The 72,089-nt window shown below is 44.7% G+C and overlaps 1 pseudogene across 3 annotated transcripts; it reads left to right on the top strand.

The window, feature by feature from the left end:
* Window positions 1-52,435: 52,435 nt before the first annotated feature.
* LOC144755515 (histone-lysine N-methyltransferase SMYD3 pseudogene) lies at window positions 52,436-71,463 on the top strand (annotated as a pseudogene). 3 transcript variants are annotated; one of them, XR_013594919.1, is made up of 2 exons: window positions 52,436-52,456; window positions 69,150-71,463. The product of XR_013594919.1 is annotated as a histone-lysine N-methyltransferase SMYD3 pseudogene, transcript variant X1 (transcript). The 3 variants fall into 3 exon arrangements; XR_013594920.1 differs by lacking the exon at window positions 52,436-52,456 and adding an exon at window positions 52,946-53,150; XR_013594921.1 differs by lacking the exon at window positions 52,436-52,456 and adding an exon at window positions 52,957-53,229.
* The last annotated feature ends 626 nt before the right edge of the window (window positions 71,464-72,089 follow it).

Below are 72,089 nucleotides of genomic sequence, written 5' to 3'. Positions count from 1 at the left end.
GCGTATAGGAGATATGCACGCGTGGACAGGAGATGTGCCCTCTGTACGCATGCACATCTCCTGTCCCCGTCGGCTGGCGTTACACAGCGCGCGCCGATGCTCTTTCACTTTCCCTCCCCCCGCACTGCTACACTTTCACCATCTTGTTTTAATAGATTCTGCTGCTGTCAAAGCGCTCTGCTGAGGCTTTGACAAGCCTTTCAAACTGTAAGTATCAGCGGACAAAGTGTTTGTTTCTCAAACTTGGAGAGGTTTATTTTTGTTCAACTTGGTGTGGCAGCTCCATTCTAGCTGTCATAAAATCTCTTTTACCCCTTGGAAAGCCTCTCCTTACATTAGGTATGCTGCTCTGATGTGGTTGTGTTTCCAGAGCCCCAAAGACATTTATTTGGAAGCCTTCGTTTTTAAGGTATTCCAGCCAGTGGGTGCAATTTTGTAAGCGACATTGACATCACTTGAGGTGAGATTAATTTCAGAATTCAGCTACTGATTACTGCCGGCAGCAAAGGGTAATCACTCGGAATTTAATCCCAGACCCTGATCCTGAATTTTAAATTACAGACTTGCGCCGCGCCAGCCCAGTGCTATGTGGAAAACCTGCAGAACCTGTAAGCATATAGTGGCAAACTGATCATATGTTACAAATGCATCATTAACCGCAAATAGGCATATTATATGGGATATTTAAGCACTGATTAATACCCTATACAGGGCCTTATTTAAATGGGCCGGGTTCTGCCAGTGCTCAGCAACGGCTGTTCTGAAAAGCAGGTGCTGATACAGGTCTCTATTGGGCTCTCCAATTTTGCCCTCACGGTTTGCGTGAAAAACAAGCATTTGCAATGCAATAAAAAGGTTTTGCATTTGCGAGAATTTGAACTATTGGCATTGTAAACGACAGTGCTTTTTATTCATGTTTTGAAAACCGGCAAGCGGTGCCTAAACACACACTTTGTACTTATAATCATTGCTTACGAGAAGTAGGGCTGGCTGTAAAAGAGGTGCAGTTACTGCCAGCCTTGCTTCTCATAAGCAACAACTATAGTTACTTGCTGTGTCCATTTTTACATATCTTCCATTTATCAGCATTCCCAAAGTTATCACCAGAGTCAACCAAAGTAGAAGAAAAAATACACCCAACAGAATCCAAAGTTCAATCCATGGTGAAACCAGATAAATCTTTTCCAGGTGACGAAAAAGGTCTGTTGCTTGTTCTTTGAAAGTTCTTTTAGCTAGCATTGTTTCAGGTTCACTGGGATCCTCAGAAAACGTATCAAAGTTAATGAAATAGCCAGAGGCAGTTCTGTCAATTGTTGGGATTGCATCAGGATTCGTTGAAATCGCTGGAACCACAGGATCACTTGTTACATTTGTATAGTCAGTTGCTATTTAATTTTAGACAGGTGTTAATTGACGAACTGTTATTTGGGTTTCAAGAGGTACACGTTCCATAGCTTTGTTGCTTAGTCCTTTATTTCGTACCGCAGATTCTTCAAAGGTGATGAGTCTCTAAGTTTGAACCTCTTGGATAGTAGCCAGAGTAAACGCTCTGCTACATCAGCGGAGTCCACTGGGCCTTCTGCTTATGATCGGCCACATGATGTGGCTTGACCAGGTCGATTGACACAAACCTGTTCTCCTTTTTAGCAGCAAGGGGCGGCAGTAAAACTGTTCTTGATCCGTGGATTGCTAGGACAGGTACTGGTTGTCTGTAAGAAGGCCCAAATTCCTTCTTGTCCGCGATCTTTTCTCTGACCTGATCACCAAGCTTTGGGATCCAGACAGGCCTTGCTGGGACGGTCGGTTTCTCTTCAGTGGTGGTTGGCTTCAGGAACACGTTACTTTGTTTCGTTCTTATTTCATTTAAGTCCTGTAAAACAGCCAAACGGTCTTTGATATCAAAGGGTTCTTGGTCTACCACTGAAGTCTGACAATCGAGGTCCGCTACTAACATTCTGGTCCCAAAAAGGACTTCATATGGAGTGATACCCCCTAGAGAACTTCTTGGCAGATTGCTAAAACTACGTTGGACACTTATTAGATGTTTGACCCACCCGTCACCCGAACCTAATACCCTAGCTGTTATAGATTGCTTTATGTCCCGGTTTTTTCTCTCCACAACTGAATTTTCCTCAGGATAGAATGACTACAGCACTAATTTTGGAAATACAGGGGACCCCTACCAATAGTGCGTTCACTACGCGAAGGGTATAGTAATCCTTTGAAAAAGAGAGAAACTGTAGCAAACAATTTATATCTCATACGCCATTTCCTATAGGGTGGACTTCTGTATCAATACAGTGCACATAACAACATGAAAAAACAAACAATATCTAGCTAAATTTTATAAAAATATATTCTGTTTATTTATATTTTCTTATTTTATCTTCATTCAATTATACTTAATTTCAAAAATTCATATCATTTCAAGTGAATCAGGTCAGCAATAATTATAGAAAAAACATACAAAAGAAAACATAAATCAACACCAAATGACTAGTTGGTTAAGGGACTATTGAAGTTGGCAATGCGGTGGGTTGGAACACTATGCGCGTTTCGGCCACTGCCTTCATCAGGAGACCGTCATTTGCAACAGAACAATAAGGACAACATTTATATGCTTTAAGGGGAAGATTTATATTCCGGTACAGGGTGGATTTAATCGTGACAAGTGTAAGGTTGGTATGCACCTGCATATACCGTCACAAACGCTTTATTTATATTTATATATGATGAATAATCATTCTTGATGGTTTCATACATATTGTTCAGTTATTGCCCCAACTCTGTGTGGGCTTTTAATGGTCAAAGGATAGGACTTTCTCCTTGTGTATAATGGACTGACTCCAATAAGTGTCACTATAGTGTGTTACGGCATACTGCGTAATATCAATGCACCGGCTATAACGTGTTGGAGCGCGGCGTCTGGACTGCTACGTCGCCAGTCAATTTTTAGATTAATAGGGATGGTTTCCTGCAATGACATCCAGATAATCCTTGTCATTGTTTCCTTGACCCTCTGATACTTTCTGTGATATAAACATTTGAGTGGAAAGCCTTTTGGTAATGTTTTACCACTGTCTTTGTTTGTGGCACTGACAGCTAGCATTATTTCGCCGTCTATTTTAATTTTTGTACGAGTGATTGCAGCTACGGAAGCCATTTGCACAGCTGCCTTCGCGGCTTCATCATCCAATGAATTCCCTTCAACGTGAACACCATCATGTTGATGACTCAGCGTATGTATAACGTGAGTGTTTTGTAGTTCTTGCTGTAACTGAACTACTTGTTCCCAAAGCAATTTATGCTTGATTGTGCCACCTTTTGCATCTTTGTAACCGTTTTCAATCCAGTTCTGCAAGTATTCATTGTAAGATTGAACACAATATTACGAATCACACACTATGAGTGTGGGGAATTCGCAGTCCGTGTTCTCAAGCACCATCTTAAATACTTGTAGTTCAGCTCGCTGAGCTGTACAATCTCCTAGAGATTTAGTTTTAGTGACCATTGGTCGGAATTTGCCATCGCGCCAACGACTTTTAACGATAGCGCATGCAGCACTATATGCTTGTTTGCCCCCCGTAGCGGGCTTTGCTGATCCGTCAGAATAAATTATACATTCATACTGTTCCAGAGGCAGAATTTCAGTAGGCTGAGGACATTCTTGTTCGTATTGCAGAAATTCTTGTGTTTTCAAATAAGGATCAAAAACATAGCAGCAAGAGAATTAACCCATTGTATCCATCTTGGATGTAAAGCTTTAGCATTTGGAATGCCCGCTTTTGTCACTGCTTCTAAGGCCGGTACAGGTGTAACGACCATAATGCGCTTACCCTGTGCGAGGGCTCTCTCTTTTTGCTACTGCAGTTTAAACCGCTGTCAGAATTTTTTCTGTAGAAGTGAATTTCATTTCAGCTTGTGTATACAAATGTGATTTGTAAGCGATTGGTATTTTTTCACCTTTGTTAAAAGTTAAGTATGTGCATCCGCATTTTTCTGGAATGATCCGGATCACTAAGTTGCGTACGTTTACGCATGTTTGCAAATGTTTTGTCGCTAACATGTCTGTTTGCAATGAACACAAAATTTCAGTGTGTTTTTGTGTCCAATTATTTGTTTTAAAATCAGGTTTGATTAATTTGTAGAGAGGTGTAACCCCTTCTGCATAATTTAGAATGTAGGTTCTTCTAAAGTTTAGGAAACCTAGAATCGACTGTAAGTTTTTCAGCGTTTTTGGAGGTTGGAGCAGCGCACACATTTCTAGAAAGTTTGCTGCCAGGCTTTTGCCTTCACTTGATAATTCATATCCTAGAAAAAGGATGTTGAGATGGGCAATTCTCAATTTTTTAAAACTGAATTTGTACCCTTCAGAGGTGAAGCCCAGTATAATGGTGTTCACCCTGTTCAAGTGCCTGTCCAATTCATCGTCTGTTAGATAGATGCTATCGACATATGGCAATGCTTCATCATCATAAGTTTGTAGTAACTCTGTTACCCTCGCCGAGAATAACCCAGGACTATTCTTGAATCCCTGAGGGAGACGACAGAAGTGACTGTGTGTCCCCATGATTGAGAAAGCGGTCAAATTCCTACTTTCTGGTGCAATGTTTTGACAGAAGAAACCGTTAGAAATATCTAAAGTGGTTTTATATTTTTTACGCGCAACATTATTTATTAATGCTGCACTGTGTGCATTTTGTACTGCAAAAGTGCAACAAGAGTTTATATATCTGTAATCCAAAACTAGACAATATGTATTGTCTGGTTTGGAGACAGGAAACAAAGGATTGTTCATTGACGAGGTGCATGTTTCAATCACCCCTTGGTATTCAAGTTGATCTAAGATCTCCCTGACCTCTTTTTTAGCTTCTTGCTTAACTGGATACTGCAGTTGTGCTGTTGGTTGATTTTTTAACTAGATTTTATGGTGAGGAGAATTCTCATCCCATTCTGCATGATTTTTGTATAATGCAGGAGCTTGGGCAACTGCCCATTTCCTGCCATAAGTATATTTTACATGAATTGGAATGTGGTTGGAGAAGGCTGGCATAATGATGTCTTTACCATGTGGGCACTCCCTGACAAATTCTGGTGGCCAGTCTTGTTCAGCAAGAAGAATATCATAGTCCTGGGAGAGTCGCTCCCAAAAGAGTGCTCTCACTTTTCTTGGTATGTCTCCCTCCATCCGGAGTGTTACTTCATATAACTTACGTGGAGAACTAACTCTGGTATTTGCAGTTTCAACTTGAATGTACTCATTCAAGTCCACTGTCTCCAGATGATCCTTCAAGTTCTTGCGAGCTATGGTGACTTCTGCTGCGCTGTCCAACATTGCCTGAGCCCATTCCCTGTTCTTGAGTTATGTCCTCAAGATCCTCTGCATGTCTGATTTTTAGACCTGCTACCTTCTTTTTGGTGAATTGACGTTTCTTGTTTTTCTGAACGTGCTGTTTGTCTTTGGACTTCACGTGTTCTAACTTGTTTTCTGACCGTCCTCTTCTTTCGGATTTCTGTGACGAAGTCTGAAAGGTACGAGAGGAACGTGTATCAGCATCTTGATATCTATCAAGTTTTCTCAAATTAGACCTATTCCTGAGGTTATACCTCCTTTCAGAGGGCTCCTTTTGAGGAGACCTAACCCAGGAATGAGAACGCTTCTCTTTAGAAGTTTGTTTAGTGTTTTCCCACTTCTTTTTTAGAAGGAGTAGGAGTGTTTTTAGTAAAGACCTTTTCAGGACTTTCAGACAGTTGTGGTTTCCCTGGTTTTCCACCTAAACTGTCTCTGCCTAATTCTTCATAGGATTTTTCAATTCTTCTGGCTAGTTCTTGAGGTTGCTGAGTTACATCGAATTCCCTTAATTTCTGGCGGATTGCCACGGATGCTGCTTCACCTTTTATATTAGCTAATATTATCGTTGAGACCTGTTTGAAATCACTCAGCAATTTCATACCTAGATTTAAAGCAGGCTCTGCCCCGTATTCATTTTGAATCTGTTTCAGGGCGGTATTACCGCCATCGACGGAACACTATGTGTTTTAGTGTAGATTGCAGCAAAGACTGTACCCCAAGTTTTGCAGTCTTCCAGATGTGATGCGATCCCCATTGGTAAACAGATTGTTAAAATTTGGAGTTTTTCATGAGGGGTAGCATTAGTAAATACTGCTTCGCTCTGAGTAATTTTTTGAGCTATCCAGAATGGAATTTGTTCCCATTTTGCGGGTAATTTACCAACGACTGAATGTAAAGTCTGAGGTGTAATTGTATTTGTGTTCCTCTAGTAAGGGGGAAGTTGTGGAATCGTTATTTCAGGCTGGACTGTAAGAGTCCGCATGACATATTGAACCAATTGTCTATAGATTTTAATTAGCTCTGAGTTGAGCTCGTAGTTCCACAAGTATCATTTCATTAATATCAGGATGTGGTGTATGTTGCTCGAGCCTGGTAATGTGATTTATATGTTTTAGGGCGCCGTTAAACCAGCTCTTGGCATGTTAGTGGAATTTCAATATCTTCTAAAGGAATCTATTCCGTTGGTGGTTCATCTTCTTTGTAGAAGTGAAAGACTAGGGAAGATTATCCATGAATAGAATACCTCTGTCTGGTGATATTCATGTGCCACCTATCACAAAAACTACCCTATCACCTCTTGCTGATAGGCCATTTTTTATAAGTTTTATAGTGATTGCTTTCCTTAAATTTGGAGGAATGATTATAGCATCCTCATCGGATTCTTGGAAACCTGTATAGTCTAAAGCTTGTACGGCGTCATCGCCTGTAGCTCCACCGGCCTTGGTGTTGTTGCCGTTATTCAACATTGTTTAATGAAAGTTGCAGAGCAAGTTTCAAGGAAACAAAGATAAGGTGCACAATATTTTGGAACACTGTATCCTTCAACGTTGAACAAACCAAAAAGCTAATACATAGGATTTTTCGTCCTACTCAGCTATGGCGGATATTATCCCTTTACCCACTCCAGACGTCTATTGGAGTATTACGGAAAAAAGGGGTCGCTGAGAAAAGCACGACTGAGTTACTTTAGTACCTAGCGTTAAATTAGTGCCTTACCAAACGTTGGGCGCCATGTAGTGTACTTCCTATATTCGCAATAGGCTCTGCGCATTGGAATAATATATCCTATAGAGATGACGTAGGACTTAGGTCAGTAGGTCTCTATCGAATATACTAAACTTAATTGTGAGTGCCAGCTAGCTCAGAGGTAGAAACTTTCTCAAATACATAAGAAGGGATTAGTTTCTGACAACCGCATAAACATGACAACTTTGTCTCCTTAGGACTGGAATAACTATCTTCAGAGTTGTGGAAACAATAGATAAGTATTTCACTCAGTCAATCGTGCATGCTTCGTTTCTACAGAGGGTGCACAGAAATAGAGAGACGGGCGTTTCAATAAAAAAGGGTTTATTGAACAGTCTTCTTTCTCATGCAAGAGAAGTGAAATGCTACAATAATTAGGCAGAATGTAAAGTATAATGCGTACAGCATAAAAGGTAATATGAAATAATAATGTAAGAGCATTGTATGGTTTCTAAGCCAAGTCCAGTACGAGGGAAGAAGTAAGTATGGTCTTTTAGCATAGGTTTAGTTTTGTCAAGAATTTGGGGAAGGTTTCTCTAGGATCTAATTAGCTCCCTACCTTTAGAATGAAGGAGTCTGGTATCTCTGCATCGGACTCGATTTCCCAACACCCTGCTAGGGGAGTCAGAAACACTGGAGCTGGAATCTCGGCAGAGGAGGGCAACTTCCTGATCAGTGCGTCAGCTGGAGAGTCGGCTTCCTTCGGCACTTGCTGAAGTGAGCTGCGTCGGGCAAGTAGGTTGTAAAACTGCATCGAACCACACCGTGCTTTGCCATAGCAAGTGAAGGTATAATTATACCTTGAAGGTGTTTAGGAATGCCAGAATTGACGTAAAGTCGGGCATATGAACGTCGTGAATGAACCCCTAAGGAATAGATGTTCATTGTAAAGTAACTGAGTTCTTGGAGAAATCAATATTCAAGTAAACGGAAGTCCCTAACGGCTTTAAGCTGGTTTTCTAAGAAATCGTTGTGACGTAGATGAACGGATGCAAGTATTTGGGCAGCACGGGCCATGCCTAAATAAGGGCTTGATTTCTATGCCTATATAAGGGCAACGTGAATTGTAGCTATATAAGGGCATGAATCGGGAAAATTCATTCGGAATCTAAAACACCATACAACACACCCCTACCTGCTGGAAAAATGCCATGGCCCATCTGTGCAATAAATATTGCCTGAAGTGCTTAGAGTGCACTTTGGCTGTGGCCTTACCCTGGGCGGAGTTCGCGGAGTTCCAAGTGCAAAAAAAAACTCTGCTGTGCTCCGCAAGTGCCGGAGTGTGTTGAATAAATGCAGTTCGCGGTGATTGTCAGTGCCAGATGCTTGTCCGCACTATGCAATCATCGTAAACGGCACCATGCACAGCGCAAGTGGGCGCTGGCTTCCCTTTCTGCCGCTCAAGTCGATTTTTACTCGAGAGGCAGCTTTCTCAACGCGAGCGGACAGTTTCTCAATGCGAGCGGTCGCGAGCATACACAACCACTCTCGTTGAGAAATCTGACCCCTCGCGTTGAGAAAGCTCACCGGGAAGTTGATTTTCTGCACTCACCAACTTGATGCTGACAATTGCGAATGAGGAAAAATCTCGTGGGAGGTGGATTTTCCTTGCTTGCACTCGCCAACTTGACGGAGCGGAGTTCACTGTCCAGGGTTATGACCCATGGCTATTTCTGCATTAAACTCTCTCTTCCAGTGCCCCTCAGTCATGCATTGAAAGGCATTTATTAAAAGTGATAGTTTTTTAAAATCAACTGAAACATTCGTGTCCCCCTACTCAAAGCTTTTAGTGTCCTACTTGTGGCTTAGATTCTTAGTACACATGAAGTACCATTATAGTATACTAAATCGAACTGTTTTTGTACACTGCACATCTTGAACACATGTGTTGGAAGGTGCCCTCTTCTGTGATGATAAATAAAGGAGGCTCAGGGAAATAAAGATTTGGCTAGGATCACACAATTTGGTCAAGCATGGAAGCCAAGATTGATCCCAGGTTTTCTAGTTTCACATTGTGCAATTAAGCCACTCAATGGGTATCTAATTCTCTTGTTTTGCATTACAGATTAATGCTTTATCTTTCATACTTGGCACATGATGTTACAGCCTGGACAACAGGCAAAAGCCAAATGAAAGCTAGGCCTGTTATGGGATGCGAAGGTCCAAGAAGATGTTGAACTGAACCAGGAATCTGGCTCAAGCCTTCGAAGGCTTTCCACCTCTATCCAGCTTCACTATAAGGTGGCCCTGGGCCTTCAGAAGCAGGCCTCAATTGTCCTCAGACACCCCTCTGTCGCACTTGGGTGGATGCATCATGCATTTGTGGCTGCCTGTAATGGGTGCACTCCTTTGGATCACTTGTCATCACTGCTGGTTGGACTCAAGATTATTTGCCATGGCTAGCTGTATACCGTTCAGGCCTGTTGGATGTTTGTCTTTAAATCTGGGGGTTTATAGAGCTATACCATGACCTCCATTCTCAAGCATGTGGTGGATCCTAAGGTAGCCTGCTCAATCACTCACAACAATAAGTGTATTTCATTTGCATGTATTCCATCTCGTTCTCCCCTCCTTGCTATTTAATATCTACTTGCAACGACCTAATAAACCATAAGAGCTTCACTCTGATCACTCATGCACAATACTGAAACACTTCGCAAGCAGGCCACACTGCGCTGCACCACTCTTATAACTAGTCCTCAAACAGGATAATTTTGGAAACCATAGGCAGATAAAATGCAGCATATTGCATTGGGACAGGGAAAGACTCCAGACAAATGGATAATTTTTTTTTGTCAAATCTGTTTATTGCCATTTGTTTTTACAGACAACAAAAAAAGGAATATAAACAGTACAGTCATGAAAATCACAGTGCAGTGGACATTTTCTCATTGGCAGCGCAGTAAAGGGTTACATCAGGTATACTGCGACAAGCTTTGTGACAGGATTACCCACCTAACGCCGGCCAAACATGTGCTGCCAGGGCCATCGCCCCATGATAAGTCCATGGCTGTCTAAGCGCTAAGTCTCTGTGCCTCAGCATGAGTGAGGGTGGATCCTCCCAGCACCAGTTGTACACCCAAGATTGACTTTTATATATAACAGTTGCAACCAAACAGTAAACGAAAGTATGAAGAAACGATTGCAGCTATAGGAAGAAGGAGGAAAGCACACCAAAACCTGCAAGTCCCCCCCCTTTCCCAGGAGGCAACCCACCCTCCCTACACTCCCGCCCACCGGACACAATTACATTCTATTACACACCAAGAGCCCACACACCCCAACAATCGAGGCTGCCAGTCAAATGAGTAATCAATCTGGAGCTCATCCCGTGGCACACCCTAACTCTCCGGCAACATCACTCAATCTTCTGCATCTTGCGTACCTCCTGCTTCCCTGTTTCGCTGCAAGGCGCCGAGCATGCATTCCCACCGCCCCGCCATGGGTTCCCTCCGGAGTCCCACCGTTTCCTCCCTGCGTATGGCTGTCAACTCCGCCCGAGCCCTCGCCTGAAGGGAAGAGTTCCACGCCTGTGCACTTGGCAGGTCGCTCGCCTTCCATCGCCTCGTAAGGAGATGCGTGACCACCACCAGCCCCAGGTCCAAGAAGCGAGAGGATGCTCTATCTTTAGGTTGCCTCTTGAATTGGTGCAGAATGTACACCGACCACTCCAGGGGTATGACGCGACCCGTGCATCTACAGAGTGACTCGCCTATTGCGCCCCAGTAGGAGGTCAGTCTGGGACAGTTCCATAAGAGGTGGAGGAGCCCCGCATCTAGTTCCCCGCACCTAGGGCAGGACGCGTCCACTCGGTGGAAATACCTGTTTATGAGCGCAGGTGTGAGGTAGGCCCTGTGTATCACGTAAAGCTGTATTTGACGAAAGCGGAGATTTCTGGGGATGCGCATTGGATTCTTCAGTATTTTGCCCCAATCCTTGTCGGACAACTCCCTACCCATGTCCTGCTCCCATTTAGCCCTGAGGGAAGTTAGAATGATCCCGGTATGCGCCCTCAAGGACCCCGCAAACCAGCGCACCAAGTGCCTACCTCTCCCCATGACATGTAGGTACTGTATAGTTAAGTGCATCGCAGGCTCCACTGCCATGTCACCCCACTTGGCCATCATTTTGGCTACTAGGGTCCGGAGTAGCAGGAACCCCCCGGGGGGAAGCCCATCCTCCTCTACCAGTGTTTCGTATGGCACCAGCTCACCGTCACGGTATAGGTCTCCCAATGTCTCTATGTCTGCATCTTTCCAGTGGTCCAACATGGGCCGCGCGAAGACACCGACCCCCCCCCAGGAAAGCCTCCAACGGCACTGCAGGCGCTTATGTGAGGACCTTCCGGGTAATGTAAAGGGCTCTGCGAAAGCACTTGTAGGCCACTGCCAGCAGTAGCGGAACAGGTTTTGCAGGAGATTCGCTCTAGTGTGTACTGCGGCTCCGCCGTGGCGGTGTCTTTCCTGCCTCTGTCCGCCAACCAGCGGGCGACCCACTGGAGCTGCGCCGCCAGGTAGTAATGTTCAAAGCAAGGAGCAGCCAGCCCGCCACTATCAGTCGGCAGGAACAGTTTCGCGAGCGCCTGCCGGTGTCTGGACGTCCCCCATATGAAGTCCCGCAGTATCTTGTTGAGCGAGGAAAAGAAGGAGGGTGACACATAAAGGGGCAAGTTGACAAAGTAGCACAGGAGTCTAGGGAGCACAATCATTTTGGCCAGGGCCACCCTGCCCGTCGTGGTCAGCGGAAGAGTAGTCCAAAAATGTACCTGGGATCTCAGTGCTGCCACCGCCCTACGCAGGTTACCGTCAAACAGATCGGCCGCTTGTCGATAGACCTGCACCCCTAGGTACCGGAAGGTGTCAGCCTTCCATTGGACCCGCACGGCACCCAGGCAGTACTCCGGGTCTTCCGTCTCTGCTTTGAAGGCATATAGGCACAACTTGCCCGCGTTGACTTTGAGCCCTGAAAAAAAACGCGAACTGCTCCAGTACCTGGGCCAGCCTCTCCGGTATGTGCGCCACGTCCCTAATGAACACCAGCAAGTCATCTGCGTAGAGCGAGACCTGGTGCGTCGCGTCCCCTAGTGGAATCCCCACTCCCAGTGTCTGCCGCAGCATCGCCGCCAACGGCTCCACTGCCAGTGCAAACAGCAGCGGGGACAGGGGGCATCCCTGGCGAGTGCCCTGGCGAATCGCCACTGACTCCGAAATATATGGGCCCAGCCGCACCCGAACCTCAGGGTTCACGTAGAGGAGCCGTACCGCCTGCAAGAAGCCCTCGCCCAAATCATAGCGCGAGAGCACCGTGTTGAGGTATCCCCACTCCAGGCAGTCAAAGGCTTTCTCCAGGTCAATTAACAGACACCCCGCCCTGGGCCAGTCCTTGGTTGCCTCCTCTGCCATCCGAAAGAACCTCCTGAGGTTCAAGGATGTAGACTGTGCCGGCGAAACCCGTTCTGGTTAGGGTGCACTAGGTGCGGGACCACTGTCGCTAGCCGCTCCGCTAATATTTTCGCGAAGATTTTGTAGTCCGCGTTCAGCATGGCCAGCGGCCTGTACGAGCCTAGAGCGGCAGGGTCCCTGTCTGGCTTAGGAGACTAGAAACGCTTCCCGCATGGACGGGGGGAGCGAGCCTTCATCCATGGCCGTGTTAAACAGCTGGAGGAGGAGAGGCGCCAGGGTATCCCTATTCGCCTTATAGTATTCCGCCGGCAGGCCGTCAGGCCCGGGGTTTTGCCAGTCGCCATGCCCCCAATCGCGTCTCAAACCTCTTCCAGAGAGAGCGGGGCGTTGAGCTCGCCTCTGTGACTCTCCGTTGCTTCGGGCAAGGCGAGGTCTTCGAGGAACGCCTCCAGCGCGTGCCGGGAGCCTGTGCCTTGTGACTGATAGAGCTGCTTGTAGTGGTCAGTCAGGGCGCAATGAATTTCTCTCTGGGTATATACCATTACCCCATCCGTGTTGCGCAACGCGCCTATGGGGATGTGTCGCCCCTCACTTTGCACCAACCAGGCCAGCAACCGACCGGCTCTGTCCGCCTGAGCATGCGTTCTAGCCGTGTGCGCCGCATAATTATGGCAGCGCAGCTGTTCCAGGAGCAACGCATGTTGCATGCACAGTTCGCCAAGCATACCCGAGTGCTCGCCCGTCCCCTCACCCTCCCGCTCATAGCGGAGGAGCTCCAACTCTAGCTTCGCCAGGGAAAAGGACAATTTCCTCCGTATATTCCACGTGGCCCCCAGGCAGTGTCCGCGGATAGCCGCTTTGTGCACCTCCCACTCCACTAGCGCGCTGCTCACTGTCCCCTCATTTTCCTCTAAGTAGGCTAGGATGGCCGTGCCCAATGAGGATCTGAACTCGGCATCTTCAAGCGCAGCAGGTTGCAGCCGCCACGTGGGCACGGAGGGACAGTCTGCCTCCCAGCTGATCTTAAACCGGAGTGGGTTGTGATCGGAGTGTGTTCTCCCTAAGTATTCTGTCTCGGCAAGGAGCGGAAGCAAAGACTGGGCGCCAATTATTCTATCTAGTCGGACGTGAAGGTCGTGAACTGGGGAATAGAAGGAGTAAACTCTCTCTGTGGGGTGCTGTACTCACCAGAGGTCGCACCCCCCCAATGCGCAAGCCAGTCCCTGAACGCTTGTGCAGTGGACGCTACTGTAGTAGCTCGGAGGGGAGGGAAGGACCTATCCAGTTGTGCGTCCAGTATCATGTTGAAGTCCCCCCCAAGCAGCCAGGGGAGCCCAGTGTACGGGTGGAGAATATGATTCAGGCTCTTCAAGTAAGCAGGTAGCTCTGTGTTTGGGGCATAGAGGGAACCTAGTAGTATGTCTTGGCCGTTCAGGCACCCCCGCGCCAATGTGTACCTACCCGCAGAGTCCACCTGTGTATCTGTACAGGTGAAGGGAACGCCTGCCCGCACCCAGATCAGTGTGCCCCGCGCGTGTGCAGAGAAGGTGGTACCAATTATCTGTCCCCTCCAGCGCCTGCGCAATTTGTCTATCTCAGTCTGCATCATATGTGTCTCTTGGAGAAGCGCTATCCCCACCCCATGGCGCTGCAGGTAGGAAAATACAGAATATCGACGAGAGGGGGTGTGCATACCGCGGATGTTCCAGGACACTATGTTAGTGTGGGTCATGTGTCAGCTCTACGTGGACCTGCGCCGGAGCGGGGGGGGCATCTCGCAGGGGGCCTGGGTGCGCCAGCGGGGTAGGGAGATCAATGCGCTGCATTAAAAAACATATAAACGGTCACAAAGGATTCAACAAGAAGGGCGATCCCCCAACAGGGTTTACGTCCAAACAGTAACGAGATCCATCTCACCATAGTGAGCTTAACTCAGCGTGCTCGCTGGCTAGGTTCGTGTGCTGCCAACAATCGCGGTGTGCTGCGCCTCTAACCCCTGCCTCACAGAACCCCAGGAGGCGCCCCTAAGCACTTGATACCTATGCCCTCTCTGTAGTGCTGTGCGTCTTCCGCAGGGGCCCCCCCTACACGAGCAAGCCGTAAGCACTTATTGGTCGCAGCCAGGGGTTACACCCCCCCGCAGCCCAGCAGGCGACCACATGTATGTCACTACGCAGTAGGGAAGCCAAGCGCGTCACAACAGCATCCCCTCCACGCGCCTGGCAGCAACGGGAGAGGGGGAAGCATTGCAAACAGTAAACAAATTAACAGTAGGTCTCTGTCGTTTCGTTGACCCCAGAGCACATCACATGAGGAGGTCCGCCGTCTGCGGCGTCACCACTGGCAGCACCGTTGAGGGGGATGACGGGCCACCGCTGTCTTGTTCGCTCTGCGGTTGTGAGCTTCGTCTGCTCCCGCCGTGCATTGCTCCCATGCTCACAACCACTTCGAGGGCCTCCTGCCTTTCAATCTGCTTCTCCTCCAGGCTGGGAGCTATTGGACCCATACTCTGGCCCCGGCGGGCAACCCGCCTCCTGCGCCTCCTCGACTTCTGCACCTGCCATTCACCTTCCACCTCCGCAGACTCGGGCCGCATACCCTGCCATTGCCCAGTTTCCTCCAGCCAGTCCCACACATCAGATGGCGCATCGAAGAAGCGGGCCCCATTTTTGGTGATCACCCTGAGCCGGGAAGGGAACAGCAAGGAGTACTGCAGGCCCAGCTCCCGCAGTTGCTTCTTCACCGCCAGATAGGTGCTCCGTCTTCTCTGCACCGTCGCCGTGTAGTCCGGGAAGAACATCACTCGGCTATTTCCCACCTTTAGATTGTCCAGCTGCCTCGTTTCACGCAGCACCACATCCCGGTCACAATAGCTGAGTAATTTGAAAAGGAACGGGCGAGGTCTGGCCCCCGGTCGAGGTTTCTGCGCCGGCACCCTATGCACTCGTTCCACTGCAAAGTGCGGAGACAACAATTCCGAGGGCAGGAGATCTCTCAACCAGGATTCAGTGAAGCTCTCCGGGTCCTTCCCTTCCTCGCCTTCCGGGAGCCCGACCACGCGAACATTGTTGCGGCGGGAGCGGCCCTCCGCATCCTCCATGCGGTCTTCCAGCACGTGCACCCTGTCGAGGATGTCCTGGAGCGCCGAGGTGTGTTGTTGCATCACCGGGTGCATCTCTTGAAGCGACCGTCGCTGCTCCGTGACTGTGTCTGCCAATTTATGATGATCTGCACGTAGCAGGATGAAGTCGGATGTCACCTTGTCTATTCGGGTCTCAAGTGATGTCTTTGTCTGCTCCAGCGTAGTGCCAACGCGCTCCACCGCCACTAGTACTGAGTCCATCTTGGCTGCGAGGGCTGCCGCCGGGCCCAGGCCATCTCCCTGCGGGCCATGCGAAGGGCCCGATCCGTCTGCTACCTGCTGTTTCTGCAGACTTTTATCCCGGAGCCTGCCCATCGCAAGCTGCTGCGCAGATGGCATCTACTCTCGCTGTCCAGCTGTCCAATTTCCTATCCCGGCCCCCACCTAGGGCTCGGCTGGAAAGGCGTCTCCGTAGGCCAGTGCCAGTGGAGGCCGCTCGAAGAGGTTCCGAGCCTGACCAGGCATCCCCGCAAGTGAAACTCCAGCACCCAGAGGGTCGCACTCACCCCGCCAGCGCTTCAAGGTATGATCAGCCGGCGTCTCTCAGTCCGACGGGGCACACCCCCACGATCCCGCCAGGGCCTCACTCCAGTAGGTCCGCACACCTTAGGTCACTGCTGTATCCTCCCCTTTACTACCAGGAAGGCAGGGCTCAGCGACGCAGCGTCTAGGTCCAGTGGGACGCTCCCGTGTCCAAGTGCGCTGGACCCTCCCTGAGCACGCCACCCAGGGCGGGCCTGGGGCAGGCAACTAGAGATCAGCGCTAGGCGAGGCAACAACAGCGGCCCCAGAGGCGAGTTCGGTGCTGCCAACGAGGAGGGGGGTGAAGTGCAGCCACCCAGTCAATTCCAAACAGCGCCCAGCGCTATAAGCCGCACCAACCCCACAGTCCAGTCTGGGGGCAATCCCCCGCCAGGTGGGGGCAACTGTGCCTGGCTGTCCTCCGTCTCTGCCAGCCAACACCAGTCCCGCGCGTGCCCCAGCAGCGGCCCCCCCGCTCCTCGCAGCCCACTGCAATGGCGTACCTGTGTGGTCCCAGGTGGTTAGTAGTCAGATGCCTCCGCGCGCAGATGATGTCCACTGCAAAGCGTCAGCAATCCCAGTAGCTGAGGCTGCCTCCACGCAGCCAAGGCCAGTCAACTCCGTAGTCCGTGTCTCCCACTGGCACACAGCGCCCGGCTGGGCGACATCAGCTACCGCGGCGAAGGCTCCTACGCCCACAGCAAGATGGCGCCCAATGCCCGTCGCGCCCCACCACATGAGGACAGTCCGGTCCCCAACAGTCACGGCCAAAGGGCGATAGGCACAGCCTCACAGGGGGCCCCAACTCCATTCAAGTGGGCAGCAGTGACTGTCTAGTCGCGGTCCCTGCCAGCCAGCGACAGTCCTACGGGTGCCCTCAGCAGCGGCGCCACAGTCCACGGAGGCGGCGCACTGCCGCAGGCCCAGGCAGTCACTCCACAGAGGCCTCCTCGCACAGGTACGGGCAGTAGCAGAGTCCCCTTAATCCCAGCAACAGCCGAGGTCCCCGCCGTGCAGCCAGCATAGATATCGCACTTCGCAGTGTGTTATGGTGAGTTTTCTTGATATAAATAAGTCCAAAGAGAACAAGTAGGGATATGTGTCACACAGGGCCTTGGTCACCTATCAATCGCCCCTCGTGATCTCTGGCAGTGGTCCAGGCAAAGGAGATGTTTAAAATGGCTCCCACACCATCACTAATGCGGCGCCCTCGTCTCAAAATGGCGGCCCCCAAAGGCGCGAAACACAGTCAATCCAGAGCTTCTCAGGCCACAAATGTCTGTCCGCGGGCACCAGCCAATCCAGGGGACCACAGAGCTCAGGGTGAACACAGCTGCCCGCTGCCGGCCCCCCGCGTCCTCCTGCGGCCACGCCTCTCAGGATATGCCCGCTGAACCCACCGGTAAGCCCTACCCCACTTAACTGCTGTGTCCTGCGGGGGCTGCCCAGGCATCAGCAGAGGCCTGTCTCCTCACCTCCAGGCTGGGCTCAGCGCTGCTCCCCAGGGGCTGCTCTTCAGGGCAGGCGCACCGCTCCCGGCTCTCTGGTCTCGCCCAGCCGCCACCACCAAGCTCCGTTCCTCCAGGGGCGCCAAGAGCCGATGTGTTCAGCTACATCTATGCCCCGGGTCCCGCTCCCCACAGGCGTCAGTGTCTGCCAACCGCCACACCGAGGTTTCCAATGCGGGGGGGGCCGCAGGCAGGACACCGCAGGCCCAACTCCAGCCTCAGGACTCCGGGTGTTGTAAGGCCGCGATCTGCGCCGGCCGCCGCCTCCCCTGTGCGCCGCTCGCCCTGCAGCGTTTCCCGCCTGCAGCGAACAGCCCCCGCCGCTGCAAGCAGCCTCTCCGCCAGTCACCTCACCGGGCAGCGCCAATTCCGCCGCAGGTCCCGCAGTCCTCTGGGGGCCCAAGGCAGCACCCGACAGTCCGGTGCCTCTCTCTACCTCAGGAATGGCCGCCGGCAGCTGCACGGAACACTACGCCTCGAGCCCCCCCAACCGAACACCAGCCGGCTCAGCAAGCTCCAACTTCGGCCACACACCGGCACCTCACGTTTCGGGCTCTGGGGGCACCTCCTTAAGGACAAATGCAGGATAATTAGGGGTCCGTGAAGCGGAGCTCTACACCAGTGTGTCCGCCATGTTGGCCAGCTAGCCACGCCCCCCCAGACAAATGGATCATTTGATAGAAAACAAATCCACAGGAGATGGTATTGGACAAACATACCTCAGACAGTTTACGTCTCCATGAACCATACAGAGATGTACGCAGCTGAACAAGCCTACAGAATGCAAATGTGGAATGCCTTGGATTGAGGGACAGAATAGAAATGGGTCCCATATAACACATATTCACTTCATTGCCTATACAGCACTGCACCCTCATTTGGCCATTCATAATTGAAGATTATTATTTTAAATGCAATATGCGACTCATGGCAGGTTTGCATAAAAGAGCAGGGTCTGTTCTGTATATGCAGATTATTTCATGATACCAAAGCTATTCATGGCTGCAATTGTATTCTGCTTATTGAGGAATTTTCTAGTTTCCTTCATGGACAGATCCGTCATTCAGAGAGCTTCTTTAGAATCCATCCGCAATCCCTTGTGTTAGAATCCAAATCCTGTACCAGCGGGAAATGGCAAATACAACAACCACCGAACAACTCGTTGCCTTTACAACGTGGGCAGAATAACAGATGCGTCTGAACCATGCATTACATTTACAATGCCAGTCTTTACAACGACATGTGTTAGGTCAAGTGTTGTTGGACTTTAAAGTCCAATGCTTTCCCTACTGTTAGGGTGACTGGAGTTGGAATAGTAAATTATACTATTCCAAAGTCCAGCACCCCCCTAAGGCAAGTCATTGTAACAACTTGCATTGTAAATGGAATGCAACGTTCAGACGCATTAGTTATTCTACCCGCATTGTTAAGGAACGCGTGGAAAATGAATATGTGGTTGAGTCATAGAACCGTATCAGCACCCCCATGGAAGTTGAATAAGAAAGAAAAATGTATGCTTACCTAAATCATGAAAATCCTGTGAATAAAGACCTTGTTGACATTGAAAAGCATCAAGGTCATCTCAGCATCAATGCTACTGATCTGAATAGGGATAAACCATCCAAATCATTTCTTAAATCTTATCCATGAAGTAGATTTGGCAACTGTGAGAGGGCATTCAGCTTGGACTGGCACAAAACTCAACCATGGCTGGAGTACTCTGATAGTCTAGATGCTTGCTTTTGTTTTCCATGTTGTGTGATTACTAATGGGAAAAATGATAAGGATACAGGTTTTACTGTAACTGGTTTCTGTAACTGGAAAGTGTGTTAGCATCTGGTACCAGTTTTACTAAACATGTGGCCAGTCAAACACACAAACATGTACTGGCAAAGGCATCTAAGAGAGGGGAAAGAGGAGATATAAAAGCCTTTTTATTAGATACAAAAGTAATAGAAGATAATCGATATTACTTAAAAAGCATTGGAGAAGTCATTCAGTTTCTTGTTGTTAATGAGATTCCCGTGAGTAGCTGCACAGAAGATGCTTTTGATTCAACAAGTGGTTTATTTTTAAAGCTTTTCCCATACACTCTGAAAAAAGATAAAAAGCTAGCCGAAATTTTACACTATATTCCCCTAAATGCAAAATATACATCTAAATGTATCCAAAACAAAGTAATTGATTCTTTAACTGGCATGGTTCTCTCACAAGTCAAAAAGCAGCACAAAAGTTGTGATTCAAAAAGTTTTTGTATTAAAAACGATTGCACCCATGATGTGTTTTGTGAGCAATGCTAAACATGAGGACCATTTAATTGGTCTTTTACAAATGGAACAATCAGATGCTGAATATATAACTGAGCAGATTTTAAGCCACTTAGTTGTCTGTGATTTCAAACCAGAAGTCCTTTTAAGTCAGTAAAAAATTGGAGCATCTGTGATGAGTGGATGCAGTAGGGGTGTTCAAGCTGTGATTCAGAGAAGATAAAACACATATATTTCCTTGCATACACTGTTACAATCATCAGTTTCATGTTATGTTATGTTAAGGAAATTTGTAGAGCGCATGGCTGTCCCGGCATAGGGACGCCCCAGTGCTAAATGTCAGAGGTGAGGATGCGAGAGGGACTGACGATCATTGAAAGAGCCAGGTCTTCCCTGCCTTTCTAAAGGATAGAAGGTTAGGAATGTTTCTGATGGAAAGAGGCAGAGAGTTCCAAAGAGTTGGTACAAGCACCTTAAATCAGCGTCCGCCTGCTCTGGATCTACAGAACTGGGGCACGCGTGTCAAATGAAGGTCAGCTGAGCGTAGGGCACGAGTCGGAGTGTAAGGGTGGCTAGGTCACTCAGAATCGCAGGACCTGGGCTTTCAAGAATTTTATGCATAATGCAAAGCGCTTTGAACTGGATTCTTCGCTCTATAGGCAGCCAGTTAAGGCGGCACAGCAGACCAGAAACTGAACTATACCTAGGCAGGGCAAACAACATGCGGGCTGCCGCCTTCATAGTACGCTGCAGCCTGTTAATCACAGATTTATTTGAACCAAGCAGCAGACTGTTGTAATAGTCCAGCCTGGCCAAAACCGTAGCTTGAACGACCAGCTGGTGGGTATGGGGGTCAAACAAACCCATTATGGGTTTGAGACCACGCAGCAGGCCGAAACAAGTCCCAGCCACGGACTTAGCATGACCTCCAAAGGATAGGGCGTTGTCGACCCGTATGCCGAGGTTTTTTGCAACGACTTTTGGCACAGTAGGGGTGCCCAGCTTCGGAGGCCACCACTTGTTGCCCCAGAGATGAGAGTCTCTACCTAGTAGGAGGATTTTGGATTTTGAAGAATTCAACTGGAGACAGTTTGCCTCCATCCAGACTGCTATGGCGGTCAGGTCCTCCTGGAACTTAGCAGCGTCCAGGCAGGGTCCTTGGTAAAGGATAGTACCAGCTACGTGTCAACCGCATATGACACCAGCGAGATATTGCGGGCTTGGGCCAGCACAGCCAACGGCCAAATATAGACATGGTCGGACTCAGTGCTGATCCCTGAGGGACGCCACAGAGTAACAAATGAGTCTGAGAGTGAAAGGGAGGAGCAATAACTTGAAAGGACCTATTGGACAGGAAAGATATGAACCAAGCGAGGGCTTTGCCAGTGATACCGATCTCCTAAAACCGGAGGAACAGGATGTTGTGCGAGACCGTATCAAAGGCGGCACTTACATCTAGCAGGATAAGTGCGGATGTTCTGCCCTCATCCATGGATGCTCTAAGTTGCCCCGTTACTGCCAATAGGGCTTACTGTGTGCTGTGACTCGACCGGAAGCCATTTTGCAAGGGGTCTAGTATGGAGTGAGATTCCAAATATTGCATTAGAATGGTATTCACATGGTTCTCCGTTATTTTAGCCATGAACATAAGCAGAGAGATCGGACAATAGTTCTCCAGCCTAGAGGCATCTAACGACAGCTTCTTTCGTAATGTAATGACTTTTGCGTGCTACTAGGATTGCAGGAACTCTGCTGATGCTAGGCAGAGGTTAATGAGTTCCGAACAGCTGGGAAGAAGGCAGTCTTGGAGTTTAACCAAAAGTTCCGGTTTAAGGGGGTCTTCTGCAGACCCCGATTTATCTTGGTGAACCAGGCCTTGAGGCCAACAGCCAAGATAGATGGGAACGCAGAGAGGGAATGGATCTCGCTGCCAGTGAGATCTCCCCTCATCGGGAATATGGCATCACTCTTCGGGTGGAAGCTATCGTAGATGCCCACCACTTTATTGATGAAATAGGTTGCCAAAGTTTCACATTGAGCATTATTATTATATTTTCCGATTTCAGCAGAGATTTCACCATATCCTTTAACAAGGAGAAAATAGTTTTCGAGGGGTTATTGCTGGTGTTGATTTTGTTGGCAAAATATGTGGCACGAGCTTTCCTGGCCGTCTTATATTCAAGTTTAGCAGTGGGACTATAAGCGTGTCTCCAAGTTCGTCTTGTTGTCATACATGACATCGAAAATTCACCAAGGGCAAAGCGATTCTTTGATCTTTGTAATATTCTGTACAATTTCTTTCATCTTCATTATATGAGTCAACAATGTAATGGACCGACATTCAAACGTCTTCTTGAAATTTGATGGACTAGCCATTATGAGGGTACAAAATGTGTGGTTGAAAACATTGGCAACCTTTCTGATCTTATATCATACACATATCATTATGACAATGCTACATCTGAGTTGAAGGCAGAAGTTGTGGTTTATTATCTCATATGCAAAGAGAAAATGTTCATGTTATTTCAAACACAGCAAACAAATTTGTCTTATGCAGTAGAAGTTGTATAGTCCACACTTAGTGCCCTGAGAGCAATGCATGCAGATCCAATATTTTCTACCAAGTACTGTTCTTCTGATGTGTTAGACAAAACTACACGTGTTAATCATGGATCAAACAGGAGAAGGACTCTCAACTGCCAATTTGCAGATTCATTGGTACTGTCAACAGTTGGGAAATCTGCAGATGAAACTTCCTTTTCTCAGCAGCAAGTGCTTAGGCAGCCCATCTTGAACATTTTGATCAGAGCAATAGCTGAAATGGAGACCAGATTCCCCCACAAGAACATTAAAACTATCTAAGCCATTTCTATCTTGGTTCCCTCATCACCTCATTTTCTTGATGTGAACAAGTGTGCACCCATTCTAGACCTAAATAATGTAATCAAAGGTACTCTAGTAGCAGAACTAATGGTTGCAAAACCATTGTTACAAGAAATAGTCACAAATGGTGCAGATGTTGCCACCATTTCTGAACAGGTGCATGATTATGCTGAAGCTTTTCCAGTACTTTATGAAATGTATGTATCTGCTCTGGTTACAAGGGTTTCAACCGCAGCCTGTGTGGAGCAACTTTTCAACCCTATCTTGTGTCCCCACACCTTTCCGACACACAATGAATCATGATCAGAAACAGAATTTGACTATTTTAGCACATGAGGAGTCCATGGCAAACCTATGTATGGATGAGTTTGTAAGGGAGTTTTTTAAAGAACAACAAAAGGTTACCTCTATGACTGCAACGGCTAGTTCTGCAATTGTCAGGCGTGAAAACTGTTGGCAGTTTTCAAAAATACTCCTTTCTCTTTTTTCAAATGTGTTACTGTTTTTCACGAATTTGTATCTATGAAAGTACATCGCAAAAGAATGACAAGAAAATAAAATGTATAAAGTTCAATTTATGCAGAGAAATAAGTGTTGGACAAATTGCAACGAGTAAATAGCCAGCCTTTCTAGTGCAATGATGTCAAGGTTTTTGTGCGGTAATAGGGACCTCCTTAATCTTGAGCTATTATAATATGCTTGGCATTAAAGTACTTGTGTTCAAGCCTGGCCTGCTGGAATTTAATAGTTTGCACTTAGGTACATACATTGCACTTACTTTCAAATAACTCTCCACATGCTCCGTATACACACAGAATCGATCCAAAGTATCATGGTGACTGTTTGCAAGTATATATGATGTAATCTAAGGCTTGTAGGCTACCTCCAGAAGCCACAAAGTGGGCCCACAGTAGCACATCTGAATGCACCATTGGCCCACCCAAATAAATATTCCTGGTGTCAAATTTACAAGCACTCTTACCTCTAGGATGCTTGTTGGAGGATTTCGCAGAGACGTTATAGACCAACTTCCCGTGACTCTAAGTAATACCCAGTGATGTATTACTTAACACTAAGGCTATTAAATAGAATTTAGGGAGGAGGGCCGGATCGGGGACGCTACCTGTTCCTCAATTGCCGACCTGCGAAGCAATAAGGAAAACTTTTGTAACTTCAGCTTCTTTTAACTGTTAAACTATTATCCTAAACTAAAGTTGTACTCGTTATAGTTAAACTCAAAAGGAGCCTACCTGCGACTTCTGAAGTTAGGCGTCGCGTCCGTGTTGTCGTTATGAAGAAAGATGGAGGAGATGTTGATAGTCTTCGTGGAGATTTTGGGTGCAGTCTTGTGGTGAAATTTTGTGTTCCTATATTCAGATGTAAAGAATTAGAATAAGTTACTGATTTTCTATATCAAAGAAGTACCAGTTTAAACTGTAGGTTTTTAACATTCCGTTTTCTGTATCACTTACTCCTTTAGCCTCTTGATTTCGTTCCTTCACAACCTGTTAGCTTAATGTAACAACAATTAGAAGTAGAGATAACAAATTCTAAAACAACTAAAGTCTATGGACTCTTTAAATCACTACTGTGTTCATTGATTAACAGTGTTCTTTGATTAAAGTTTTAAAGTCTTAATTCTTCTCTTTCAGGGAAACAAGAAAGTTATTTGGTCAGGATTCAAATAATTGTCTTTAAATTATTGCTAGGTAAGTATGTTTTTTCCTAGGTTGCTGCTTGCTTGCGATGGGCGTCTGCTTTAATGTAGAAAATAAGTTCACTTAGCTTTGGTATGCTTGTCTTTCCTTTGTTGCAGCGTTCGAGGAGATGAAGGTTTCCATGGCTTTCGCTGGCTTCCAGGGCGTTGTCTCGATGTTGCATCTCTAGGAAAGCAGGACATGTGAGTTCATCTCGGTAACGTTGAATGTGGCTATTTATACTCATGCCACACCCAAACGGCTCTGATGCATTGCGCACATTTTCCTGCGTGCGTATGCGTCCTACACTGTACTTCTTTTGCCGGTAACTGAGACGAGAGCGAAGCAAGCTCTCTCGTCTCTGCAAACAGACTCGGCGAGAATTAACCAGTCCCCCAACAAATCATCACACTCTTAGCATAAATATGAGGCCTGCTTAGTTCACAAATAACGATTTGTTACAAATACATTGAATAACAACTATGATGCACAATTAGAATGTACAATAAGTATACAAGTTGAAATCACATAAAATCACTGGTGTGCAGGATGCACGGACAGGGGTGGGTTTCAAAGTGGGATAAGCTCCCTTGAGGGCATTGCTCCTACTTCTTAGGTGACGTAACAGATATCATGACAGTACTCCCCCCTTAAGATTCCCCCTAAAACTTGAGGGACTGGTTTTGGTTTCTCTGGGTATCTTAGATGAAATTGTTTTACCAAACGAGGAGCATTCTGCAAGTTAGCAAGGGGCTCCCAAGAGCGCTCTTCTGGGCTGTAGCCCTTCCACTGTACCAGATAAAACAATTTACCACAAATTCTTTTTGAATCCACAATTCTTTGTACTTCAAATTCTGGGACCCCATCAATTAGCACAGCTGAGGGAATTTTCTTTTGTCTGGTCATGGGATTAAATGGTTTAATCAAAGACACATGAAACACTGGGTGACATCGATATTTATGAGGTAAAGTCAACTTAACACTGACTGGGTTTATTATTTTCTCTATGACAAATGGTCCAATGAAACGGGGACAGAATTTCTTACAAGTTTTTATCTTAAGATATTTTGTGGATAATAACTGCGGAAGTGCGGATATCCATGTTTAAAGTTTTCCCTAGATGTTGCCAGAAATGAGAAATTAATTGGGTCCTCTATTTGAAATTATCACCAAGGGAATTCCATGTAAACAAATTATTTCTTTAGAGAATATTTGAGTTAATTCTTTAGCTGTAGGTATCTTTTTTAATGGGACAATATGAGCCATTCGAGAAAAATTATCAACTATGGTTAAAATGGTGGTAAAACCATTACTTGTTTTAGGGAGCTCAACTATAAAATCTAAAGAAACTGTATGCCAAGGGTGAGGTGGAATTGGAAGAGGAAGAAGAAGACCACTAGGTGCTTGATATTGTGCTTTGTTCTGAATATTCGCAAATAAAAGGGGACCCCTGGAACTAGTAAGAAGTACACCAAGACAGGGAAGGTACAAATATGTAAAATTTCTAGGGCTACTTCATGACCGTTAGCAAATCCCTATTGCTTAATTAAGGGAAAAAACACAACAGTGACACTCAAAACAAGAATATTTTAGAAAAATACAAAATATTTATTCATTTTTTTGATATTAGTTAATTATCGGATATATTGTACATAATCATATACATATATTGGAGAACTAAAATGACAGACCTTAACTACAGAGACTTGCACAGACGCACAACATTCTTACCGCTTTCACTCAATAACAAATAACCTTCAAACATACACACAAAACTAGATATCATAAATATTATGTCACACCAGAAATGATATGGATGGTATCTAATACACAGTGACCACAGAGAAACACACAATAATAATTTTGTGTAGATGGATTGTCAGGTCTTTAAATTGGACCAGGTGGACGGCTGACTCAACGCGCGTTTCGACAGAAACACTGTCTTCATCAGGAGTTTTCCCCTTTGAAAGCTGTGCTCATATGACAAGAAGACGTCTCCAAGCAAAAGGTGCATAAAATCAAATGATCTTCAAACGGAAGCAGGGATTCTTATTATACTAGATTCCACAAAGATGAGGGATTTAGAACCAAACGACGAGATCCTAAAATTGATGCAGGTTCAATAGGCCACCAGGAGATGCAATGATGTAAAAAGATATGTTTACACTAAAATATTCTTGTTTTTTGTGTCACTTGTGTTTTTTCCCTTAATTATGCAATAGGGATTTGCTAACGGTCATGAAGTAGCCCTAGAAATTTTACATATTTGTGCTTTGTTCTGAATACAGATAACACAGGTCTCAACTTATTTTGTAACATCCAATAACATGGATGGCCACCAAAATTTCCTTTTAATTAAGTGGTAAGTTTTTGTTATGCCAGGATGTGCAGATAGTAACGTATCATGATGGAGTTGTATTACTTGAGCTTGTAAGAATGGTTTGGGTACAAAAATTTGTTCATTCATGTACAACAATTTGTCTTTTAATTGCAATAAAGGATATTGTTTCTGCCACTCATGTTTTTGCTTTTCTTGTAACCTTTTTTTAATATCCTCTACAATATCCGTAAATATCACTCCAATTTGAAAACAGTGATCAGATAATATAGGTTGAATAACTTCTGGGAAGTAACATTTTTCATCAGAAATTCCCATACTTGACAAGGCATCAGCTTTTTGATTCGCTTTTCCTGGACGATAAGTAATTACAAAATTGTAATCATTAAAGAAAAGTGTCCAGTGTCACTGTCTTGGAGTAAGAGCTTTTACTGAACGTAGACTCTGTAGATTTCTATGATCAGTATAAATTGTCACAGAATGTCTAGCACCTAACAAGTAATGACGCCATTCTTCAAATACAGCTTTTATGGCTAACAAGTCTCTATCCGCAATAGCATAGTTTTGTTCTGTGGGGGTTAATTTTCTCGAATAATATGCTATTGGATGGATCTGACTTGAATCTTTATGTCTTTGGGACAAAATTCCCCCAACAGCAAATTGGGATGCATCAGCTTCAACTATGAAGGGAAGGGAAGGATCATGATGCATTAAGATTGGAGCCGAAGTAAATTGTTTTTTTACATTTTGAAAAGCTTCTTCAGCATCTTTTGTCCATTCGAACTTTACGTTCTTTCGTAATAATCTGGTGATTGGTGCTATTATTTGAGAAAAATTACAAATAAATCGCCCATAAAAGTTAGCGAATCCTAAAAAACTCTGAATTTGTTTAACTGTGGAAGGACTGGGCCAATCAAGAACTGCCTGGATCTTTTTTGGGTCCATTTCTATTCCTTTCGGACTTAGAATATATCCAAGGAATTCCACCCATGTTAATGTTAATGTTAATATTACTTGTAAAGCGCAACATTCATCCCAACAGGGATATCATGGCGCTAAGATTGAAAGTGTGTACAATGAACTGGTGCGTGTCACTCAAAAGATTTAATCTGTTTTAGGGAACAGTAGGGTTTTCAATTTCCTTCTAAAGGTAAGGTAGCAATCCGTAAGCCTTAGATCCATTGGTAGATCATTCCAGATATTTGCAGATAGGTGGGAAAAAGCACGTCCACCCATCCTAGATTTCCTTATTCGAGTGGTGGCGGCTCTTGCAGTGAATTGAGAGCAGAGATTCCTGATTGGCACGTAAAATTGAATCCTGTTTTTTAGGATATTAGGGACTGTCTTTTGCAGTGCCCTATGGGCCATGCATAACATTTTAAAGGAAGCTCTTTGCCTCATTGGAAGCCAATGCAAAGCTCTCAGGCAGCTCTTGGCCGAGAACATTTTTTTTTTGTTACAGACTGCTTTTGCTGCAGCATTCTGGACAAGCTGCAGCTTTGTGAACAGGTAGTCTGCCATTCCCACGAACAGTGAGTTTCCATAGTCCAGCCTGCTTAACAGCAGTGACTGAACTAGTATCTTTCTACATTCCATAGGGATCCAAGGAAAGACACGTCTCAACATTTTTAACAGAGCGAAACCCTTACCACAAATTGTTATGACATGCTTTTTCATTGACAAAGTCCTGTCAATCTGTACTCCCAGGTTTCTTGCAAACTCAGTTGGATTGTGGGGTGTGCCCAGAGTGATAGGCCACCGGGTGTTATCCCATAACTGTTGGGCTCCCCCAAAAAGAAGAATTTCCGACTTGTCGGCGTTTAATTTTAAGCAATGATTGTACATCCAGTTCGCTAGTTCCGTGAGGCAGCTAAGCAGCCTGTTTTTGGTATCTTCTTCACCGTTTAGGGTGACCATTAGCTGCGTATCATCTGCGTATGAGCAGATATTGATGCCCCATTTCCTGGCTATTGTTGCAAGGGATGATACGTATACATTGAATAGTGTTGGACTCAATGACGCCCCCTGCAGTACTCCGTACTTGATCTTCCGAGGAGTGGAGATGAAATTACCTAGGCGAACGGTTTGTGATCTATCTGATAGGAAAGATTCCAACCAGCTCAGTGCTTTTGCCTGTATGCCTTTTGCGGCTAGCATTTTTAGTAGTAGTTTATGAGACACGGTATCAAATGCCGCCGATAAGTCCAACAATATTAGAGCGACTGTTTTACCTTGATCCACCTGTATTCTAATGTCATCTAGTACGGCCAAAAGTGTTGTTCCCGTACTGTTGTTTATCCTAAAACTTGTCTGCGATATGTCCAGCAGATTGTTGGTCTCCAAAAAGCTGGACAGCTGCCTATTTACCAGTTTTTCCAAAACTTTTGATAAATAAGGCAGCTGTGAGATGGGCCGGTAGTTAGCAGGGTCGTTTATATCGGCACCTGCTTTCTTCAATAGGGGAGTGACAACTGCGTTTTTCCCTTGTATTGTGAAAGGTACTTTTTTCTAATTTTGTAAATAGAGAATTTTCAAGAAGCTGTGGAAGAATTGCTCTTACTTGTTTTACATGTTCTGCAGTGTTCTTTGAATAAATGAGAATGTCATCTATGTAAACTACACAACAAACATCCAAAAAATCTCTCAAGACCTCATTTATAAAAAATTGGAATGCTGCTGGAGCGTTGCAGAGTCCGAAAGGCATGACTTGGTATTCACATAGGCCGAATTTGGTACGAAATGCAGTTTTCCATTCAGCACCCTCTCGGACTCTTACTAGATGATATGCTCCACGCAGATCCAACTTAGTGTAAATGGTAGCATCTTTTAACTGGTCTAACATAGTTGGAATAAGTGGAAGCGGGTATCTGTTTTTGATAGTTACATTGTTTAAAACGCGATAATCAATACACGTTCGCATTTCTCCCCCTTTCTTCAGATTAAAAAATAGAGGGGAAGATACAGGGGATTTGGAATGTCGAATAAAACCATTGGCTAAATATTCATCTAGATATTCTCTAAGGTGTTCATTTTCTTTTTCTGTGAGAGCATATATTCTGCTACATGGCAAAGTAGCTCCAGGCATTAAATCAATTTGACAATCAAAATCTCTATGTGTAGGTAGAGTATTAGCTTTCTTTTTATCGAATACATCAACAAGATCTGAATATTCCATTGGGACTCATTTCCAACAATAATACACTTTTAGAATCCTGTGGAAAATCATAACCTCGAACTAATAGTTCTGAGACCTGACGCTGTAAACAAATAGAATGACAACATTCAGTTTAAACAAGATTGTCTTCTTCACCCAATCAATCTTGGGATTATGCTTCACAAGCAATGGGATTCCTAAAATAAGACAAAATTGTGGAGCATCTATGATGTCAGATGTAATGTCTTCTTTATGTTTGGAGGAACATGACATACTAAAAGTTTCAGTGTGGTATTGTATAAGTCCAGAAGATAATTCTTTTCCGTCAACTGCTCTGACTATTTCTGGGTGAAGTGTGGGCTCTGACCTTAAATCTAATTCCTGTAAAAAGTGTGTGTCAATTAAATTACCTGTGGCTCCTGAATCAATTAAAGCGTCAACTGACCAGATTCTTCCTTGTCTTGAATGAGACGATAATGAGATTTTAATACTAAGATGTTGAAAAGTTACGTCTGGAGTCACGGAGGCCAAACTAGATAATTCACTTGACAAACTGACCTCTTGTTTTGTCGAGCACATTAGTTTTCTGAATGCTGAATTAAACCTGCATCAGTAGTCTTTCCTTTAGGTTTATTTGGGCGTGTTGGACATTCTTTCACGAAATGCCCTGCTTTGCCACAGTAAAGGCATAGATTTAGCTTTCTACTTCTGTCTCTCTCTTCTTTTGAGAGAGGTCCTTTTATAGTACCAATTTGCATTGGTTCTCCCAGATCTACTTTTGTCATAGGTTAGGCTTTAAAACTAATCCTGTCTTTGAAAGAAAATACCTTATGTTCTGTTTTCCCTTTTTCACCCTTGCGTTCTGATAAACGGTGATTCCGTTTTACTACTAAATCTATGAACTCCTTAATGTCACCAGGAGGATCTAGAATTTGTGTAATCATATCTTTTAATTCGTCTCTCAAGCCTTTGTGAAAAAGAAAAACCCTCTTTCCTTCCGACCAATCTGCTTCTATAACCAATCTGTTGAACTGAGAAATATAATGTAATAAATCTGATGACCCTTGTTTCAAATGAAGTAATTCATGATCTGCAGACTGAACAAAGACATGTTTCACAAATAGTTTTTTAATTGTATTCTTAAATCGTCTGAAATCATATAAAATTGGATTGTTCCGACTTCTACAATTGGCACTGACCAAAGGGCTGCATCGCCTCCTAAATAAGATAATATGAAAGCAATTTTTGATGAGTCATCAGGGCAGGCTGTAGGTTTAGCTATGAAATGTAAATTACATTGATTTTAAACAATTGTAAACTTATTGCAATCCCCATAAAATCTTTCTGGTTGTGCTAAAGGAACTGTTACATGAGCCACTACCTGGATTTGAGTAGGAGCATTCGTAGAACTTGAATGTAAAGTCTGCATTCCAGGCTGAAATGTTGGTGGTTTCAGCATTGATTTCTGAGTGGCCGGAAAACTCCAGGTGGTAGAGCTTGGAACACTAGCGCTTTGCATGCTAGTCTGTAGGGCCTTGATATCCCTTCTAAGGATGGCATTTTCCGCTTTTATATCAGTCAAAATACTTGCTATGTCCTGCAAAGAGACTGAGGTAGTTGGTTCCATAACGTCTAGGCGAAATGATATTCGTGAGCTTTGCCTTCTGTCAGATTTACAAGCACTCTTACCTGTAGGATGCTTGTTGGAGGATTTCACAGAGACGTTATAGACCAACTTCCTGTGACTCTGAGTAATACCCAGTGATGTATTACTTAGCACTAAGGCTATTAAATAGAATTTAGGGAGGAGGGCCGGATCGGGGACGCTACCTGCTCCTTAATTGTCGACCTGCGAAGCAATAAGGAAAACTTTTGTAACTTCAGCTTCTTTTAACTGTTAAACTATTATCCTAAACTAAAGTTGTACTCCTTATAGTTAAACTCAAAAGGAGCCTACCTGCGTCTTCTGAAGTTAGGCGTCGCGTCCGTGTTGTCGTTGTGAAGAAAGATGGAGGAGATGCTGATAGTCTTCGTGGAGATGTTGGGTGCAGTCTTGTGGTGAAATTTTGTGTTCCTATATTCAGATGTAAAGAATTAGAATAAGTTACTGATTTTCTATATCAAAGAAGTACCACTTTAAACTGTAGGTTTTTAACATTCCATTTTCTGTGTCACTTACTCCTTTAGCCTCTTGATTTCGTTCCTTCACAACCTGTTAGCTTAATGTAACAAAAATTAGAAGTAGAGATAACAAATTCTAAAACAACTAAAGTCTATGGACTCTTTAAATCACTACTGTGTTCATTGATTAACAGTGTTCTTTGATTAAAGTTTTAAAGTCTTAATTCTTCTCTTTCAAGGAAACAAGAAAGTTCTTTGGTCAGGATTCAAATAATTGTCTTTGAATTATTGCTAGGTAAGTATGTTTTTTCCTAGGTTGCTGCTTGCTTGCAATGGGCGCCTGCTTTAATGTAGAAAATAAGTTCACTTAGCTTTGGTATGCTTATCTTTCCTTTGTTGCAGCGTTCGAGAAGATGAAGGTTTCCGCTGGCTTGCAGGGCATTGTCTCGATGTTGCATCTCCAGGAAAGCAGGACAGGTGAGTTCACTCGAAAGGAAGGAAGGCAAAGCGTCTCGGTAACGTTGGGTGTGGCTATTTATACTCGTGCCACACCCAAACGGTTCTGACGCATTGCGCACATTTTCCTGCGTGCGTATGCGTCCTACCACTGTTCTTCTTTTGCCGGTAACTGAGACGAGAGCGAAGCAAGCTCTCTCGTCTTTGCAAACAGACTTGGCGAACAGACTCGGCGAGAATTAACCAGTCTCCCAACAAATCATGACACTCTTAGCATAAATATGAGACCTGCTTATTTCCCAAAATAAGGATTTGTTACAAATACATTGAATAACAACTATGATGCACAATTAGATTGTACAATAAGTATACAAGTTGAAATCACATAAAATCACTGGTGTGCAGGATGCACGGGACAGGGGTGGGTTTCAAAGTGGGATAAGCTCCTTTGAGGGCATTGCGCCTACTTCTTGGGTGACGTAACAGACATCATGACACCTGGAGCTGGGCCTGGGATCATGGTACCTTTTTGTTGGGGTTGCCAGCCCAGTCCAGGTGCCTGTACCCCCAAAGCAAGGAACGAGGCCGCGGGGGTGTGAGCAGGCCTCAGGAATGGGGCCTGCGTCTTTGGTCATGGTTGTCCTCAGAAAAGGGGGCATGGGGGAGACAGCGCACTATCCCGGCATCTCTGTCCTGCCCTCAGTTACAGGGGCAACGCGTTTAAGGAAAAGGAGAGGTGCGCCTGGAGCCACAACTTCAGGGGATGTGCTGAACTCGATCAGTGCAGGCAGGGAATCCTCCAGCTGCTATGAAGTTGAAAGGTGGGATTTTCACGAGTGCCGCTCACGGGTGACTGGATCTTCTACAAAATGCAGTTTTCAAATTGGAACCAGGCTGGGCTGATTATCAGATTCGTTCTGACCCATTATCCCAGTCAGCTGCTGGACTTGCAGATGTTGGAGTATACTGCAGCGGAAGGGAGAGAAAACCTTTGATGGCCCTGAGGTGTCTTTAACAGGGGGCAAGCAAACAAGCCCTTAGAGAACAGTTGGGGGAACAAAGGGAGCAGCAGGCAGGCAGGCCAGCACATCAAGACAATTTGCAGAGTGACCATACCACCAGCAGCCCGGCAGGAAACAGGCCTGCACAACAAAGCAAGTGGTCAAAATGCCGGTTCCTCCTGGTAGCACAGCAGTCCTCTGCAATGTGCAGAATGTAACGCCAGCAGAGTCTGGTTACAAGTCCAATGCAATGTCTAAAATCATGGGGTCAGAGCCCCAGTACTTATACTCAAAAACAGCTTTGATGAAAGAGTGGCTTCAAGAGAATCCTTAGAAGTGCACAACAATCCCTTTCAGCCCAGCCCTGGCTCCAGATGATCAGTAGTCGATAAATCAGCCCTTTGTGTGACAGCAGGACACAACCTCTCCCTCTCAAAGCCCAGGATGACTATCAGTATGCAGATGAATTCAGATGTATCCCGTGTCACACCCAGCCCTTCCTGTGTTGTGGCTGTCTGGAAAGTATGAACCAAGTGTAACTGTCACCTAGCTCAGACGTGTATTGGAGTCAGGTTGCAAAGCACAATGAGTCATAAGCACAAAGAAATTCCCACTTTTGGAAAGTAATAACAAGAAAGGCTTGGGTCCTCTCACTTCCCGGCTTGGACACTTTAATATTGTCAAACAAACAAAATGACCGGGTAGGCTGTTACTACCAAGTTGAATAGAATCTTAGACATACTGTTCTAAAGTCTGAGGGATTTATTTCACTTTTTAAGAAATAAATTTTACCATTCATTTCATCTCATGAGATGGACAACACATCATTTGGATTAGGTGTAAAATATTACACAGATAATACACAAACACATTAAAGCAACATATTTGTGATAAGACATAGTATGAAATGATCAAAACAACAATGAACATACATAAACGCTCATAAACAGTGCAAATGACTAGTCCTTATTTGTAAGCTAGCACTAGGCGGACACTGTCTTGTTCAGCAATAAGGATTGCGCTTAATGTCCCGCCCGTGTCATGAGTAGAAGGGTTACACATTTATAACAGGTGTTGTCTGAAGGGGGGAACAACAATTCAGACTGATCGTCCATTCCTTGGCACTGTTATGTATCGTCGATTCCTTGGCTCCGTTATGTTAAAATTGCATTCAATAAGATTGGTCTGGGAAATTATTATGACAATCCTGAAAGCATACCAGCTAATATGAAACCAATCATAAAAATGCTTATTACAAAGAATTAGGAAAGCTTTTAGTTTATAGGCAGCCAAAAGGCCAGGAATTGTATCTAGCTTTTAGCACCCAGACACAATCACGCTTCCTTATGACTAGGTTTCGTTTCTGCACAGTGCACTTTCTTCTGGCCTTTCCTAACCCACTGAGCTGGTGTGAGAGACTGACTCCCTGTCCATGTAATAATTTATCCCAAAAAAGCACAATGCACTTTATGCTCTTTTGCACATTATATAAGGATATAAGGGTCAGTTTTATTAGGCCAAATTTGAAGGAAATTTTTCCTAGTTCGCATCAAGAGGGTTTTAATTATTTATTATCTTTGTCCTCGGTTGGCATCTGTAGTGCTGTGCTTACTTTTATCAAAACTGCATTATCAATTAGGAAACGTTATGAACTGTGTTAGGAAATGCGGGTAATGCGATTGAACGGTTTAAATCCATGCAGTTATTTTCGGATAGTGATAGAATAAGCTGAAAGCTTAAGATCATGTTTTACATTTTATATTATGAAATCTAAATATTTATCCACCCCAAATATTGTATTGGAAAATTTTAAAGATGTTTTATGTACGATGCTTACTTTTATGATTCAATGAATCGAATAAAGTTTATTTGATGATGATGACTGATTCCCTCAAGGCACACCCTGTGCTAGTTCACCCGTACTCTAGAGCCAACGCATTTCAAACCACAACTTGCTAGGGGGTTCTCCTCAGGACTAGGACTAGGTCTCGAGGAACTGATTGTTGGCGTTGAATGAATAAAGAGTTGTAAATTCAGTGAAGTGATGATGCCACTGTTTGAATGGTGACGCTTCAAGGTACCTGCAGGCAATCTCAGTGAAATGTCGGTGTTCACGGTGGCTAAAAGTTTAACATCTACAACTACTTGAGTTGGAAACAGAATTCCTTCTCCTCTTATCTAGAACTAATTTCATCCAAAAGAGAACTGAATAAAAGCAATTCAGTATGTGGGCTTTCAGGATATGTGAGTCCTGATTTGGAGTCTGGAAGAGGGTTAATCCATCACAAATGTGAGGGCTATCGCATTCATTGTGTTACAAGTGCAAGAGACGTGGCCTCATGGCCAGAGTTACTGACTTTGGACCTGGGCATCCTGGTGTCAACTCAAGATCCTGTGTTTCTCGGCTACTCGCTTAATATCCCAGTGCCAAAAGAGTGGAAAAAATCATCTATCCTTGCGTAATTTATTCTGGTGATCTGGTGCTCATGAAATGGTTGTGTGATGGAACCATGAATGCGTTTACCACGCATGCCAGTTCCATGTGCTCTCAACCACTAAAGTCTTAACCACATATATGCCTTTACCACGCATGCCTTTACAACAAAATGTGCGTTGTTAAAGCATGTATGGCAAAAACATATCTGTGGTTAAGAACTTGAAAGGTAAGTCTTACCTCCGACCCCTTCCCTGAGTCCTAAAATTACCCCCTCCCTCCTGAAAACCAATCCCCTCCACCGAGCCCTAAAAACGTCTCTGCCTCTAGTCCTAAAAACGACCCCACCCTCCCCTAAGCCCTAAAAACTACTGTGATCCCTGCCCCCGCCCTGAGCACTAAAATGGCCCCCTTGGACCCTGCCCTGACACCTAAAACTACCCCCATCCATCCTAAAAACAAATCCCCTCCGCAGCCCTAAAAACGTCCCTGTCCCCAGCCCTAAAAACGACCCTACCCTCGCCTAAGTCCTAAAAAGTACTCTGACTTCCCCCTGAGCCCTAAAATCTTCACCGACCCTACCCCAGCCCTGAAAACAACCGGACACCCCCAGTCCTGAAAACTACCCAGAACCCCCACCCTGAAAACTGCCCAACCCCCCGGCCCTGAAAACTACCCCGACCACTCCAACCCTGGAAACTATCCTGACCCTCCAGCCCTTTAAGACTTACCTGACTCCCCCAGCCCTGAAAACTACTCCCCAACCCATACAAACTACCCAGCCCGCTTATCTCACCACGCCCCCTGGTTCCCCCGATCCTTCCTGCTACCTCCATATGCTTGGTTAAGGCAAGCGTGGTAGTGCTTGCGTTGTCGGAACACAGATGGCTGAGCCCACGGTGTTCCGTCTGTTTCCCCATGTAATGTGCTCTGATCCGTTCTAGCCAAATTCACACTATATAAAACCGCAAAAAATGATATGCTAATGCATATAACAATATATATCTATATATTTATTTATTTATAGAATTTTATATAGCGCTGGCTAGACCCGTAGGTATCAGAGCGCTTTACATAAGATCAGCAAAGTTACAACAAAAATAACAATTTCACGTTACATCAAATATATGAGACACATTAACGGGAGATAAGGAGAGACCAGTAGAGAGGAAAGCGGGAGAGGGGGCGTGAGAAGGGAGGGGAAGAGGGGGAAGATGGAATAAGAGACAGAGGTAAAGTCAGCCCAAAGACCGAATGGGTAGGTGACAGCCTGGGAGGTAATCCAAGGCCAGTCTCCCCTATAGCTCTCAAAGAAGCTCCAATGGGTATTGGTCAGACAGTTGGATAGAAAGGAGACAAGGCGAAAATACGATGAGGGGGAGGTTGGGTGATACAGGGATTAAGGGAGAAACTGTGCCCAAGGTCTGTCTGGGCAGGTGACGATCAGGGGGTGAACCAAGTCTGATCTCCTCATTAGCTGAACTGAGCAGCTCCACCGGATATTAGACAGCCGTCATATTTGTGATGGAGAGCCTGTCCACCAAACTCTAAATCAGGCCCTTAACTGTGAAACTTGCATTAAGAATGTAGCCAAAGCTGTATTTTCCTACTCATGCTTCTCATAAACTGCAAATCTTTCCTACAACTAAATGATAAAAAATTACTGTGTAATTCCTTGTAGTCTCTGAACTTGACTATGACAGTGCGCTTCTCACTTGATTGGTAAAAAAAGAGTTTTGTTTCATTAAGGCTTTCTTCATCCTAGAGCCAAGCTTGTCTCTAACTCTGGCAAACATGACCATATCTCTCTGGTCAACATCTTGTTAAAGTGACTCCAGATTGAAGCAAGATGCATTCATATAACTGACTGTTTAACACACAAGGCACTACTCTTAAATACTTCTGTCAAGAAACAAATCAAATTATGGCCCACAGTGGAAACGGTTTAAGATCAAATGTCGCAATGCCTTATTTTATTTTGGGTATGCATCTAAGATCTGGACCTGCCTACCAGTATCATTGGACTGCTCAACTCTTTCAGCCTTTTTTAGTGTTCGCTGAAATCGCAATTTCTCGAAAAATGCTTTTATACTGATACTTTCAATTCTGCTTTTGATGTATCGGTTGCCCTTCTCAGTTATCTATCTACAAACAGGTACCGTTCAAAACCAAGGAGCAGTTACCGTCTCAGGGGATGGAACTCTACCAAACTGATGTGATCACACGCCTTGTGGTTCAGGATGTGAGGTTCTGTGGTTTTCGACTCCGCTTCGTATCTAGCCGCCATCTTGTGTTTAGCCGCCATTTTGTGTTGCCTCACTCAGGCAGAACGGCGAACGCAATGTTTTTGCTTTTGCAGCTGCTACGTGTCTCGTTTATTAAAGAGTAACCCCTTGTCCTTGATTGCAAAAACCGATGCTCGGGCCTGGCCGAGTTTGTTAAAGCCATGTCTAGACTGATTAATCCTTGCTTTACTCCACTGTTTGGGTCTCACCATTCTTTCTGACTTTATCTTATGTGACTGGCCTTCACTATTCTCTCCGTGTATTCTCTTGTTACATAAACTATCCTTTGAAGCATTCAAACATGTTCTACCACCTGCAAATTGAATTACGGGCACTAGTGTTGATTAACTTGATGGGAGGAGAGCACACGGGGTCTGAAAGGAGGGTCTGTTTTGGACATTTGATAGCTTGTTTTCAAACTATTCCTATTCGTCAGTTTTGTATGTTTGGGAGTGGGCATTGTAAATATGTGTACTATAATAGACTGTGCGCCACGGAATTAAGTGGCAGTCTCCTGGGAATCTACAATTCTGTAACTTCTAGGACAACTGTGCTTGGCTGCAGCTAATAAATCTGATCTTCTACGCCCAACAGAGTGTCTTGTGTCTCTGTCTGTCAAGGCAGGTGAACCCGGAGATATTAGGCGTGCCCTGCGCCGCCCGGCCCATAAGGCCCGGTTCTCCAATTGGCGGCCCAACGTGTGGGCGACTTCAGCGGTAGTGGTTCAGCCCGAGGGTCGTGAGGAGCTTCACAAGAAAATTCTGGAGGATTTGCGCACTACGTGAGCGACCCCTGTATGTCGAAGTGGACCGAAAGTCTTTTACAGCGCGGCTACTCCTTTCCGACGGCTGCTGATGACTGCTGCCCTGACTGTCGCCCTGCCTTGGCCCTTTGGTGATGATTGGTATCGCGAGACGTTAGAAGGACATCTGTTGGCGTCAGAAAACTTTTAGTTAAGTATTCGTGGGTAGCGCCCACTCTTTGGTTTGGTTTTTGTTATTCGATCAGTGCACTTATCGAAGCCGAGGGGTAAGTACGTTTGTGCTGTGACTATATTATCTTAAACCCCCTTGACGTTTGTAAAAATCCAGTTCGTTACGAAATGCCTGGATTTAGTAAGTTTAAGAAATTTTGTGGTTTTGGTTGTTCTAGGGATTCCCGGATAGAGGATTCTTGTCCGATTCCTCCGGTTGGAACTCCCACTTACGAGCTCTATTCGAAACATGGTCTTGGTCCTATTATTTTTAATGAAACATGGATTCGATACACGAAGAAAGATGGTGTCCTACAGTGGCCACAAAATGGTAGTTTTGAGCCCGATATATTAAATAATTTGGAAGCGATTTTGTTTAAAAGAAAAGCCCGGCCGGCAATGTTTGACTCCTTCTGCCTCTGGCGTAAGGAAGCCAAACAGAAAGAAATTAAGCAAATGAAGAGAGATAAGAAGGAACAAAATATGACGATCTTACAGGCTGCCCAGCAGTTTAAAAATGATGAGACTGATCAGATGATTGAAGTTTAAGAAAGACAGCATTGTATGGCAATAGATAGATGTCATCCTGTGTTGCCTACTTCCTCAAAGAGTAAGGGTCTTGACGAAGATCCTTTCATGTCCCATTTATTGACATTACCTCCACCTTATGTATTAGGTGCTAATGCACCCCCATTACAACCTGCTGCTAACCCAGTTATTCCGGTTCCTACACATATGCCTCTTCCAGTGATTCCACCTCCTTTGTCACCGACTTCTCTACCTCAGTCTTCTGTGCCTCAGTCTCCTTCACCTTCAGTTTCTTTTGCTACTAGTTCTTCTTCTGTTTTACAGAATACATTGTCTCCTGTTCTAGTGTCGGATTCCCCTAGAGCTCGACAACGATTAGTTAACACTGTTTGTGGTCTCTTGTCACCTTTTCTTGGGTCTTTAAATTTTTCTCCTGCTTCGTCTCGAAGGCAATCTCGTAGCCAGATTCCAGATTCGGAAGAGCGGATTAAGCTAGATTCTCTCGTTCGTAATTGGATCATGACTGGTCTACAGTATAGCGTGCGCAATATTTTAGACACTTTTCTACAATGGAATGCGCCTACACAGAGGTATGTCTTTAATGTCATGTGCAATACTCTTATCAAAGGGTGGGGAGATATGGATTTGGACTTGCCTCCTCAGGGTTTGTTTGAGATACAGGACCAATTTGATAAGGGACTTATTGTGGGTCCTGATGTAGAGCATTCTGTTCAAAATCTTGTTACTTTTCGGTTTTCCTTTTTCTCTCGAGCTTCTCTTGAACCTGATCCTGCGGTTCGTCGTAAAATGGCACAATATCCTATGCGAGAAGTTCCTCCAATATGGAGAGATGCAGATCCAAACACTCATCCGCCTATCCTTGCTCATTTTCAGCGTATATGGGTACATGATCCCTGGAAAAGATCGGAAGTGTTGACGCTTAAACAGTCTTTACCGGACCCTCGTAAGAATCCTGCTGGGTATTATAAAGAGTTGTCCCAGACTGTTGATGCTAGTATCATGAATTTGGCAGATATTGATTTACTGATGGGAAATGTAGTCCCACAAGCTTTATGGGCTAAAATTCGTAGGGAAGACCATGATCAAGCTTTAGGTGGAAATTGGGCTGCTATAGCAGCCGCAGATGCAGGACAAATAGGTGGTGCCAAGCCTGATGATTTAATCACAGAATTACCCGGTAGAATAATAGCTCTTATGAAAACGATGATGCCTGCTGTACGCGTTAACTGGGATAAGTTAGCGGTGTGCAAACAAAAGACGGATGAAAGTGTCTCCGATTTCTTTACTCGTTTCGAAGAAACTTTCATCGACCATAGTGGTCAAGATATGAGTACTGAAGGTGGACAGCGTTTATTTGTGGATATATTTTTTTTAATTTACTTCCAGAATTATCGCACAAATTGAAGCAATCAGAGAGTTCATGGGCCATTTCATCGACTGCCCAGATATTAGCTACTGCTCAGTATTATGAGAATAGGGATAAGGAAGAGAAGGAAAAAGTGGAGAAAAAGACTAAGGAATTGAAAATGAAGATTCTTTTACAATAGGCTTATCCCCCTCGTTCTGGTCAGCCCCAATCGCAACAGCCTCCACAGTTTCAGAGATTGTTGCAGAAACCTACACCTTTCGTTCCGCGACCTCCGTTGGGTCCTAATCAATGCGCCTATTGTAAAGAGGAAGGTCATTTTAAGGACAATTGTCCGGTTTTACTACAACGTACTGGTGGACAATCCGAGCCACGAGGTCGTGGTGGTTTTCAGTCAGCACCAAGGGGTAGAGGGCGAGGTGCGTTGCCTCAAGGACAGCGTTCCTTACCCCCGCAGAACACTATGAATTATTTTGATCAACAGAATTCTCACTCCACGCAATATTATAATGACGATTATTGTGCAGAAAGTGAAAGTCCCGATTTTCACACTAGCTAGGACAGCCATAGACAAAGCAAGGGAGTCGTATCAGTTCCAGTGGATCAGAATGGACCTTATATTAATGTTGTAGCATTAGGTGTTACCGAACCATTTATTTTGGATACTGGTACAATGAGAAGTTCTATCATGCATTCCAAACTCCCTGGGGCACCTTTGTCTGGCTTAACAAATGTTTCTGTAGGATTCTCTGGCGCCCCAGTTAGTAACCCTGTTTCTTGTCCTTTGCCTATTTCCATTGGTCCGTATGATTTAGAAGCTCCGCTTCTTTTGATGACTGGTTGCGGAGAAAAGTTGTTGGGTTTGGAATTATTTAAACGTTTGCATGCCACATTGTATTGTTCCCCCTCTGGTGTACATCTTACTTTGGGTGATAAATTGACTTCTCCGATGTATGTATCTAAAGACCAACTGCCACTCGAATCGCGTTCACTTCCTGTTACGCTTTGGGCTACGGGTCCGAATGATGTTGGTTTGCTTCAAATTCCGCCTTATGTGATTACTGTTAAGCCTGATGTTAAGTTGCCACGCATTCCTCAATACAAGATCTCTAATGATGGTGAGAGAGCTTTGTTGGCTATTGTTTATGATTATGACTTGGTTCAGAAGGGTGTGGTTGAAGAGAGTAGAGGAAATGTTTGCAATAGTCCTGTTTTGCCTGTCCTTAAATGTACTGATCCTTCTCAGCCACCTGTATATCGTTTTGTGATTGATCTTCGAGAGGTCAACAAAATTGTTGTCCCTCAGTTTCCTGTTGTCCCGGATATTACTGCTCTGCTTACTATGATTCCTGCTTCGGCAGCTTGGTTTTCGGTTATTGATCTCAAAAATGCTTTCTTTAGCATTCCTATTGCTGAGGAAAGTATGGATCTTTTTGGCTTCTCTCTCGGAGGCCGAAGCTTCCGATTTAAACGTGCACCTCAAGGCTATTGTGAGAGTCCCTCCATTTATAGTCAGGCTTTGAAATCTCAGCTCGACACTTTTTCTTTGCCTCCAGGTGCTACTCTTCTCCAATATGTGGATGATTTGTTAGTGGCTGCCGATCGGAAGATGTCTGTAGAAATTCGACTATGTTACTTCTGCAACATTTGTCTGATTTACACCATAAGGTGTCACCTTCCAAGTTACAATATTGTCGCCAAGAGGTTACCTATTTAGGTCATCTCTTGTCGAAGGAGGGAAGGCGATTGACCCCAGAACGTATCCATGCAATTGCACGAATGTCTGTGCCATCCACACAAAGAGAGGTGCGTGCTTTCTTAGGCATTACCTCTTATTGTAGACAGTGGATCCCAAATTTTTCTTTGTTGGCCAAACATTTGTTGGCACCTACTCTGAAAGATACACCCCAACCTCTTCCTTGGACTGATGAATGCCAGAAGAGTTTTTCTGATTTACGCACTGCTTTGTGTTCCGCTCCTGTGTTGGGTACTCCAGATTACAGTGAGCCTTTCACACTCTATGTTCATGAGAGAGAAGGTTGTGCATTGTCAGTCTTGACACAACAATTTGGAGACAAACAAAGGCCATGTGCCTATTTTTCTGCTACATTGGATCCAGTAGCCAAGCCATTACCTAGTTGTCTCAGAGCAACAGCAGCAGCGGCGATCTCCATTCGTCAATCTGCTGGACTGGTGTTGGATCACACTCTTAATGTTATGGTGCCACATGCAGTAGATACCCTTTTGAACAGACAGAACAAAGACACAACATTTAACGAGTGCTTGTTTGGCTGGATATGAGTTGACGCTTTTAGCTAGTCACATACATATCAAGAGATGTAATGTTCTGAATCCAGCAACATTGTTACCTGTTCTAGATGAGCAAAATGTACAAGACCAGCATGATTGTTTTCTTCGTACAGAGGAAGAAACTAAAGGTCGAATTGATTTAAAAGACACACCGCTTGTGGATCCAGATGGGATCCTGTGGGTAGATGGGTCTTGTTTTAAGCTTCCTAATGGCGAGAAGACAGGAGCCTATGCTGTTACAACTTTACATACAGTAGTAGAAACTGCACGCATTTCACAGAATTCAGCGCAAGCTGCAGAGTTAATTGCATTAACGAGAGCATGTGTGTTGGCGAAAGGAAAGAGAGTGACCATTTATACAGATAGTCAATACGCCTTTGGCGTTGCTCATAGTTTGGGTCGTTTGTGGAAGGAAAGAGGATTCTATACCTCCCACGGCACTAAAATACAGCATGGTCAGTTGGTAACTGACCTTCTTGAATCACTTGCCTTGCCTGTTCAAGTAGCGATTGTGAAGTGCAGTGCGCATTAAAAGGATCACTGATGATGTGGGTCGAGGGAAGGCATTTGCGGATGAAGTAGCGAGAGATACAGCGAAAGATGTAGAAAGTCACATGTATGTTGCAGGCCCTGCAAGATGGGTCGCAGAAGGAGGTATGTGTGAAGACACAGTAGAAAGTGTGAAAATGATCCAGAAGGAAGCAACTGAGAAAGAATTGAGTAAGTGGAGAGAGTACGGGAATGTTGGACACGACGGGATGTTGGATGGAATTGTCAGAGCAGCAGCGATGGTTGTTACCAGACGCGTATGTACTACCTGTAGTTACTATGGCGCATGGTCCAGCTCATATCAATGCAAGGGGTATATGTAAACCTTTGGCTCCAGTATTTTCAGAATGAAGGTATTCCTAAATGTGCAGAAAATGTGGTGAAGCATTGTATTGTCTGTTTGATGCACAATCCAGGAAAGGGAACACCAACTCCGGCAGGTCATTTTGCTCCCCCTACGTATCCTTTTGAGGTATTGCAAATAGATTACATTCACATGGAACGTTTCAACAACCTCAAGTATGTCCTGGTGGTGGTTTGCGCCTTTTCCAGATGGATAGAGGCCTACCCCCTAAAGGACAATACTGCTTTGTCCACTGCCAATGTCCTTTTGAAGGAATTTTTCCCGAGGTTTGGTTTGCCGCGCATTGTCTGGAGTGACAATGGGAGTGAATTCGTAGGCCAAATTATGCAGAAGGTGTGTGTGGGTCTTGGTATTAGACAGAAATTCCACGCGGCAAACCATCCTCAGTCAGCGGGTTTGGTAGAGTGTTATAATGGCACTCTCAAGCTCAAGTTAGCAAAGATTCAGGCCAGCACAGGCCTTTCCTGGCCTGATGCCTTGCCTTTGGCACTTCTCTCAACAAGAATGACAGTTCATTCTTGTTTAGGACTTAGTCCATACGAGATTGTTTTTGGGCGCCCAGCTAATGTATGGGGAGTCCCTCGACCAAAGAAATACTCCGATGTTCCGTATCCATTGTTGGTTGATTATCTGCATGACCTCACCACTAAATTACGTATTATTCGTCAACAGGTCCAAAACGTTTTGCCGGAGGCCTCCTCAGATCCAGGACACTCCATCCAACCTGGGGATTGGGTTTGCCTGAAGAATTTCCAGAGGAAAAAGAACCTGGAACCTCGTTGGGGGCCGCCGAGACAAGTCTTGTTAACTACTCGTACAGCAGTGAAGGTCGTTGGGAAGAAAAATTGGGTCCACGGCGTGCACTGTAAAAGGGTACCATTACCTTTACCTTATGACCAGTGGGTCCGAGAAGGTGTTGGTGATAGTGAATGTGAGAAAGTATCCAGATTTGTACCATTCAGTAGTGCACGCCTGGACTGGACAGTTTCTGAGAAAGAAGACGACGACGTTTTGCAGGAAGCTGTACCATCGCACTTGCGACTGAACACATCAGATCCAGAAACTTTGTTCAAAGATCAACCGATACCTGGCAAGACACGGTACAACCTAAGACCAAGGTTGACCAAGGACAATTGAACTTTGTGTTTTGTAATTTTGTTTTTTATTTATTAAAAGTCATTCCTTTTCCACTATCCGTCAAGTTTCAGGGTCACGGTAGGAGTCTTAGGCTGTGACCTGAATAGTGACTAGGTCAACAGGACTTGCAGTGTCATAGGACGGCTAATAATCACAACCAAGTGATCAAGGAAGATTATCGTGAGCAACGCCTTTAGAGTAATGGATAACGAAGTGGAAGGGGGTGATATTAAAATGATGAAAAGAAACCATTATAAGAAGTTACTGTTTAGTCGTTGTGGCGTAGCATTATGCATTCTAGTATGTTTATGTAGTTTATTAGCATGTGTAGGATGGATTGTACACATTATGCAGCCAGCACCTGCTCCTACTTCTGTCTCTTTGATTTCCTCTACTACTATTTCTCTGCACAAATTCTATGCACTCCCAGACCATGAGCAGATGAGGAGAACAGAATATCTCAACAATTCATTTATTAAGTTGTTGCATCAGCACCAATTGGTAGTCAATACTACTGACTGTTGGGTCTGTGGGCTCATGCCCCATAATACAGAAAGAGGGATGCCGTACTTAGTTCTCCCATTTTCATATGAAGGTACTGCTTGGGCTTATCTGGCTATGTTTTCTAATGCATACCAGAATCAACTTCGATATCCTCCTGGTGGATCCTATAATGGTGGAGTAGATTTTAGTCACACTCCTTTGATAAAGGGAATAATGACCATGGCAAAAATTGCTGACATTAGTAAAATTCCCATGGATGAGAAACGAGCATATGATGGGTGGAATGTGACTCGTTATATCACTAGCCTCACTGATAAAGTTAAGCAGAGAAGATCTTCACCGATCTGGACTATACCTCATAAAGGTAATTTGTGTTTGCAAATAAATGGCCAGAATACTAAGATCAGACAGGAAAAGAGTAATTGTTCTCATACATACGTTTATACACCCTTGGTTTCTTCACTGTTAGTACCATCCCAAGGTACATATTTTATCTGCCACGATAGAGCCTACACATGGCTTCCCACCTATTTCTCGGGAACAAGTTATATAGCTTTTCTCCTTCCTCCAACATATACTGCTCCTGCAGATCATCATAGAAAGAGATATGGTAGAGGGGTTATTGATTCTGAAGACACAGCTGGACAAGAGGGAGGAGATTTTCTAAAAGGATTTCTTCCCTTTTGGGGTCCAATAGTTAATAGCAGAAACATCAGACGTCTAGTCCGTGTGGTCGATGCTACCATAAATGTGACCTCTGGAGCATTGAATAATTTGACAGCTGAACTTCAGGCGGATCGTCTTATGAATTTACAAAACCAAATGGTTTTAGATATTGTCCTTGCAGATAGAGGAGGAGTCTGTAAATTAATTGGGTCTAGTTGCTGCGTTTAGTTCCTGATAATGCCCCTACAGTATACCAAGCTATTTCTAAGCTACATGTCATTTCCGAGTCCATTCATCAGGATACTGGAGATTGGTCTGTGATGGGATGGTTTTGGGGACTACTGTCCACATGGGGATGGAAAGTGTTAACTTTCATTGGAGCGGTTCTAGCGATCATCTTTTCTTGTTGCCTCTGTTTACAGTGTGGCCCAGCCATCTGTGGACTTTGTGCCACTGTATGCGTTCCAAAGCCTGTGTCACAGAAAACAGAGAATATTAGAATGATGTTACAGCAACAACTCAATGACCTCATGACCATTGACATCGACATCGACTCAGACTAACATGAGTCTCTTTGTGCTTTGCCTGAGTATGGCAAAAGGAGGGTTTGAGGTTCCGTGGTTTTCGACTCCGCTTCGTATCTAGCCGCCATTTTGTGTTTAGCCGCCATTTTGTGTTGCCTCACTCAGGCAGCACGGCGAACGCAATGTTTTTGCTTTTGCAGCTGCTATGTGTCTCGTTTGTTAAAGAGTAACCCCTTGTCCTTGATTGCAAAAACCGATGCTAGGGCCTGGCCGAGTTTGTTAACCCCTTCGCTGCGGCGGCTATTCCGCCGCAGCGCTAAGGGGCGGGGCGGCGGCGCGCGGTCCCGTGCTCGTGACGGAACCGCTCCGTCACGGCACGCGGGTGAGCTGTGCTTGTGACGGAACGGTTCCGTCACGGCCCCGCCCGCTCAATAGAATGCGCCGCGCAGGTGCGAAATCAGCGCCGCACAGGCACGGCGGCGGGGCCGTGACAGAACCGTTCCGTCACCAGCACAGCCCACCCGAGACTTGTGACGGAACGGTTCCGTCACGAGCATGAGAGAGGTTAAAGCCATGTCTAGACTGATTAATCCTTGCTTTACCCCACTGTTTGGGTCTCACCATTCTTTCTGACTTTATCTTATTTGACTGGCCTTCGCTATTCTCTCCGTGTATTCTCTTGTTACATAAACTATCCTTTGAAGCATTCAAACATGTTCTACCACCTGCAAATTGAATTACGGGCACTAGTGTTGATTAACTTGATGGGAGGAGAGCACATGGGGTTTGGACATTTGATAGCTTGTTTTCGAACTATTCCTATTCGTCAGTTTTGTATGTTTGGGAGTGGGCATTGTAAATATGTGTACTATAATAGACTGTGCGCCACGGAATTAAGTGGCAGTCTCCTGAGAATCTACAATTCTGTAACTTCTAGGACAACTGTGCTTGGCTGCAGCTAATAAATCTGATTTTCTACGCCCAACAGAGTGTCTCGTGTCTCTGTCTGTCAAGGCAGGTGAACTCGGAGATATTAGGCGTGCCCTGTGCCGCCCGGCCCATAAGGCCCGGTTCTCCAGATGCAGCTGACACTACAACGTCACACCGTATGCCACATTTAGCAATATGTGGTGTAATTGTGTATGATGTTTGGGTAGCAAGGGTCCATCTAAACCCTTAGGCATGGTGCTACTGCACTTACTGCATTATTTATGACAGGGCCGGCGCTAGGCATGGGCAGCATGGGCAGCATGGGCGGCTGCCTAGGGCCCCGAGCTCAGCTCATCAACAGGGAGCCTCGCAAAAGTGTTTCCCTACCAGCCTCGCGCCTAGGGAAGGGCTGCCTCGCAAGCATGTGTAAAGAATAGGAGAAGAGGCCAACCTCCCCTGTGATGGGATGGTTTTGGGGACTACTGTCCACATGGGGATGGAAAGTGTTAACTTTCATTGGAGCGGTTCTAGCGATCATCTTTTCTTGTTGCCTCTGTTTACAGTGTGGCCCAGCCATCTGTGGACTTTGTGCCAGTGTATGCGTTCCAAAGCCTGTGTCACAGAAAACAGAGAATATTAGAATGATGTTACAGCAACAACTCAATGACCTCATGACCATTGACATCGACATCGACTCAGACTAACATGAGTCTCTTTGTGCTTTGCCTGAGTATGGCAAAAGGAGGGTTTGAGGTTCCGTGGTTTTCGACTCCGCTTCGTATCTAGCCGCCATTTTGTGTTTAGCCGCCATTTTGTGTTGCCTCACTCAGGCAGCACGGCGAACGCAATGTTTTTGCTTTTGCAGCTGCTACGTGTCTCGTTTGTTAAAGAGTAACCCCTTGTCCTGGATTGCAAAAACCGATGCTAGGGCCTGGCCGAGTTTGTTAACCCCTTCGCTGCGGCGGCTATTCCGCCGCAGCGCTAAGGGGCGGTGCGGCGGCGCGCGGTCCCGTGCTCGTGACGGAACCGCTCCGTCACGGCACGCGGGTGAGCTGTGCTTGTGACGGAACGGTTCCGTCACGGCCCCGCCCGCTCAATAGAACGCGCCGCGCAGGTGCGAAATCAGCGCCGCACAGGCGCGGCGGCGGGGCCGTGACAGAACCGTTCCGTCACCAGCACAGCCCACCCGAGGCTTGTGACGGAACGGTTCCGTCACGAGCATGAGAGAGGTTAAAGCCATGTCTAGACTGATTAATCCTTGCTTTACCCCACTGTTTGGGTCTCACCATTCTTTCTGACTTTATCTTATTTGACTGGCCTTCGCTATCCTCTCCGTGTATTCTCTTGTTACATAAACTATCCTTTGAAGCATTCAAACATGTTCTACCACCTGCAAATTGAATTACGGGCACTAGTGTTGATTAACTTGATGGGAGGAGAGCACATGGGGTTTGGACATTTGATAGCTTGTTTTCGAACTATTCCTATTCGTCAGTTTTGTATGTTTGGGAGTGGGCATTGTAAATATGTGTACTATAATAGACTGTGCGCCACGGAATTAAGTGGCAGTCTCCTGAGAATCTACAATTCTGTAACTTCTAGGACAACTGTGCTTGGCTGCAGCTAATAAATCTGATTTTCTACGCCCAACAGAGTGTCTCGTGTCTCTGTCTGTCAAGGCAGGTGAACTCGGAGATATTAGGCGTGCCCTGCGCCGCCCGGCCCATAAGGCCCGGTTCTCCAGATGCAGCTGACACTACAACGTCACACCGTATGCCACATTTAGCAATATGTGGTGTAATTGTGTATGATGTTTGGGTAGCAAGGGTCCATCTAAACCCTTAGGCATGGTGCTACTGCACTTAATGCATTATTTATGACAGGGCCGGCGCTAGGCATGGGCAGCATGGGCAGCATGGGCGGCTGCCTAGGGCCCCAAGCTCAGCTCATCAACAGGGAGCCTCGCAAAAGTGTTTCCCAACCAGCCTCGCGCCTAGGGAAGGGCTGCCTCGCAAGCATGTGTAAAGAATAGGAGAAGAGGCCAACCTCCCCTGTGCCTCGCAGCACTGGTTAATGGCTGTTAACCCCAGGGAGGGGGGCCCTTTTCCCCAGGGCTGTGCAGCCCACATGTAGTGCGAGGCCCATCTGCATTTGCAGCTTTGACCTGTAATTGGGGACAGGGTCGGATTGCGAAGGCAAGCAGTCGGGCATTGGCCGATGGGCCGATGCTGAAAGGTGTGACATGTGGGCCGGTTGTTAAAGGGCCTCAACTTCATTCCTGCCTCCCAGGCCATCACACTTCTGGCTTTTGTGTGCGGGGCGAAGGTGTTAAGTGTGGCAATCTGCCTTAATTGTGGCCAGGTATTGCTCTAAGTGTTGTGTCATTCTCCCTCAGCCCCCCCATTGGGGCCGCAAAGAAGTGTCTTGCCCCAGACCGCTCCCCTGCCAGGCAATGGTGGGTGGGGGCAGGTGGGAGTATGCCGGGCCGTCACTGAGGGAGCAGGTTTTTGGCTATGGGCAATTGACACCTTAGCCTCCATCTTAGCTGCCAAGGTTTCAAATTGCTATGTGTGAAATTTTCATAATTCAGTGTCATTATGAGTGCCATTTCAACGACCATGAGTGACCCTTTCTAGTACGCAAAATCAAGCAACGAGGACGAGGAAAACATATAAAATAACGTGGGACCCAGCCCAAACAGGGTGTGTGAAGACCCAACTGATGTGCGGAAAATGCCTAGGCAGTCAAGGAATTTCAAATAAAATAAACAAGTGGGAAACCAAATCAGGGACAATTAAAAAGCTGTAAGGGTGATATAAACTCACTACGTTTTAATAAAAACACAAATACAATTCATTAATCAACACATACAATTTACAATAAAAATTAAAACTAAACAATAGAATGCTAAAAAATTCACAATCAAGAGGTTACATTAAAAACAGTGACCATGTCAGTTTATAACAAGAACACCAATCATAGGGGTGTCCATCGAATCAATAATACAGAAGACCCAACTGAGGCACGAAAACATCATGGACCTGCCTGGACATCTGTGTTGATAGGCAGGCCGGCAGAATCCTGTCTTCCAGCCTTTGGCGACTCGTACTGGGTCCCTTGGCTCCACCCTTGAAATTAATGATGCTGTTGTTTAGAGCATCAGTCTATCAAGGGCCTCTCTGCCACGTGGGACACAGCCCTAACAAACAACACACTCCTCTGGTGCCTACTGTTGCCGGGAGGGCGGGCGGGCCACCAGAAAAACAAAATACAGGTTGCCAGCCTATGTGGTAGGCCCCCTCCCCGCTGGCAAACTCGGGGCCTCTGACATCACGTGAGTGACCTGGGCCAACTGGGAACGGGGACGGACCTATGTCAGAGAGGGCCCAACAACATGAACAGGTGTCATTTATATATACATTCGATCGGATAAATCCACCTATGTCACTCTACAGAGTAACAACTTTAAAGTAACACCGGCAGGAACGACTGCAGCTACCTGATGTGATTGTGCGCTGCACTGGCACCATCACTGTCCATTACAAACACACACAGGCTCACAGTGCCTGGTACTTACGGTCTTGGGCCACGGCCGTAGATGAGTCTGAGTCAGTACGGATTCCGACTGTGGCGCATGCAGGCAGTGACTCTGGTCTGCTTAGTGTACATCTGAAGGGCGTCGCTTCGCTATTTCAAGGCATTACTACACACCTATTCTTGAATTACTTTAACAGCAGGCACTTGCTCACTTTGTGAAAGGAGAGGAGCGGCAATTCAGCATGGGGCGCCTCGTGGCCGCAGCGACTTCCGCCGCAAATGTCATCTGCTCGGGCATACTTCAGTGACTCCACTAGGGCAGAGGAGCGTCACGCCACTGCTTTCTCGCAGAGCGAAAAGCAGAAATATAAAATGCAAAAACTACCATTTTATGTTTCTGCTACTCACACTGCGAGAAAGCAGAAGTTTTTGGTTGGGGGCAGGCGGGTCTGCTTTAGGGCAGGGGAGTAGTGCCTTGCCCCCTGCTAAGGGTGCTGACTGTTTGGTCGGCCCTCCGGGACCGACCTAACCAGTCATGCACACTCTGGCCTTTCTTCATGTAGGCACCAATGCACCCTACATGGAGAAAACGGCCTCCCCATAGGCGCCTGGCTGGTCAGCGTCCCAACCAATCACAATGCTGCCATTGGGGAGGGAGGCTGCCTGCTTCCTGTTCCTGCCAGAGGCAGGAAAAAAAGAGAGCAGGTCAGGAGCAGAGATGACACGAGACCTGGGAAGGTAAGTTTATTTAATTTTTTTAATAACCCCTGCGAGACCTCCCACCCGCGAGTCATGCTAGCCGCGACTGGATTTTACATGCAAATTAGAGGGGCCTCACATCTTCCCTTTCGCCCGGGGCCCCAGAAGTTCTAGGACCGGCCCTGATTTATGACTACTCGAATGGGAGAAAGGCGGAGATGAAAGATGGCGGAGAGACAGTGGAGAGGCAGAGAAGAGGGTGAGACACCTAGAATGGCATTTTATTTTTATTCTTGGAAGTTTATGAAGTACAAAAGCCCTAAGGGCGTCGGAGCGCCTCAAGTTATACATTTAGTGTGACATTATGGCTGTATTTTTACTATCTTAATTGGGCACTGGGGCTCATTCTCTTTGCATTATGGCGCTTGGCACCTTCGCTTCGCCGCTGCCGTCAGTAGACAATCATGTCACACGTTAGTGACGTGAGGCGCTTTGTAAAACCTTTTTTTTCTCAAACAAGAGCCACACCTATTAGCGTTGGCGATGCTTGTTTCTTTTCTGCCTGAGGAGAAAGGAAATCGAAACCACTGCAGCAACAATTTTCGTTAGAAGATACCGGCGTAAGTTTCGTTTCTTCTGCATGAAACAAGTTTGGTGAACGCGGGTGAGATCAGGCAGAAGACGGGAGAGCCCTGCGGAGGTCAGCGAGTGAAGGCGGCGGGGGAGCAGGAAGGTAAGCGGAGAACGCGGAGAACGATTGTCACTATTACCTTTACTACCTCATGTATTTTGTTTGCTCACTATTACCTTATGTAAGTAACGTATGTTTTTGCAATCTGTTCTTTTGTAATGTTTCTCATTATGTTTCATGTCTGTTCCTAATGTGAAGCGCTCTGACGCCTTCGGGTAAAGTCCGCGCTATATAAAAATGCATAAATAAATAAATAAATAAATAAACGCTCGCGAGAGGTGGGATGAGGGTCAAGGGACGGGAGCTCTAGGCAGAAGGAAGGAGGAACCAACCAGGGCGCCTGCAAGTTTGTTTCTTCCGTCCCGACTCAAAAATGACATTTTGTCGCCAGGAGTCAGTTTTCGTGAACTGTTCGGACAGAGGTTGAATAATATTAATAATATTTTTTATGTCATAGATATTCGGTAAATTGTGCTGAACAGATATGCAAATAAGACAAAATAGGCACTTATATTGCATCATATGACAAGTATCTATCTACACGAGACTAAAGATAGTGGCTACATAACATAACTTGAACAGTAGTGTTACATAGACAGTAGCAACATACCATAAGGCACACTGCAGGTTCATCTTACCTAAAATAGCTTAACAATATAAAAAGCAACCACTGCATATTACATACCTTAAAATTACATAGAGCAACTACATAGCATGTCATAAACAACAGCAACTTAGCATTACATATAGGCAGGAGCAACATAACCATAATATAAACAAACAACAGCACCATAACATTACATATGGGCAGAAGCAATATAACTATAATATAAACAAACCACACCATAACATTACATATAGGCAGGAGCAACATAACCATAATATTAACAAACAACAGCACCATAACATTACATATAGGCAGGAGCAACATAACCATAATATAAACAGCAGCTACACAACATAAATTACAGCAGCTAAATATTACATACCAAAACACGAAATAACATAACAAACAGCATCTACATGTTACATAATAAATTATAAAATAGCATAACAGACAGCAGCTATAAGATATAGAGCCAGCAAAAATGGATATAGCACCAGCAACATAATATAACACAGAGAGTAGCAACATAAAATAACTAGACAGCAGCTACACAACATACCTTAGATACCAGCAGCATAGCATAACCTAAACAGGAGAAACCTTCCATAACATAAACAGGAGCGGAACAACATAACATACCGCAGCACCATATTACATTCCATAATATAACATGAACTGACAGGACAACATCTGCATATTACCTAACAGAACAGACAGCAGCTACGTATTACATAACATGAAATAACAGGACAGCAGCTACATATCACATAACAGAACATGAAATAACAGAACAAATAGAAGCTACATATATAAAATTAAATGACATGACAGCAGCGACATTACATAAAATAATATCACTAGGAGGATGTTGGGGTCTATCAACCGTGCTGGTGTGTGATGCTGCAGTGGTCTCATGGATGCAGTGGCACCAAGAACCACATTTTTAAAGAGCCCTCTGCACCCCAGTTATGGATGTTTTACTACTCAGCCATAGAAGGCAACAGAGGGCCCATATCCCACAGGCTCATATCCTACTGTGGACACATTCGAGAAAATGCTAAAAATGCATCTTTTCAATATTTAAGCCACTTGCTATCTCCCCCCAGCTCACAGCGCCCGGATGCTCCTTATTGAGCGGCTGTTGCAATATACAAGACTGTTCCAGTCATTCAATCTCATGCTTGCACTATGGCCCGTTACACACTTGCACTGGTGCTCGCCGATCCCTAAATAAGAACGAATGGGCAGAGGTGCAGCCTTCAGCTTACCGTCAACCCATTCCTACACCTCAATCTCTGTCCTCCCATTAGAGATGGGCCAATTGGTGGTTACATGTAAAAAGCCAGCAGCAGTGAAAGTGCTAGTGATGTTGGGGCCCATGGAAATGGCTCGTGGTGCGATGCGAAAGGACGCACAAATAGAAGCATCAAGGTCATTACACTGCACACCTACAGCAATTTCAGCCAAGACTGTTGCAAAGCTTCGGTAAATGCGCAGTGCAGCACACTGATTAGTGTTCAGTCAAACAAAAGCTCTGTTGTGAATCCTCGCACGACTCATTATCCTCCAACTCTACCTTGAGTTTCACTACATCAAGAAATCTAGTTTTTTTCAACTCCAAAGCATTGCTCTATTTATTACTTCCTACATCCTTTCCATTGACAGAAGTTTCAATACCTCTAAGCCAATCATCAATTTCTTGAGAAGTGTGACCAAGTTTTAAAGAAAACAATGTGTTTTTATTAATTTTCACATTATATCAAGTTATACATTGATTTCTCATATAAATCCAGTTGGTGCTTATTATAGTTGCTTCGTACAAAGCACAGCTGATCAAATCGACTATCTAATGAACATAAAGTACCATCGTGTTTCCCCCCCCTTCCATTCGCCATACAACTCGTTTTTGTGATGTTTAACACTTTATTACATTCATAACATTTTGCTCATTTTTTTTCAAAGCTGTAAATTTTCTCAGAAGTGTGTGTAACTTGTTCTCCATTTTTTTCGCCTATATTTATAAATAAAAACAGGGTAAACCTTGCATAGGGATGAAAATATAACGATAACAGGATTTAAAAACTGGCTATTATTCTGGGTTGTAATGGTTTCGCCTGGGCACCTTGGCTCTTGTTTGAATGTTTGTACATAATCAATGACTATATCATAGTGTTAGTTGGGCTGCGAGGGGGGCCTCCTGTTGTTGCCGTCTGTTCAATCTTTGCTGTTTCATGTGTAATTGTTTTTACCTAATTCAATAACCTTTCTCTTACTTATTGGGTCGACGTTATTGCTGGGGGCGTTGAGGGTTCGTCTCTGTTTTGGACACGGGACAACTCAGTTAGAATCACATCCCAGCTATTGACAATGGGGATCTTACGTCGCCCCAGTGTGTCTTGTCTATGAAGCGATATGCTCTCTGCCTTAGCCCAAACGATCATAGAGCTTCTACACATTTCTATGTGCGGGGGATGCGGAACCTTCCACTTTCTAGTGGTCAGTCTTTTTGCTGCCACAATCCCTATGTCGAGGAAACAGGACGTTACCTTATTGTTACGGTCCCCTGCGGTATATGTAATATGTATGTGTGCCATTCTGGAGAGAGGACTCTGTTCGTGCAGTGGGCCAAATCCTCTGCTACCGCTTTCCAGTTTTCTGTTAGAGCAGGGCATTCCCAGAGCATGTGTAATAGATCTGCATCTGTGAGCGAACATCTGGGGCATTGAGCGTATTGGCGCTTGAAGTACTGGATAATCTTTGCTGGTGTGAGATATGCTCTGTGCATAATAAATAATTGAATCCTGCTCACAGGCATATTTCTAGAGACGTGTGTGGGGCTCTGTAATATTGAGGGCCATTCTGAATTTGAAAACTGTCGGCTCATCTCAGTTTCCAAATGATGTCTTAGAGATGTCAGATCAGCAGCTGTATGGTGCTGTAATGAGGCTGCAAACCACTTGATCAAGTGACCTCCCTGACCAATGATATGTATATATTGCATGGTAAGGTGTGTGACCGGTTCCGCAGATAAGTCCCCCAACGTGGTTGAGAGTGCTGCCATGAGTGAACAATGCAATAAGAATTGTCTAGGTGGTAATTCCTCTTCTTCCACATGTGAAGTGTGTGAACGCAGCGCCCCTTCTCAGTATAAATCTCCTACATCTTGGATTCCTGCTTCCGGCCAGTGCTGTAATTCTGTCGCTGAGGTGACTGTTTTGCCCCTGGGGGTTCCTTCTAGTGCGAGGGCGGGTGTGTACGGGGTGAATGCTCGGGTCATTATAGTACTCTATGAAAGCATTTATGTGCCTCCCGCTGCAGTAATGAGTATTGAGGTTTAGTTCTTGCACAGGGGTGGAAAAGCTTCCGCAGGTATGGGAGTTGCTCGGGTGGGAGCGTGGTGGCCATATCTTCTCTTTGCCTGTCTGCCATCCATCTGGCCACCCACTGCAGTTGGGCAGCCAGGTAATACTGTTCCAGATTTGGGACCGCTAATCGCCTTGGTTGACTGGTAGATACAATTTTCTAATTGCCACACAATGTCTTGATCTGTGGAAAAATAAGCCTTTTTAGGGGCTCACTGCTGCAGGGGTTCACCCTTATCAGTCCACTGGTCCTTAAACCAACAAGATAGAGATTGGCACAGAGGCGGGAGTATAAAAAAAATATGTTTATTAATCACTCATGAGTGGGACTACATCGATACAGCACCCTTGGGCACTGTATGAGATAGTACAAGGAATACAGAGACCATGGGGTTTATATACCTTGTTTGTTGATGAATAAGCATGGAGACTCAAAGAGGAGGTACAAGCATCTACAAGAATAACTATCAACTAACACGGGCACACAAAAACCTCATACTCCGCAACGTGGGAGGGGACATAGGACAGCTTAGTCAGTTGAAACAGCCTGGCAGTTACATTCTAAAGCAGGTGCATTCTAGCAGCTACAGGTCTTTCTGAGCATGCGCAGTGGTTTGGCTCCGTAGTGAAAGAGTTAACTACAGTTGATGACTCAAACAGAATAGGAAGGCAGGCAACAGTGAGGACTTCAGAATCACATGGCTAACACGTGGCTAATGCAAATGGATGCCATAAACAAAATGGCTTCAGCTTATGCTAACACTAATTCCTGTGATTTCCACAGACAGTCCTTTTAGCATTAGCTGAAGACATCGCTCTGCAACAGAGGATACATGAACATTATCTTCCATATTAACTAGCACCAACTGGCTAATCTCTTGATCAGTTACTAGTTGAGTATGTACTTTCGGCACATTACGTTTAACTGATGTCCAAGGAATGCAAGTAGAAATACATAGGGAACAAAGTATTGGGCCACATTGGATGCACAGGCAGCAGGAACACAGAATCGCAATAAATATACATAAGGCGGATAATAACTTCCAGCCCCAAACAGAGAATAGTGTCCAGATCCATCCAGTCCAAGTCCATGTCCCTGATTCCGGGTGGATTTCAGCGGCTATTTTATGTAATTTAGAAATTGCCTCAAAAACTGAAGGGGCGTTGTCAGGGATATACACGCAGCAACTGCTCTCAATGATGCAGAATGCTTCACCACGGTCCGCTAGAACCACATCAAGGACCATCCTGTTTTGGAGCGCCACAATTCTCGCAATTTGTAGTTCTTCCGTGAGTATTTTAAGTGCCACGGCTGTCTGATTGGTTACAGCCTCTACAGCATGTGTCAAGCGACTTATTTTTCTACTGTTTAAGGCGGCACTAACAAAGAAGAATAGTCCCAAATTAAAGTCAACATACTGCTGCAGTGCAGTATCAGTTTGATCCATCTCATCATAATTTATTGTTCTCTTATATCGGTTCTTAGAAATGTCATTATACAATTTATAGTCTTTGTGGTAGGATGTAGGAGCCAAAAACACAGGTGGTAATAAAAAGGACACGTAGCAGCTACCCGACCACCCAATACGTAGGTGGTAATACCCTTTACTTCCACAAATAAAATATGTGCTGTGTGATGACAAAAAACTACTATGTTTAGTGTTTTAGTGCAATCACTTTTCCCCACAGGAATGCTACCAATACTGCTCACACATAGGTCTGCTCGCGCTCTAGTAACAGCTATAACAGGAGATCCATTTCTTTTGGTTGTTCGAGTGTTAGAGAAAACATAACGTGAGGAGGAGTTTCCTCGCCGATACTCCTCCATTTCCCATACAGTTCCTTTAGCCAGTGGATCTCCTTCCCCATCAGGGTAACACATCTTATTTAGCTGAAAATGTAGTCTTCCTACATCAGTATAAGTTATGCTAGCAACTTCAGATGGCCATAGTAGTGCAAACCAAGCCTGACAAGAACCATTGTGTGAAAACGGCAGAGGAATAAAAGGTGTTTCTCCCTTTTTCTGATGAGCTGGCATCATTCCACACACCCAACAGTTGGTAATGTTTGTAGCATTGTGGGTGTGAATAAACGTATTGTTGAGATAGGACTGTCGTGCTTCTGCTCATGATAAGAGAGAGTGTAATAATGGTGCTCAATGGGGACAGGAGCAGTGACAGTCAGTAGATTTCGAGCAGGAATTGCTCCCTCTATAACCCATGTTATCGCAGCAATGATGATAACAATGGAAGTAAGTCCAACAATAAACATAGTCTTTCGATCACAGATTCTAGCAGCAGATGATCTCTTCTCCACAGACATATTCATCTCGATGTTGGAAAACAAAACAGATGAAGTCCTTAGGTCCTGGGCGTCCGTTGATTTCTTCACTGAGGGTTGAGAACAGTATCACTACAAGGGCCCCTCCCTTTGTAGCTCAGCCTTTCACTAACCCAGGACGGTGACTCAACCAGTCTTTTTGACAATGAAGTTTCTCCTTTCCGGGGTCGCAGCTGATATCTAGATGCACCAGGGATCGTAGGGTCCGGGAAGACTTCCTCAGGTCCTGCAGGTGACGCATCAGGCCATTACAGAGATGTGCATGAGAAAAGCCGCATGAAACTTCTGCTTAATCCCCAATCCTTTCAAAACATACTCAACAACTTGTCCAATGAAATGAGGTCCGTTGTCAATCCAAAAAACTCGACAAACAGAATCTGGGGAAGAACTCCTTTAGGAGCACCTTTGCTGTAGTAAGAGCTGTATTATCTTTCGTGGTGTATGCCTCAATCCACTTACTAAAGGCACATACCACCACTATGACATACTTTAAATTATTACAGCATTCTAGCTGGGTGTAATCCATTTGCAGAACCTCAAAAGGTGCAGTTGGTATTGCAAATCCTTCCGTTGGAGTTAGTGTTCTCTATCCAGGATTATAGTGGAGAAAAATCAGACAAGATTGGACTATCTTTTTAGCTGTGCCGGTAATATCTGGATGATCCCAAGCCTGCATAAGTAGTTATGCTATTGAGGATGCTCCAACATGTGCTGGCCCATGTGCCATGTGAATCATAGGATGTAAGTAGGTTGTGGGCAATTTCCACTTGGTCATGTCTTTAGTCCTCCAACAGCCCTCATCATCCAATGTTCCCTCCTTATACCATTGATCTAATTCATCAGCCAAGGCATATCGCTGCATGTCCAGTACCTCTTGCCTGGCATCATGCCATCGTTCAGCCTGAGACTTAACCATGTACATAGATATAGTGCTTCGCTGCATTGCAGTCTCACGCACTGTGTAGTCCACAAAGGCATTGCCCTGTCCTATTTTATCAATCACTTTCTTGTGTGCGCTACACTTAACAATCGCTATTTTCTTAGGATGTGTCAAAGCAGTAAGGAGACTATGTACTAATTCCCCATGCACTATTTGTGTCCCGTGTGATGTAAGGAAGCCTTTTTCCTTCCAAAGGAGCCCAAAATCGTGAGCCACTCCAAAAGCATATCGGCTGTCGGTATCGATGTTAACAAACAGATCAGTGCTAAGCTCACATGCTCTTGTAAGCGCTATCAATTCAGCTGCCTGGGCTGACTTCTGTGGAATGCGAACTGTCTCAAATACAGTCTGAAGTGTTGTAATTGCATAAGCAGCGGATGTTGTGCCACCCAGTGTTTAATTTGTGCCTGTGCTTTCCGGTGCTCAGCACCGGCACTTATTTGCCAGTACTGGGGCTTATGACTGTCTGCCACATGGTAGTGGTGTCTGCCAATTTAGGTACGAGCACAGCAACTTCTTTTTAATGTTTCAATCCAAGTTTCCAATTATTAGTATTTGTCTCCAAATCCATTCTTATAGCTTTGGGGGCCTGTAATAGTATGAATTGCCACACTTTTAAGAGTGTGATGATTAGTAGTGTGCTGGTGCTGTCATTGGCAGTGCTGCCAGGGGCATTGGATGGTGCAAGCTCTAGTGTCCTCCTGTCGAGAACCCCTGCACTAAATATTTTACAAATTAAGCACTGGTGCCACCGGACAATTTCAAGCAAGACCCATCAACCCACAGTTCCCCGTCAACACTAGAAAGGGGCGTATCTTGAAGGTCAACATGACCCTTTGTTTGCTCTTCAATAAGGAATATACAGTCATGTGACTCTTCTAACTGAGGCTGAGTAGCTGAAAAAGGCAAGAGTGTAGCAGGGTTTAGGGTCGAACCTCTTTTCAATGTGATATGAGGGGCCAAAAGTGTCAATTCTTAACCTTTCAAACGAGCACTAGTTAAGTGTTGTGTTTTTGTTTGGTTCAGAAGGGCATCAACTGCATGGTGCACTAACACAAGCAAGCTGTGTGACAAGACTATTCCCTCACTCTGACGTATGGCGACAGACCTTGTTTGTTGCTGAATAAGCATGGAGACTCAAAGAGGCGGTACAAGCATATACAAGAATAACTATCGACTAACATGGGCAGACAAAAACCTCTTACTCAGCAACGTGGGAGGAGACATAGGACAGCCTAGTCAGTTGCAACAGCCTGACAGTTACATTCTAAAGCAGGTGCATTCTAGCAGCTACAGGCCTTTCTGAGCATGCGCAGTGCTCTGGCACAGTACTGAAGGAGTTAACTACAGTTGATGACTCAAGCAGAATAGGAAGGCAGGCAACAGTTAGGACGTCAGAATCACATGGCTAACACATGGCTAATGCAAATGAATGCCATAAACAAAATGGCTTCAGCTTATGCTAACAGTAATTCCTGCAATTTCCACAGAGCTACCCCATTAGAAATCCCTGATTAGTCTCTCTAAGGGGCAGAAAAGGGATGGGGGAATGTGTAATGGGAGGTTTGTGAAGTAGTATAAAAGCCTAGGAAGGATTACAGTTTTTGCCAGTGCTACCCTTCCCGTTACTGACAGTGGCAGAGTTGTCCAAAAGGCCATTTGGGACCAGACTGCTGTTATGGCTTTGCCCAGGGGTGGGGGAATCCTATCGCCCGACGCCCGAACCATGTTGTTTTTATTGTTGGGCAACAAGATTTAATGTCTATTTTGTCCAACGGACAAGTAGACATTAAATCACGTAAATAAAATAGGCTGTGGGCACTCTAGGGCTCACAGCCAATCATAAACGCTTGCAGAGAGCCTTTGGAGCCTTTGAAGCCCTCTGATTGGCTAGCAGCTCATGACTTCACTGGGCTCTAGCCAGTGATTGGCTAGTTAGTGAAACGTCATTACTCTCAGCAAGCAGTTTAACTTCGGGACGCCGCGAGCGGGGCCATGATTACATTTGAGGTAAAATTAAAGCACTGCCAAAGCGCCCCCCCCCCATAGCACTGCTAGTGTTGTTATTCCCTGCTTGCATACAGATGGCACTGAAACATTGTAATAGAACTTTAATGTCTGCCTGCTGACGGACCTTCGCTAATGCAGCGTCATTGTGGGTGCAGAAAGCGCGGGCTCTTAACACTGCTATTTTTCGGGATTAATTTAGCCCGTTGTGCGCATTTTTTTTAAGCTGCAGCGGTGCCTCCGCATCGTCGCTGCAGTGTACCTTTCATAATTGTAAAAAGACACTTAGCTGTTCCCTTGTAAGTTAATTGCGGGCAGCATGAGCACTGCACATATAAAGTTGCACCACATCAGTGCTGGGACTTCAGACTGAATGCGGGGGGTTAAAACGACTTTTGACTTTGGAAAGCAATAGCCGCCTCCCTGTTCTAATGCTGAAGGTGCAAAGCTCTTTGTGACCGGGATTATTAATCAGTATTTCTGCTGAAGAACGCTCCCTCCATCGCAAAAGGTCACAAAAGGCTCTTCAATTCCACCATCTCCAGGGTGCTTGTGTTTTGGCTGGCCAATTAATCAGCATAATGTTCCGTCCCGATAAAGTGAGGCAGCTCTGCACTGGGGGGGGGAAAGTAACAGATTAAAGACCTCAGTAGGAGAAAGTAAGTGAAGGTGGAGACGCGACGGAAAGAAAAGCATGCAGTGATATCGAGCGTGATCTACATTGGATTAAAGTTAACTGCAGGCGTGTGCCTATGTGGTCGGAATGGCGCTGCCTGACTGAGTATAAGGGCAACTGTCACAGTGAGCCACAATTGTTTTACTTAATTTAGCAACTTCAGCCGCGCCGCGCTCCAAGTGTAGCAGAGAATGCCTAAGGCGGGTCACAGGGAGGCACCTGATGTACCTCTAGCAGCCACTTTGTTTTTCTCTTTGACGACTACAATGATCGCCTTAATATTGTATTGGCGTCTGCCAGAATAATGTCCCCTCTGCAGGCTATGCATAAGTTCACATATATATCTCGTGCAGCTGCCAACAGTGCTACACTTAGAAATAAATGAACGTGTCCTTTTAGTAATGTAACTGGCGCTCATCTAAAGCTCTCCAATACGTTCATGTAGAGTTTGCGCTATTAAACTGCATTTCTAATAAAAGAATGACTTTTTTTGCACTCTCAGTGAGTTTCAAGGTCATATGCAAGATCAGTCATGTCTTAAAATAACTCGGCAGGAATATTAGAAACAAGTGAAATCGGGAGGTGGTGAGGGAGATATGAAGGGCACTAGCATTAAAGAAGAAGAGATAATGCAGATTTCACGTCTTGGCAGGAGTTCAAATATGGTAGTGTGTTCATTTGATAAGGGCTACTTTATACAAATAGATATGCAGAGCTCTGACAATGACCACAACTAGATCAGTCTGACTGACTGTTCTTGTGTGAAAAAGGGGGACTGGACCTCTATGAATAGCTCTGCAATGCACTTCAGTTCTGCCTCAAATAGCTCTGCAAATGCACGTTCACGTTATATTATTTAATCATAGTTCAGGATTCTTTTGGTCATTGTATCTCTACAGTCTTACTTGAATCATATGTTTGTGATGACTGTCCGTTATTTGTGATATTTCTACATGCTCTGGGATAGTCCAGTATTCTGGATAGGTGTGGCTTGTTGGCGACAGATGTTCATTATTAGTGATCATGATTTTTTTCTTTAAACAGTGAGCTAAGTAAATACTGGTTGCAATATATGTGACTGTGCAAAATCCTGCTTGAGTGCAGAGTTTATTTACAGTAGTTATCTGCTATTTGTGATGCTGCAGAATTCTTGACAGTCCGGAACTATTTAGATGCTCTTTGTGTCCTGGCTTGATACATTTAAAACTATAGCTTCCATGCTTAAATTGTGTGATCTTAGGCAAATATTTTATTTCAACCAAACTAAAGTTTTCTTTTTAATTAAGGCTCCCTGCTTTCCATTTTTACTGATTTTTACAGATAAATATAGACAGCTGGAGCCCTTATGTTTGATGTGGGACGGGAGTAGGTGGGACAAGTGGATTTTACAGGACATGTAGATCTCAGTGGCATTTTGTCCCTTGGACACGTAGATTATTTAGAAAATTCCACACCCCTGTTTGCCTAAATTGCCATCTAACAGATCTGACGGGTTTCGGTATATGCGCATTCCAAGGTAGCGCACCACTGAACTTGTTCTCTCTTCAGTGCATTTGGTTACTCAAGGGTTTAGTCTCTGCTTGTGCTGTGGCTTTTCCCGGTTGCGGACCTGTGGCTTCTTTTACCAGCTAGAGGTTTCTGCAATTAATTTCTTTACCGCACTTAGTCCTGGCCTTGCCAAAGAGCGGGGGTCTCCTTGTCCCTCTTATTGAACCTTGCGCTATTTCTCTTCTGAGCCCGTCCACTGCTCTGCTGCTGTCTAATATCCACTCTAATTCTGTGTTGTAGTGACGTTGTTTGCCTCCCGCCCTTCAGCTTGGCCCTGACTCATGGTCCTGGGTTACAGTTCCTGCTGTGGGATTAGCTGTATGGTCTGGGGTGTCCTTGGCTGCTGAGTGCCCCTATGACCTTTGCTGCACCTGTTGTAGCTTGTCTCGTGCTTTCGCTCTGCCCACCACTGCTGCTGTTCGTCACCTGGGTTGTCTTGCCACGTCACATGGGGCTCTCAATGGCAGCTCTTTTTGCTCACTGTAGGGGTTTCTGGCTTCCCTTTTTAGTGTCTGCTGCCCGTTGTGCGGTGCGCGGCAGGTATTTTGAGCGCCTATGATCAGAGGCCCCCCCGCACCCCCGAGTACACAGCTCGGAAGTTGTTAAAGCTGCTCTCTCACCCAAGCAATGCCTACCTGTGGCTCCGATGAGTAGGGTTAGGGTAGGCATTGCTTGGGTGCATAATAAAGAATTGAAACTGGCGCAAGGGCAAATGATCCTCCCCTCCAGTGTAAAAAGCTCATGGAGCTTTAGTTTGGCTCCAAAAGTAGTGTGTGCATGTTTTACAATATGCACACAATTCACTGACATTGATCATGCAGACTACATTGATTTTTGTAGAGTGGTGTAGGGATCAACCGACCTTGATTTCTTGTAGAGTGGTGTAGGGATCAACCGCTTTGGTCCTGAAGAGAAGCCAAGGGAAAGGCCTTGAAATATGTAGACCAGGGAGGAAACAGCCCATTATAACATACATCCTCCTCTCTCCATTTTTACTAATACCAGCTATAGGGAGTATTAAAATGTAGTATAAAACACAGCCAGGTATTTTTTTACTCACTACATTTCTTCTAACCCTTCCACTCTCACACCAACAGATAGTATCATCTAAATAATAAGTGCTCCCACGTCTTCGTCAGTCGCAGCACGCCCGTCCCGCTGCGGGGCGGGAAGAACCCCATAATGAAGGATGCCACTAAGGGACCTTTTGGTGGGTTGGGGTTATTTTAACAAAACATTCTGTTTTCCTATACATCCTTAAGAAAACCTACAGTCTTCTAGCCACTCACTTTAGAACCAATCTTGAAAGGATATCATTTTTCTACAGGTAAAGTGTGGACTCTCTTTGTTTTTTCATGGAATGTATATTTGAACCAGCATTCGTGTCACTAGAAACATAAACTGGTGTCTGGACCAACGGTGTCTGTGTAGATTCCCTCAATCTCAAACCCATTGGAGTAGAGGTTGGACCATTTATCCCAGTAAGGATAGATAAAGTGCCTGATTTCCTCCACTACTTGGCTGGTATCAAGGGACTGACTACATGACCTATAGTTACTGGTATAGTTAATGCATCTGGCGCATTGTGAACAGTCTGATTAGTAGAATTTGATTTTTCGGTATTACTTCCCATTGGTTTGAAAGACACATCAGGAATTTTTCACAGAAATTAGTTTCTCAAATTCGGAGACTGACTTTCATTATAAGGTGGTAGACGATTTTGCAATAACTCATTTAGAAATTAGAAATCTAATTTATCATCACTATCCAGCCCCGGGCCGTGCAGGTAAGAGCGGTGGGGCCGGGTGGGGGGGATTTCGACGGACGATGACGAGGGAACATTAAATAAATAAGAACATTTCCCTCATCATCTTCAGTCAAAATACCCCCACCCCCACCCAGCCCCAAAGCTCGTACCTGCACAGCCACAGCTGTCCCTATCTCCAGCCAAAGCTAGTCTTTTTGTCACCTCAAGGTGTTTTTTTCTTTTTTTTACACTTCCCTTCACCCTCTTTCTCTGCAAATAGTACAGGATACATTCTAGTTCCCTCTACTATGACAATTCTCCAAGCCTTTTATTGTACATTCCATCTGGCCTCAAGTTCATCTATTCAGGGTGTTCTTGTACCTTCCCTGATATTTCTGTTTTTTTTAATGAGCTATATGCTCCCATTCACCAAGTGCTTCAAACTGCATGGGTTTAGGAGGTGGTTTAATCTCATACAATTGTCTACTCAAATATTAATTCATCTTAACATTAAATGTTGCATATTGTGAAAAAGCTAAGGGACTATTGTTCTCAGTGTATTTCATCCAATGTTCAAGCCATGTACATGTGTGATATCCTCATTCTTGTGACATATACAATGCTGATGTACCCTCAGCTGATATCGGTACTCCTCCTTTAATGGGTACGGGCACATCTCCCTCAATCAAACTTTTCAAATTCTTCAGGATTTTCATTTATGTCTAATTCAATTTTGTCTTTCAGAAATGATTCCCCACAAATTATTTTAGACTACCCTTGCTTGTTTGTCTTTCTCAACCAATACCAGCACGGCACAGTATGACGTAGTCAACTTATAACAGCACGGCGTTACACCAACCGACCAATACCAGCGCAGCACACTGTGACATCAGTCTCACTCCGTGCAGCGGCTACCCCTCCTTTACAATCCTTTTAGCGTGCACTTTCTCTTAGCAAAATCCTCACACAATGCAAGCTATTTTTAATAAACTCTGTCTGCTCCTCTATAGAAATTATAGGTCCTTTCACTCAAGAACTCTAACCAGTTACAATGATCTAATCTATTTAACATACGCTTCAAGTGAAACCTCAACCAGCGCGTTCTCACTCAGGCTGATACAATTACACCTCGTGCACTGATAACACTTGTAACAACCGCAACCCTTAATCTCACAAAGATATTTCCCTTCTCTTATTGGTACTGCAGAAGCTAATAGACAGTGTCCCACCGAGAAAGAGTCCACATATGTCACTCACAGTGCATGCATCAGTCCGATAGGAAGGCACATGAAATCTGCAAAGTTCTGAAAGGCAGTATCTAATTCAGAAAGTAAGCAAGTTCTGCCAAATCTGTAAAAATCATCTTCTGCCGCATATGCTGTATTTCCGCTCCCCTTAAAAATGTGCTTCTTCCCTCCAGGTCAATGTATACTATATTCCTGTAGTTCCGTTTGTGACACCTCCTTAGTAACATCATCGTGTCAGACCACTCAGTCCACTTGTCAGTCCATGTAAGATGATTGTCGTGAGACATAAAGAAGACACATGTTATAGAAAGGGGTGGTGCAAAGCACATACTTTGACAGAGCATCCGGGACATGTGAACTACTGAATAATGATACTTTAGCATTAGGCACATGAACGAGTTCAAGAAGACAGTTTCCCATAGCAAATGTTCCCAGAGTGTCAACATTGTAGCAAATAGTCCTGGTAATTAAGTGAGAACTCCTACAATAAAACACAATCTCACTTCACATAGTAAATTTATTAAACTTTCTCTCAAGTGTAAGGGAGCACAGAATAGGGAATAAAGCAGGCCTACAAGAAAGTCAATTTAAGATGTGAAGAACATAAAACAACAGATATATACGTTTCATAAAAGGAAATAAGTATTCTAAAACTCTTTCAGCTTATATTCAGATTATTGTTCTTTATTGAATTTCAGAAATCACATGTAAGTATGCAACATTACTGCATTTTCATAGTAATAACATATACAATCATTTTAAATCATAAAATATTATCGTTTCAAATGATTTACATTAGTAAATATATAAAGATCATAATATGAAGGTTTCTGAACAGTTGTACTAAATATGAAAATGCAGCACCACTTTTACTCTTGTCATTTTCGGTGCACATTTTCACATATGCAATGATAAAATTCAGAATGAAACCTTTCAAAATCACTTGTAATTTTACTAAATCACGTTAGATTACATTAATTCTTCACACCCATCATTATTTCGATAAGAATGGTTAGTAATATTATAGCACCTAAGTACATCACTTTTACTTTTAATACACATTGAAATAGCAACTAAAACTGATTAAACTATGAACCTATATTATTTGATGCATGTGATTCCATCTATTCCAAAATGTATCTGTATGCTTTTATGATGCAGTAACTAAGTTCTATCACATATTAAATGTCATGACTCTTTAATATGTGATTAGCGCACGTCAATTCGTGAGAGTTACCCAAAATGTCTCACAATCTGTTTAGATATATAAATATATATATATATATATATATATATATATCTCAAAGGATCTAGCTGCTTATCAGCTGCATCATATTCTTACATTCACAATGCTGTGGTAGTTGAAATGCTGCAGTTGATATTCTTGTACTTCAATATTTTTAACTCTGATATTCTAACATACAACCATAGCCTATTGTTTGCTGCATTAAGTAATCCTACTAGATAGTAGTAATCAGTGTAGGGTATAATTTCATCATCAATTTCAGTGTCATGACGCTTGGTGGCCAGTAAGCAATTGTAACTTATTATCTGTCTTTATTCACAGCAAAAGTGTCCAGAAGATTGTTGCTGTTCATTGAGCTTTCACACTCAAACATAACAGTGATCGTCACTGAAAAAGAAGAAAAGGAAAGCTTCACGCCCTCTTCAGACAGTCTGGTCCCTAGTTTCAGCAGATCACAATTTGATGATGAGCCAGTTCCCTACTATGACGCGCAAGATGGAGAAATTTCAGAGTGTTGGCAAAGGAAATGGGTTACGGGCTACTGTGCATATGTCACCCGGAGAAGTGCTGTATGTTGCTGAGCCTTTTGCCTACACTGTCAACAAGCAAGGAAGGGGACTAGTGTGCGAGTGCTGCCTGCACACTACACAAAAACTCCTTCAGTGCTCTCAGTGCAAGTTTGCCAAATACTGTAGCAAAGCATGCCAGACAGAAGCCTGGCTTGACCACAAGAGAGAGTGCAAATGTCTAAAGAGTGCCAAGTCTAAATTTGACACTGACACGGTCAGGCTTGTTGGCAAGATTGTCTTCAAGATGAATCGAAAATCACCTTGTCCTTCAGAAGAGCTCTATTCTGTGTCTGAACTTGAGTCTAATTTTGGAAAAATAAGCAAAGAATATAAAAATGAGTTTGAATTATTTGCAGACATGTTAGAGATGTATCTGAAAGAAGAAATCTCAGATCCCTCCCAGTTCCTCGCTGATATAAACCTTCCTGACCTCTTTGCGAAAGTGACCTGCAACCGTTGCTCAGTTGTTAATGGAGAACTGCTAGGTGTTGCAGTTGGTCTGTATCCAACCATGTCTCTTCTCAACCACAGTTGTGAGCCAAACTGTACGACCATTTTCATAGGACGCGACCTCCACTTGCGGGCAATCAGAAAGATTCAGGCAGGAGAGGAGCTTACTATTACCTATATTGACCAACTGATGCTCACAGTAGAACGGCAGAATCAGCTCAAGGTCAAATATTGCTTTGAATGTGACTGTCGTCTGTGTCAGACACATGCCAATGATGAGAGGATGCTGGCAGGTGACAGACAAGCTTCGAATAAGACCAAGGACTGCCTATCAAAAGTGCTTGAACTACAATCAAAGAAACAGTGGAGGGAGAGCCTGGCTCTGTGCAGGGCTCAATTAGAGAAGAACACTGGACTAGTTCCAGACGAGAACATCTATCAGCTAAAAATACTGACTTATGCTATGGAGGCCTGCATGATACTCAATTTACCGGAAGAAGCTTTGCGCTATGGATACAGAGCTCTGGAACCCCTTAGACAATATACTTCAGGAATCAATGCTTCGCAAGCACTGCATATGATGAAAATGGGCTCATTACTAATGCAGCAAGCCAAGTTCCCTGAATCTATGTCTGTGTTTCAAGAAGCATATGGTATTATGAAAATATTTTATGGCAAAGAACATCCAATGACACAATTACTGATGAAGATACCAGGATGTTAACAAGGCGACTAAACACATGTTTTTTCATCTCTTCAGCTGTGCATATTTACGAGGTAAAGAACAATGGTGATACTTAGAATTGCACAAATATTTTCCATCACCCAACCAAATAGATATCCTATGTTTATATCCTTGAAATAAGTGACCAAATTGGTCATTCTTTTCACTTTCCTTCTGTACTTCCTTTTGTTGTGATTTTAGTGATCCATACGAAATCCGAACCACATCTTTCCCCTTTGTGATCAAGAGGTGTTGTAGTAGGAAGGATATCCAAGTGATGACACTGGCCTCTCTTGGCAGTTGATGGAAGTCCGACCATTTCGTAAAGGTCGCTTTCTTGTCTATTAAGCATATCTGTTGGGGTTCTGTACTCTTTTTGTGTGGTATGTAACTAGTCTTTATGCTCCCCTTTTGCCCCTTCTTTTGACCACCAGATTTGTTTGTAATGGATATAATTTGAATTGGGGATTACATCTGTGAGTTGGTCAGTAAACTGTCCCTAGGACCTTCTTCCCTTTGTGGATTCGTTTGTTACATTATATAGATACTTAAAATTGGGCATTACATGTGATTTGCTTTTGCTTAGTGTGGCATTGCTCTTAGGTAGAGCTATCTCAATGAAAATAAATTGTTTTTGGAGTACACTTCCAACACGTAGGAATGCTCATGTGGCATAGATTTTGAATAGGTAGAGAATGAAGGAGGAAGAGAAGGAGGGGGTAATACATCCGTATAGAGTGACTAACTAGTTGAAATGGATGTCTCTGCTGCAGCAACATGGCTTATTGTCAATTAAACTGTTCAAAATTGAAACTGTAATTTGCTTGCGTTATAGAGAAATGTGGGTGTTTGTATTAATGTAACTGTGATGACAATAAAGGCTGAAAGAATCCCTCCTGCTCAGTGTGGTCCATGAAGGAAATATAATGTCTTGATTTTATTTCTGACTCAAACTGGCCCCTTTTCAGCTTGCTAAAATCAAGTGGAGGACTAACTAAATAGAGCAGCCAATTAGAGAGCACAGGAAGCAGGGAACAGATCATACAGAGGAAGCTGAGAACAGTTTTGGCCCTGCATACTCCAATGGTGTTATTAAGTCTGTCATGATTTCATCTGTTCATCCTTTTGCTAACATTCAAAAGCATATGATAGAGACATTTAAAAAAAGTGAATGGTTGACACAAATTAATCTCTGTTAGACTGTACTGGATAGCATTCAAGTTTATATGGAAAACACAGATGTGGCCTACTTCTCAAAGTAGGTGATATGTTGCTTATCTGGCTGTAAGTTATTAACCACATATTAGCTTGCTGCCATGGTAGTGGGCTGTTCTGTTAAAGTTCCAGCATTCAGTGGGGTTCCAATGTTCGGTACTGTGTGGGCCTGTAAAGCTGCCAGTTGCCGCTGGAAGTCAATGGACCACCTCACGATGCTGTTTAATAAATGCCTCTCCATAGTCTGACAGCCTGTGCCTTATCCCATGTTTTGTGCTACCACAAAGTGATAATGCACAGACT

This window comes from Lissotriton helveticus, chromosome 5_1 (genome assembly GCF_964261635.1).
Source record: "Lissotriton helveticus chromosome 5_1, aLisHel1.1, whole genome shotgun sequence".
In the NCBI taxonomy this organism is placed as follows: domain Eukaryota; kingdom Metazoa; phylum Chordata; class Amphibia; order Caudata; family Salamandridae; genus Lissotriton; species Lissotriton helveticus.
This window is presented reverse-complemented; position numbering and strand designations above follow the sequence as displayed.